At 38.4% G+C, this 72,089-nt stretch overlaps 1 protein-coding gene across 1 annotated transcript; it reads right to left on the bottom strand.

The window, feature by feature from the left end:
- Positions 1 to 48,090: 48,090 nt before the first annotated feature.
- tars1 (threonyl-tRNA synthetase 1) lies at positions 48,091 to 61,812 on the bottom strand. The gene is made up of 19 exons (XM_087788587.1): positions 61,665 to 61,812; positions 60,424 to 60,501; positions 59,682 to 59,872; positions 59,216 to 59,339; positions 55,654 to 55,778; positions 55,088 to 55,205; positions 54,941 to 55,005; positions 54,763 to 54,841; positions 54,216 to 54,362; positions 54,002 to 54,100; positions 53,756 to 53,922; positions 53,384 to 53,546; positions 52,603 to 52,740; positions 50,627 to 50,704; positions 50,152 to 50,252; positions 49,962 to 50,066; positions 49,807 to 49,879; positions 48,451 to 48,565; positions 48,091 to 48,365 (listed from the first exon to the last, which is right to left on the bottom strand). The coding sequence occupies exons 1-19, from the start codon at positions 61,722 to 61,724 to the stop codon at positions 48,217 to 48,219; spliced, it is 2,175 nt and encodes a 724-aa protein (XP_087644713.1). The 5' UTR covers positions 61,725 to 61,812; the 3' UTR covers positions 48,091 to 48,216.
- Between the last annotated feature and the right edge of the window lie 10,277 nt (positions 61,813 to 72,089).

Below are 72,089 nucleotides of genomic sequence, written 5' to 3'. Positions count from 1 at the left end.
GACACAGAAGTTGTGAAGATACGAATGACACTGTTTTGTGTGGATGGGATTCGGCAAAAGTCTGTGAAAAGAGTATTGGTCCAGTTACTTTCAGTCCTTCTGCAACACCTGGGTTCAGTTCCACAGACTCTTTGGTCCCAATCTGAGGCCAGAAGTCGTCAGACAATTTAAAAGTTGTCTTTTGGTTTTTGTCTCTAAAAAACCGCGATATCAAGATACAGTTGACAACGTTGATGCTTCAGGGATTTGGACGTGAATACATTTTGGTACAGCCTGATATGCGGACTCCACTACCTACTGATGAGTCCCAAACAAAATTCTCTTCACTGTTTTAAACAAAAGCAGATGAAACAATTTATAGGGAAGTCAGGATGAAGCCTCAGAATCATTGAAACCTTCAGGGGCCGCGGAGGTGAAGGTCTTAGGTCTCGGGTGCAGGGTACGAGCATTGATCCCAGGCAGTTCTGCATGGACTACAGGTGCTTCTTGGGCCAGTGCTATCCTCAGCCCTCTCAAACCCTAGAAGTTAATGACTCACAAACCCATCTTCTAACACTGGGCACCTTCGCGCGACATCCGCATTTTCAAGGAGAAGAGGGTCCGGGATAATGTGGGGGAGGTGCCAGGACCAGAGACAGAGAAAGACAAAGAGAGTGGAAAACACAAAACTTGCTGACACGGGGCATAACTTAATTTCCACGGTGGGGGGACAGCTGTGCGGTGTAATCTGCCATGGCAGCCCATTCAGACTTCAATGGCAGACTTGACCCGCCAAGGAAAGCTGGAACTGCAGCCAGCCCCCGCGCAGTGGAGGAGGTGGCGACCAGGCCACCATTTATGGGCCTGTCTTAAAGAAACATACCCCTCTGGCTTGTTATTGATAACACCCCGGCCCACAGACACACACTCACACATTCCTGCTCGCACCCTGGTAGCTGTTACATTCTTCTCCGCCATTTGGGTTTGGGTGTCACATCGCTGTCATTTTGATACAGTCTGAACGTGTTTGGCTAATTGTCATTGTTCCGACTATTTATACACGGAAGAAGAAGAAAAAGAAGACGTAAAAAAACGAATTACATCATTCAATATAATGACTGAACACTCATCTGCTCCTGCGACATAACAAAGATGGTGTTTAAAGACAGATACTACACTTTTTATTTGTGTGTTTTTAAATTTCATCTTTTATTTATTTGTGTATTTTTACATTTCGTATTTTATTTATTTATGTATATTAACATTTCTTTCTTTTTTTTATTTGTGTGTTTTTACATTTCATCTTTTATTTATTTGTGTATATTGACATTTTGTCTTTTATTTATTTGTGCATTTTTACATTTTTATATTTTATTTTTTGTGTATATTAACATTTCTTTATTTATTTATTCTTGCATTTTTACATTTCGTATTTTATTTATTTGTGTATATTGACATTTTGTCTTTTATTTATTTGTGCATTTTTACATTTCATATTTTATTGTTGTGTATATTGACGTTTCTTTCTTTTTTTTATTTGTGTGTTTTTACATTTCGTATTTTAATTATTTGTGTATATTGACATTTCGTCTTTTGTTTATTAGTGTATTTTTACCTTTATTTTCTACATTTCTTTGGGCGTATGCAAATTAAGTAGGCGGGCCGAACCTCAGACTGATGCCCTGATTGGTTACAGCAAAGTCATCGGATCAACTACTACTACCTTGACCAGCATCGTACGTTTATAAATAGACTAGTTGCTGTCGCAATTGTTTTGAAATCACAATCGATTCCTTTGTCTTTTTTTCGTTCGTCTAATTTATGTTAGGATAACAAAATACATAAATAATGAACTGTACAAATAAATAAAAGTCAAAATTTATAAATGAATTCATATATATCTACATAGAAATAGCATTGTTTCCTTCACAAATAGCTAAAATGAACATTTATTCACACATTTATTTATTTATGGATGAAACACTTAACCAGAACCAGATTTTGACTTGTTTTTATAAGATGAAGATTCACTTAAAGTAATGCAATTTATACGTTTAAAACGGCAAAAGGTTTTCTATTAAGAGTTTTTCATTTGCAGCATAAACCTTTTAAAACAAAACATTTTTTAAAGTTGTAGATCGATCCAAGAACGCTACGAATGCCTTTAAAACAAAAACATCGCCTGGAAACAAAAGAGTTTTTTCTCAGGCTTAACGTGTTCAACGTCTCTCAAAAGTTGTCGAGCACTTTTACCAAACAACACAACTCACTCACCGTCTTTAAAAGCCCGACGTGCTTTCAACCTGAAATGAATAATGAGGCCGCGGCTCGGGAGTTGTGGGGAGTTAATAGTTTGGCAGTGGAAGTCAATAGGGGCCGGGGTCTCACTCCATTAAGCTGACCCCCAGGGCCACGTATTCATCCCTCACACATTCATTTCCTCCTTTATGCTCCGTCTCCTTTCCCAGCGGAGGGTTGGCCGCGGCGCAGAGTCATGCAGAACAGACTGTAGGTCATAAATATATTGACGGGGTGTGCGAGGGGTTAGTGGGGTCTGACACTGGGACCCTTTAGAGCCGTTAATGAACAGGCGGTGGGGGGACAGAAGCGCTTGAACGCTGGACATCAACCCCCGGATGAGTCCAACTTTTTCTTTCCTCACTTATAGCCACAATTTACAAAGTTGGAACCATCGTTTTGTTGGTTTGTTTTAATGAACCAAGCCATTAGCCGGCGTTAGCCATTAGCAGCTAATCCAAAGTTCCGCACCACCGCCTTATAGACTTAAGCTAGGGACCTAAAGAAGGAGACAAGTTTCTAAAGGATTTATAATTTCTTTACTGTCGCATTTTTTTTTTCTCACGAATCTTATGATTATCAGCATCCATAACATCATCACTTGTTAGCGCACTAGCTTGCTTTTTGTAACAGTTGTTGTAAATTAAAATGTGTTAAAAACCAAAATTGAACGTGAAGTAGACAATACTTTTATCAACCTTAAGTTGAAGAAAAAGAGGAGTACTCACGCCTTTATATTAGCTGCTAGTGGCTAACATCTTTACGAACAATGCTAACATTTGATGTTGCTTCTCTAGCATATTAGCACATTAGCCCTTTATTGTACGATCCTCTTCAGAGTCTTAATATAAATGACGATGTTTGTGTTGCGACAGAAAGGGAAAGTTTTGCTAATGGTTAGCATTGAGAGCAAACAAAGCTTGGTTTGAATTAAAAAAATAAAATCATCTAAAATAAGTACAATTTGCAACAGTTTAGATTAAATATCTTATAAAATACTATGTGAAAGTATTGAATGAATAGGTTGATTATTTAATAAGTTAGTATGCTAAGTTTAGCTAATAACATAATATACTAAAGCTAAAATAAACAAACTTGATTGAAACTAACACTAAATTGTACTTACAGCGTATCTTATTAGCACATTAGCTTGATTCCATTATCGTAAGATGTTCTTCAGAGTTTTTATTTAAAAATGACGATGTTTGTGTTGCAACAGAAAGAGAATGTTTTGCTAATGGTTAGCATTGTCAGCAAGCTAAAGGCTCGATGCCATTATCGTAAGATCCTCTTCAAAGTTGAATTTGTAAATGACGATGTTTGTGTTGCGACAGGAGGAGAATGTTTTGCTGATGGTTAGCATTGAAAGCAAGTTTAAACAAAGTTCAATTTGCAACAATTTATAATAAATATCTTATAATACTGAATTAATAGTTTGATTATTTAATTAGGTAGTATGCTAACTTTCATAGCTAATAACATACTATTGCTAAAAGCTAAAAGAAACTTGTTGAACCTTACAGTACATGCTACTCAAGTAAAGTATCTTTATAGTATTGGCTAAAGTTCTCTACCTTCAACTGCTGTATTGTTTGTACACAGATTAAACCAAAAAAAACAACATTGCATCGACTCCATGGAGAGCAAATGACCCAGATAAGCCGGAGTCACGGGTTCAAAGCCCGTCCCTTCAGATGCTTTCTCCCTCTGTTGTGCTCCCTGCCGTGGCCTTTGTAAACATCTTCAAGTGAAATCCCGAGAGCAAACACGTCAGCGCACTTCACCTCTGCTGAGAGCTGCTCGGAACCAGCCGGCCCTTTTGAAGTCCCGGGAGCCGAGGGGGGAGATAAGTGCTGGTGTGAGCAGGAACAGGAAGCTGTTGGCTTTCAAGAGACATTGTCCAAAACAAACAAAAGTGTTTGTGTACTTTGACAACTCTTTCCTGAACCGCTACATTTGTTTTCGCATTACGCCGAGGAAACCAAAATATGAAGCGGTTTATTTAGAGGGAAACGGTTTTGTCAGGTTTGTAAATCCTCAGGCGGTTCCCTTACATGGGCTTCCAAGACATTCCTGCGCCAGGAACGATCTCTTCATCATGTTTTCTCGATCGATACGTCCACCTCTGATGACTTTCTACCGGGATTCGGTTTAGAACTTCTTCATCCTGGACTTCAAGTTCCTCATCCTCAGGTGGTGACTTACCCAAGATCCCTTTGAAGATCACAATCTGTGAAAAATATGTGAATTGAGATGAGGATCAGCATCTCCAGTGCATCGTCGTAAGACAGAGAAAGAGCTGAGCCAAAAGACAAATCTCTGCATTTATCTGTAAGATTGTGTTACAGATTATGTCTATAATTTTGTTATTCCATGTTAATGTTTCTTTGCATTATTTCCTTTGATCTATGTTGCACTTTGTTCTTTTTATTTGAACTTTGTTCTTGTTTTTATGAATCTATCGTCTGCAAACCCAATTTCCTGAAGGAGATCTCCAGAAGGATTCATAAAGTCCATCCATCCATCCATCCATCCATCCATCCATCCATCCATCCATCCATCCATCCATCCATCCATCCATCCATCCATCCATCCATCCATCCATCCATCCATCCATCCATCCTTCCATCAATCCATCAATCCATCATCCATCCATCCATCCATCCATCCATCCATCCATCCATCCATCCATCCATCCATCCATCCAGCCATCCATCCATCCATCCATCCATCCATCCATCCATCCATCCTTCCATCCATCCATCCATCCATCCATCCATCCGTCCATCCATCCATCCATCGTTTTAGTGATGTCATCTGATGTCTGTAACAAAAAACATATCTTTATAATATATATGTTAAAAAATTAATTTTCTATCAATTATTATTATTGTTGTATAAACAAAACGGGGTGTGATTACAGCAACGGTTCTTAACGTGTTTTAAGATGAATAATTAGGTGTGAAAAATACTTACAAAGCTTCACACGGGGGTCACAGGTATGATGTTTGGTGCCAAGATATTACGATTAAAAAAAGTGTGCAATTGTGTTTTGTTGTTTTGTTTATACCATTCATTTAATAATTGATGTTTTTGTGTGTATTTGTTCGCTAAATAATAATATATTGGCTACTGGATACATAATGTCAGAGATAGGCAAGGAAGACAGTACTACACCGGGTGGAGTTGTTTAAGAGTTTTGAAAGTTTTTCAGGTTGGGTTTAGTGTTTTTTTACACATATTCTGAATCCCCCCCAAAAAAACAACTTAACCAGGCCCTTTAGAAACCTAAAAATAGGACGTATGGTTTCCCTATCTGAGTCTATTATGAGCCTTTTAAAATTATTTTCTTTCTTGTTTACGTAATATGGAAACTGGTAAAATCTGGATTCTTAGATTCTTATCTCCTGATACTTCATGCACCAATTATCCAGATTATTTTGTCTTTCTCACCCGGACACTTATCCGTCTTTGTTTGTGAGACTCCGAGGCCTCGGAACACGATGAATCTATAATAAAGTGACTTGACATGAGCTAAACATATAATGAATAATCCTCCACCTCGACCCCCCCCCACTCCCCCCGAAAAAAAGGAGACACACAATGGCGCCGTCGACTAAAGCCACCGAGCGGAGGGTCGTCCATTTACAAAGACGGCTTTTGTGTGTCGGCTCACAATGGAGAGGGTTTTCACACGTCGCTGCTTTGTTTCCACTTGATAAATCAAACCCTGAGATGAAGTCGTTTATGAACTGATGCCGGACTTTTGAGGAGCCGGAGTGAAGGTGGAAGCGACGCCTTCGAGATAGTGATCGGGGTTTAGAGCACTGGAGGATCCTCGACACATGTCGTCGCACACGGAGAACAGGGTGTGTGTACAACAGGGAGTGTGTTTGTATGGTTTGAAGGGAGGTAAAGCGACAGGAACTTAAATTGTGCTCTTGAAGGTGGGAGTGTTTGTATCAGCAGAACAACACGAACTAATGAAGGACAAACTCAAGTCTTTAAATAACTTTAATTAACTTCTTCATTAACTCTTGTGTCGACACAGTTTGAGTTTGTCGTTCACTCTTAACCCACAACGTTATTGGTTGTTGTATAAAAGTGGACACCATCCATACTCTGAAGCTGAATGTGAATTGAGATGAGGACAGAGAAAGAGCTGAGCCAAAAGACAAATCTCTTAATTTATCTGTAAGATTGTGTTACAGATTATGTCTATAATTTTGTTATTCCATGTTAATCTTTGTATCCTTTTATTTGCATTATTTCCTTTGATCTATCTTCATTGTATTTGCACTTTGTCATGCCTTGCACTTTGTTCTTATTATTTGCCCGTTGTTCTTGTTTTAATTAATCTATCGTCAGCTGTGAACTGGAAACCCAATTTCCCGAAGGATCTCTAGAGTGATTCATAAAGTCCATCCGTCCGTCCGTCCGTCCATCCATTTTATTTTATTCAATTTCACTTTAAATACAGTATGAGTGTATAAACAAATACTTCAGATATACAATATCTAAATACAGATACTGACAAATGGTTTGCTTAGTTCTAACTTAATTGGTTTTAAGGTATAGGTTTTATTTTTATGATTGTGTTTTTGTACTTATCTGACGGGTGAGGTGATGAGGTGTAATGGAAATAACCCAAATTGTATTTATTTTAAAAATACTTAAAAGTCTTAAAACATTATACAAAAGTTATCTAAATATAATACATACTAAATGTTTCTCATTTAAGCACAAACAAATGAAATAGGTGGTTTTTTTTTTACTATATATTCTATTTTATCCTTTTATATGCATTATTTCCTTTGATCCTTGTTCTTTATATTTGCACTTTGTCATCTATTGCACTTTGTTCTTCTGTTTGAACTTTGTTCTTGTTTTTTCAGAAACTTACTGCACCGAACGGCGAACCCAATTTCCCGAAGGAAATCTCCAGAGGGATTAATAAAGTCAATCTATCTATGATTTAACACATAATGATTGACTTTATGAATCTATCCATCTTCTTCGTGAAATTGGGTTTGCAGTTTGGTACAGTAAATTTCCGAAAAAACAAGAACAAACTGAAGAACAAAGTGCAATAGATGACAAATTTCAAATATAAAGAACAAGGATCAAAGGAGGTTCTGGCTCTAGAGAAGGATGTCGAACAAACAGTCTCCTCTGAGGTAAAAACATGTTTATAAGTCTTATATAGAAAGTCGGACTCTGGTTGAAAACAGATTCTGAAACCGGATCTGTCTCCTCATCCATCTCTGCCCGGAGTGAGGGATTGTGGAGGTGGACGGCAGAACTGATTCACTCCTGTGCTCCTGGTTTGTTTTACAACCGCCCCTGACCCGAGTATCGGCTTCCAGCGGGTCCTTGGCCTTTTGTTTGGGGGGAAAAGAAACAACAGCTGTCGCTTTCACAGGACTTTATAACCCCGGGTCGCCGGGACAGAAAAGAGAAAAACCTGTGTTTTCGCGAAGTGAAGAAGTTTCCCGAGGACGTCTGCCGCTGCACCTTCGCTCACCTGCCTCATTACGAGCGGTGATGACGGACGCGGTCAGAACCACCTCCAATTATTCCGTCTCCAGCCGCCCTCGCTCCACCTGTCGACGGGGCAGGAATGTTAATCAAACCATCTGACATGTCGCAGGAGAGTCGGGGGCCTCTGGTGGACAGGTGGCTTTGTCTCCGAGGACCAGATCTAATATCACCGACCGCTGAGCCTTTGAGAGTCCCAGATCCCCACGGCTCATGGTCATGAGTCGGCATTTTGACGAGTCGACACATTTCATTGCAACGTCTTCCTTCCAGTAACAATAGTTCATAGAATGAGTTTCTGATACATTTTAGATTAATTTATTTCTGGACTATGAGCCTGTAATGACCCTTGGCCAGGACTTACGTAAAATGTGTCAAATTTTCTTTAATGTAATTTAAAAAAATATATATATATATATATATATATTATTACAATTACTATTGTTTGTGTTGTTGTGTTCATTGTTTTTAGTTACTTTATTAGAAAGGCGCTATATAAATAGAGATTATTATTATTATTATTATTATTATTATCCTGAACCAGTGTCAACAGCTAAAGATATATTTCTGGTGAATCTAAATATTTTCACCTGGACTATGATCCACAACTTTAACAATTATATACATATATTTACACTTTTATGAGCCAAGTTACTAGATAGATACACTTTACAATATCCCTATAGTTTCATAAAAACAAGAACAAAGTGCAAATAAAAAGAACAAAGTTCAAGGGATGACAAAAGACAAGTATGAAGAACATAGATCGAAGGAAACAACGCAAAGAAACTATACAAAGATTAACATATAATACCATCATATTTTCACTCATTATTCAAGAGGCAGGGGACACCCTGGACAGGAAGCCAGTCGGTCTCAGCGCACACAAAGACAGACAACCATTCATAAACACACTTTCATACCTATACGGACAATTTTTTCCCCAAGTTCTCAATCAACCTCTGTATGTTCTTGGACTGTGGGAGGAAACCGGAGTCCCCGGAGTAAACCCACGCAACACGGGGAGAACATAGAAACTATCTACATATATAACTCTAGTCTATTTTAGGTCACTTTTGTGACTTTCTTACCCACAAACCAAGCCCCCCAAGCCCGCCGCCTGCTCTCAATCAGGTCCGCCAGTCCCGGTTCTATTTTAGGTCACTTTTTTTTTACTTTTCTACCCACAAATCAAGCTGCATATACTTTGACATATTGTAGTACTCCTACACAAACATGAAAAAAACACGTAAATGCACCTTTTTTTTTAAATGAGAAAATGTTTTATATCTCTTATCTTTCAGCAGGTCAGTCCATTATTTACTTTAGTTATGCTTCACTCACTTACTAACTTACTTAATTTGACATTTTGTTTTGAACTTAATTCGATATTGTGCATTGTTGAAACACCTAAGTAAATATATTTCAAAAATAATAATAATAATAAAAATTATTTCATTTATTATTTAAACAATTAAAAGTTATTGTGATGCCCTGATTTTATTGAGGTAGACACACAATAGTAGCTAATAGCTATAAATAAATGTAACGCGACGAATAATTAGTATGTTTTTTTTAATTTCCGGCCAAAATTTTTAGTTTCAGAGCATTCTAGTATTTTTTTTTTTTTTTTTCTGAATATACCATTTTTGTTCATAGATAGATTTACTTTATGAATTTATCACGAAAATGGGTTTCCAGTTCACAGCAGACGACAGTTTAATTAAAACAAGAACAAAGTGCAAAGTGCAATTCAAAAGAACAAAGTGCAAGAGAGGACAAAGTGCAAATATGAAGAACATAGATCAAAGGAAAACACACAAAGATTAACATAAACATCATCCTTTAGGTGTTTTTAAGAGCTTGTCGGCCACAAAACACGTCCTTGACTCGTTTGTGGTTGAGAAAGATTCTGTGATGAGGTTTGTTGGATCTGATGATTATGAGTCGACTAATTGCAGATGGAAGCAAGTGCAGGTCCAACAACCCAGTGTGTGTGTGTGTGTGTGTGTGTGTGTGTGTGTGTGTGTGTGTGTGTGTGTGTGTGTGCGCTCGCTGGGTTGTGAGGGGAAACCACAATGTTTAATCTTGACATTAGCACTCTCTCAGCAGGCGTGTAGTGGAGCTATTTATGTTCGCGGTGGTTAACCAGCGAAGGAAAGATCCTCATTAAGTACCTGAGAGTCGCTGCAGTCGGTCGAGACCAAACACTGCAGCCTCGGGGGAAACATGTCGAACGAACCACATGCACAGAGTTTGAAGACATCCAGTCTTTTTCATTCTACGTCTTTAAGTGTCAAGGCTGCTTTCAAATGTGACTTTTTTTCTCTGATCAGCAGCTTCACTTTGTTTAAAAAGAGTTTCTTCACTTATTTTTCAAATATACAGTAAATGTTTTTTGTTGTTGTTTCTTTTCATCTAAAAAACATAGAAATATTACATTTAATCAATAATTTAATCGTTTTCATTAAAATGACTATATAATCAATAATTATTATTATAGTTATTTCATAATTAATAAAAGTATAATAATAATTAAATAATATATATTAATAATATTTAAATAATAATATTATTAATATTATAATAATGTACAATAACTATTGTTATTTATATTATTAACATTGTTTATATTATTTAATTACTATTATTATTATCATCATTATTATTAATAATATCATCCTCATCCTCATCATCTTCACCATCTTCATCTTCATCATCATCACCATCTTCATCATTATTTTCATCTTCATCTTCATCATCCTCATCATCTTCATCATCATCATCATCATCAAAATCATCATCATCATCATCATCATTATTTTCATCTTCATCATCCTCATCATCTTCACCATCTTCATCTTCATCATCATCACCATCTTCATCATTATTTTCATCTTCATCATCCTCATCCTCATCATCTTCACCATCTTCATCTTCATCATCATCTTCATCATTATTTTCATCTTCATCATCATCATCTTCATCATCCTCATCCTCATCACTTTCACCATCTTCATCTTCATCATCATCACCATCTTCATCATCATTTTCATCTTCATCATCATCATCATCATCATCATCATCATCATCCTCTTCATGATCAACATCATCATCATCATTATCTTCATTTCCATCTTTATCTTTATCTTTAGCTTCATCTTCATCATTATCTTCATCATTATCTTCATCATTATCTTCATCCTCATCCTCATCCTCATTCTCATCTACTTTATCATCATCATCATCATCATAATTTTCATCTATTTATTCACAATTATTCTATACTTTCACAACTTTATTTTACATTTTATAACTATTTTTTCAAATGGATATCATTGTTTTTTATCAACAATTTATTTTATGAAGTATATTTTCCTTTATTATTATATAATATGTTGTGTTTTTGTCACTTAAGCTCCAACAGTAACATACGAATCAACACATTCCACCTTCATGATCTCTTTAGATTTCAGGAGACATTCGACTGATGATGAAACGTCAGGATAAATGAGCCTCACTGTGTCCTGATCAGGACTCTTTGGCAGCAGATGAAGCTAAACCTGAGCTAATGGCTACACATCTCTCTCTCATCTTCTGTCTTATCACATTAAAACGTTTTTCTTCCAAAGATCCTAATGTGAATTTGTCCTGCAGGATCTTCAGACATGCAGCATTTACTGTGAGATGGAGTGTGCGGCACTGAGTCCTGCTGTGTGTGTGTGTGTGTGTGTGTGTGTATGTGTTGATAAATGTATGTGTGTGTGTGTGTGTGTGTGTGTATGTGTTGATAAATGTATGTGTGTGTGTGTGTGTGTGTATGTGTTGATAAATGTATATGTGTGTGTGTGTGTGTGTGTATGTGTTGATAAATGTATATGTGTGTGTGTGTGTGTGTGTGTGTGTATGTGTTGATACATGTATGTGTGTGTGTGTGTGTGTGTGTGTATGTGTTGATAAATGTATGTGTGTGTGTGTGTGTATGTGTTGATAAATGTATGTGTGTGTGTGTGTGTGTGTGTGTGTATGTGTTGATAAATGTATGTGTGTGTGTGTGTGTGTGTGTATGTGTTGATAAATGTATGTGTGTGTGTGTGTGTGTATGTGTTGATAAATGTATGTGTGTGTGTGTGTGTGTGTGTGTGTATGTGTTGATAAATGTATGTGTGTGTGTGTGTGTGTGTGTGTATGTGTTGATAAATGTATGTGTGTGTGTGTGTGTGTGTGTGTGTGTGTGTGTATGTGTTGATAAATGTATGTGTGTGTGTGTGTGTGTGTGTGTATGTGTTGATAAATGTATGTGTGTGTGTGTGTGTGTGTGTGTGTGTATGTGTTGATAAATGTATGTGTGTGTGTGTGTGTGTGTCGAGCCTGGTCTGTCATTTGTGTTTGGCTCCATTAATACCAAAACTACCATCGATCCCTCTGGTTCTGCCCAATCGCTTCCCTGTGTACGTGAACCCACAAGTGGTGTCACAAGTGGGATGTTCACAGAAAAAAAGGTATATATTGAGACGAGCAAAACCGTGTCTTTGTTGATGCCAACCTGTCAGCCGTCTTGTGGGTCGCCATGACAACGGCCAAAACAAACAAGCAGGAACAAAGAAGGAAAAAGTTACATCACAGGACAGTTAGCGAGCGCTAGCAGTGTCAACAGTAATTGGTAGCCGCATTGCAAGCTAGCTGTATCTTTGATACCGTAAGCATTATAATTGTCGTTTGCTACATAGCTGTGTTGCTAGCTAGTGTTAGCTGTGATCCTGGTAAGTATTTTGCCTTATTGCTAGCTACTAGTAGCTGTGATCCCAGTAAGCATTACATTTGTCCCTAGCTACCTTTAGCTTTGTTCCCTGGAAGCTCTAGCTCTATTGCTAGCCAACGTTAGCTGTGTTCCCAGCAAGGGTTAGCTGTGTTGCTAGCAAACAGAAGTTGTGATCTGGGTAAGTATTTGCCTTATTGCTAGCTAGTGTTAGCTGTGATACCAGTAAGCATAAAGGTTGTCACTAGCTACCTTTAGCTGTGTTTCCAGCAAGTGTTAGCCGTACTGCAAGCTAGCACTAGCTGAGTTTCCAAAAAGTATGAAAATTTGTTCCCAGCAAGTGCTGCTAGCTAGCGTTAGCTGTGTTCCGAGGAAGTGTTGCTAGCTAGCGTTAGCTGTTTTGCTAGATCAAATCCAAATAGAAACAGATAGACAAAATGATATTGACTTTTCCCTGAATTACGCTTCTTTATTTCCAAATAACAAATGCAATGATGAATCCAGACTAAACATGATTATATAAAATAAACAGTTATTTACCACAAATGCAACATTATAGCAGGTGGAGAAAAAAGGTGAGAAAGGTGACGCTGTATTAGTAGAAAGCACTTGAATGAGAAACAACCAATGATTAAGAGAATTTTTATCTTTTACCTGCTTGTATTTTGAGTCATCGCAGGATTAATGAGAAAAGTCTGACCTCTTCCTCAAACACCTTTATCTGTCTTCTTCATTCAGCCTCTCATTATTTTTAGCAGCTTTTACAGGCCGACGATAAAACATGTGGTCGGACCGAAGCTCCTCGTCTCTTCTGGACGGCACCTCGAACAAATCATCGAAATGTTCTTAAAAAAGGAAGATTCAAGATTCCAGAGTCAACATTTTCTCCGATCGAGCGCCAAACAAATCCCTGCAAAGCTCTTTGTTTGAAGAGCTTTTAGACGTGAAACTGTTGCGACGTCAGTCATCAAAGCCGCCTCTAGGAGGAAGACAAAGGTCGGACCTGGCGAGGAAGTCTTGCTCAGGAGCATCTCGGTCTCGGTACCATCCTCCAGAGAAGAACCGCGGACCGTGCTCGTGGTTTGGAAGCGTGTCACCTTCAAAGCTGTCCTACCTTCTCATGTCTCCTGATCGCTTGTTTGGTGGTTTTTTCTTCTGAAGCTTTGAAGTTTTAAATAACGGAGCTAATGAGTAATTAATGATGAGAGTCATGAGGGTCGAGAGGATTCTTGAGGCGCCTGCAGAAAAACATCGACACCAGTGATTACAAACATGTGTCTTGTTTTTTATTTAAGAAGGTAAATATAGATGTAACTCAAGTTCTTTCAAATCCTTTTATAATGTAAAAATAGTACTCAAAAAATACAAACTGTATTAAAATAGTTATTATAATAAAACAAAGCATCTACTCTTATACTAATGTTGAATAATTAAATTAATAATAAATTACTTCTTGTACTTTTCATCTGACGTATACAGTATATATTAATATTTTAAATTCTCAAAAAAAAAACAATAATATTTAATGGTAATTTAAATCACCACAAAAAAAAATTTACAAGCGTGTGCAGCTACAGTACTTTTAATTTAAACTAAATAAAATATTTACTCTAATGTAGAATACTCATGTCGTCTTGATTTATTCATGTATAATTGAAAAAAAAAAAATCAAATTTAGAGTTTAACTATATCTGTGGAGAATAGTTTGAATTAATAAATACTAATGTTTGTATGAGCAGTAAATAATTAAATTACATTTAAATTTAATAAATGTACTCTATGATGTCAGACATATTAATAATTTACATTTTTGAAAACATAAATACCATTAGCTAATACCATCTAAACGAAATAAAATACAAATATTTACTCAAATGTAGTACATTTAACTGGTGTATATTCATTAATATATATATACTTTTAAAAAGCTAGTTTAATAGTAAAAATAATTAAAATTTAGTATAGAGTAAAGTTAAAGTAAAGTATACATATACATTTCACCTGATACTTACTTAAGTGGTTTTTATTTATTAATATATCATTTTAAATTGAAAAGCTAGTTAAAGATTAAAAATGGAGATTAAATATTACTGTATACATTTTTTTAAATAAATACAAATATCAAATTAAAGATCCAATAAAAACGAACCCAGATAAATTATATATATATATATATATATTTCTGACACAAACATTATTGAATGAATAATTAAACTTTTAACATATAATAGGAAAATAAATAATATATTAAAATGTGACATCCTAAACTGAGTTTTTAATATATAAATATTTATTAAAAAAACTAAATACAATAAAATACACAACTTAAAATGGGAATATTAAAAAATCTATTAAAGTGTTAAAGACATTAATAAAAATAAATTTAAAGTAATTTTAAAAAGTAAAAAAATAGATGCAAAACAAACGAAATGTCAATATTAAAATAATGTAGTAAGCATCCGTAATGAAAAAACCCCTAAATAATATTTAATTATAAATGAATCAAAATCAATTAGTTTAGTAATTTTTGGTTCAACACGTCACAAATTGATAAATATTCAGGTCATTGAAGAACTAATATAAATCATTATTTTATGAGTAAGTTTCTCTGCAGTCAAAGTTGAATAAAAAACAAGTTGAGAATATAGTTTTTAAACCTCCAGCTGTCTTGGCCGGTCATGGGAACTTGTCCCTCATTAGCTCGTCCTCCCTCTTATCTCGCGGCCCGGTCAGAGAGCAAGTCCTGCTTCCAGTGTCCCCCCAATGAATGGACCCATAGATAAGATCTTCCTCGCGACCCTCCTCGCTGGAGCCCTCTCGCCTCCGACGCGACCAGAGAAACCGTCAGCGCATCACTCAGGCCTTCTGGCGGCTCGGCATTTTAATGAATACACAATTAGGGAGGACCCGGGTCAAGTGGAGCCCGAGGGTCCAGATGCTTGATGTGCACTTGTTAAACGGACAACAAGTCGGCCTCTCACTCCGGACTCTGACGGTTCCTTCCTTCCTCCATCATCTTCTTAAAGAAAATACTTCACTTTTTAAAATTGGGATTTGCGATTGAACAACGAACATACCTTTTTCACAGATGCCATTAAAGTAATAGTTCACCCAAAATTCACTCATTTTCTACTCAGCCTCGTGTCGACTAAGAGTTGGGATTATTTTCAGAATAATCGGAGTCATAGACAAAAGTGTGCGTCCATTTGAGAAAGCTAATGAAGTGTAATTTATTCTGGAAAAACTTCAATAATTCTATGTTTTACGCTTGTTAGTGGCAGAAGGATTACAAGCGATACAGAAAGGAAGTACTATGGGTAAATTTCACTAGCGCCTCCAGTGGAGAATGTCAGTACATGATCAGGGAAATCTGCGCATTCCTGGAACCTGTCATAATTTCGATCCTCCATGTTTTTACGGCAAAGAGATTGGGACAAAAACATAGCGTGGAACACACCTGGTAAACCAGCGATCCTCAACAGTTAAACCACATCTACCTCATGCACTACTAGTACTTTTGTTGCTCTGTTTTTAGATTTTATTCTTTCAAATGTATATATAGTTATTTATATATGTATGTATATATATAGATATACATATGTTTATTTTTTTACTGTGCACTTTTGTTGGGGGTACAAAGTAAGAATTTCATGGTACGTAGTACCTATGACAATAAACGCTTTGAATCTTGAATTCGCGCATGTGCGTTGCATTCAAAATACACAACTTTATTGATATAGCCGGTGACATAGCGCCTCTTTAAGTCTCAAAGCATCGATTCTATGAAAGATTATAGGAAAATAATTCATTGTTTCTATACATTCTACTGGTTAAAATCAAGATAAAGATTAAGATGTTCCAGGGAAAGTTTTTGTCGGCCACCATGTCGTTTTACGTTTAGAGGGAAACATGACGTGAGTGCCACAGTTGTGTGTTTGTGTAAAAACTTAAAAACTTTTGTCCTGCAAAACATTGGTTTATTTTGGAAGCTGTGAATAACTGGATAACTGTGTCACGTTTCAACTGATTGTTCATGTCAAAGAAAACGTCCTGATGCTTGGAGTAAATGTACACAGACTCCATTATTTTGTTTTCCTATTTATCTTCTATAAAGTCGATGTTTTGAGACTTGATGAGACGATACATTCTTAGCTATATATCTAAAATTATGTTTTTCAATGCAACACACATATAAATGGATTTCTTTGTGCACTGAGACTATTATACAGTACTACGTTTTTTGTCCAATGTTAATAACAGACCATGAGTTCCTGGATAGTGCAGATTTCCCAGATGATGTACTGACAGAGACTGTAGACTGTACTCGCTCTGGAAGTGCTCGCGATATTTACCCGGAGTACTTCCTGTCTTTACCGCTTGTTATTCTTCAAACTTCTGCCACAAAAAAGCTTATAATATAGACTTATATTTGAGTCCGATTTTAACCCTTTAGGTTGTTTCTGCTTGTTTCCCTATTTGTTGCATCTCGAGTGCTAAGTTGCCTCTGGCAAAATATCACATCCTGCTGCACGTCGGTACAAACTCACTTCTCCGTGTGGAAAAGTTTCTGTTGATGAGCCAAATGGAGAAAAAAAAGTCAGTTGGAGAAAATCTTTACGGCTTCTTTTATCACAGTTTTATCACCTCGCTCCTGAAAATACTGCAACAATCTTTCTGTCGATCTTACAATCTTCACTTTCCTGAAATACGATCTTACTTTGGACCTGGACAGACTTTGGTGTCCAACTAAAGCCATAAAGAAAGTGTTTCGTACCCCATACTTGACCAAACATCTTCCTGAAAAGTCCGAAAAACTGTTCGTCTAAGAGTAAAGGTTTGTTCAAGTCAGTACAGTACCATTAAAAAAAAGGTACTGAAGTATTTGGTGGTTATATAAGAGTAATATGAAGCTCCTATTTTCTAATGTACAAAAAAAAGAAAAGCGAAAAGAAAAACATCCATCCTTCGCAGACACTTAAAAATGAGTTGGACTCCTGGGTTTGTTTCGCTGACTCATCCCAACTCTTCCTGACGCAGCAGCTACATTCTTTCACCGTGAAAGATAGCAGCGGCGGCCAGAGATGAAACGATAAAGAAAGGTTGTCATGACATGCATGCTGTCTCTTCAAGTACAAAAACCGCAGGAGGACTCCTCGGAGTTCATCGTTCGCGACCCAAACAGAACCGGTGGGAGACCCGGGAGTGTTTGGCTCCGCAATAATGTGGTTAGCATAACAAAAACCAACATTGTGCTAACAGCAACTTTGGTAAATTGAGAGCTGTTGAAAAACAGGATCGAGAGTCGGAGAGTCAGGATGGAAAGAAAGGCAGCCAGGGTTCATTTCCAACATATTTGGCCCTCGGGGTTGGGGGGGTTGGGGGGGCAGTTGCCAGCTGCACTTCATAAGCTTTTTCCGAAAAACCACGTAGACACAGGTTAATAAAACGTCTGAGACCGAGATCTTTATGGCTTTTAAATCTCGGCCTCCGACTTCATTATTTTAATTTCCTCTGTCCCCACTTGTTAGATTCTCTCCACTTTCCCACAGAGAACATTTCTGCCGATGACACGGCCAAGTTTCTCGGGATATTTACGGGAGTGGACGCCCATGTTCCTCCCCGGAGTCCTGGTCAAAAATTCCTCAGAATAGATATAATACTTGAGAATTCAAGGGAGTATAAGTGTTGATGATGAGTCGAAACTGAAGCCAAACATTGCTTTGTGGAAATAATGATGTTTTAAACCCAAAGTATGATTAAAGATTCAGTTCTGAGTCGGCTAATGCAACATTAAGAACATGTCTGTGGCGTATAGTTCTACGTTGACAGTTAAAATAGACCAATGGTATCTTTTAAACTTGAGTTTGAAACTATTTAACGTTTAAATGTCACAAACAAGTAACTTCCTTAGACAACGTATGGAGCTGTCATTGTAGGAGTTTTGTCAGTATGTCTATAAAACTTTGCAAATCCATTTGCAAACGTGTGCGTCTGTTTGTAAGTCGGTTCCTAAATTCGTAACTCAATTTGCAAATGCCTCAGTAAATCTATACCTTAGTTTATTGATCTCAAAGTTTCCTGGGATCAAACTCCATTTGCAAATGTGTATGTATATCTCTAACGCAGTTCTACAATTTGCATTTGCAAATGTGTGCATTATTCTGTAGGTTGGATCAAAGATTCTTGTGTGTCAGTAAATCTATACCATTGCAAATGTGTCAGTATATCTGTAACTTATTCTCAAATTTGCTAGTTTATTTCTGAATGTGTACGCATATCTTTAACTTTGATGTAAAATTTGCAAAGTACGCTCCCAATTTTGTAACTCAATTTGTAAATGCATCTGTAAACTATGCCATCGCAAATGTGTTAGTAAATCTTTAACTAGATTCTCAAATTTGCAAATGTGTGCATATCTATAGTTCGGCTCCTAGGATTGTGACTCTATTTGCAAATGCTTCAGGAAATCTATACCATTACAAATGTGCCATTTTATCTTAAACTAGGTTCTCAAATTTGCAAATGATTGTGTTTTCATCTGTAGGTCAGTCCCAAAATTCGTAACACAATTTGCAAATGAGCAGTAAATCCATAATTTGGTTTCTTGAATTTTAAACTCCATTGCAAAGGTGTCAGTATATATCTGTTATTCCTTCTCAAACTGATTTTGCAAATGTTCGGTGCATATTGGTAACTCGGGTCTTAAATTCAGAACTCAATTTGAAAATGAAAATGTAACTCTGTCTAAAAATGTGTTCTTCGATTTGTAAATATAAACTTTGATTTGCAAATGTGTATCTAAAGCTGTTAGCAGTACAACTCAAGCAAAAAGTATGCGTATCTTTAAACTACACAGACTTTAAAATCGTGTTTACCAGGCAGTACTTTATACTCAAGCAGGACATTTACAAACAAATAGAGGAAAAAAGGTAGAAGTCAGGGACCAACCGAGATATTAAAGGATAACCGTAGGGAACGTCAAATTAAACTGTATCCCATGAAATATGTGTGGTTCAGGATCATGTGTTTCTAGTAGACAGTAGACGTGAGATGAAGTGGTTGTTACACAACAAGAAAAATCCAAGCTAATCGAGAGCACATTTAAAAAAACAATGGGATCAATCAATTTCATAAGACAAATATTAACATCTGGTGGTGGTTTTTTCTTTTGCAAACATCGATGTACGCATTTGCAAATCGAGTCCACCCTATTGTGATTAACTTGAACTGTTGAATTTAAACATTGAAAAATCTAGGAGAGAGAGAGCAGAGCCCTGAGGCACCCCAGATTGAAAGACAAATCATCCCACATAACCGCGGTCTGTCGTAGTATAATCCGGAACACACGAGTCAAAATGAATATTGTGTTTCAGCCAAAGTTTTCGATGTAAACCTACGATGGCTATTTTAAGATTTTCTCAACTCAGCAGGTTGTGACGCCAGAGTATTATTTACCGAAGTCGACCTCCTGGTGTCATGACTGACAACCTGACGATGTTCCTCGTGTGTCGGAGCTTAAAAAACCTTTTTTTTTTCAAAACTCCATTAATTCCAGCTCCGGCCCGGCGTGGGCGCGACGATCCAAATGGCTCGGAGGGGTTTGACGGGCGGCCAAGACAGTGTGAGAGCACGAGGGCGGGAAAACAAAGATTCCTTCAGCTGACTTTATTTTTATGTGAGGCGAACCACAGTAAACAAACAAGACGCACATAAATTGTTCGTGGACTCGAGCCTCTCAAACCGAAAAAACCCAAGAAGCAGTTATGTGGCAGGAGACGTGAGTCACAGTGAGCTTGGGTTTCGTTCTGTTCTCTTCAGCTCTGGAGTCTCCGGCGACACATGCTGGTGCTCGCAGATGAACCGGCGAACACGAGTTTTGACGCCGACTTTTTAGGGTCAGATTTGATCAGTGCTGTTGATTGACTTGTTTAACCAAGTGATAAGGATCTGTAGATTAACCCGTGAGTCATCAATTATGATGACTCCGATTCAAAATGAGGCAACTCTTTAGTTTAACCTTCATTTGTTACTAAAAACTTCATTTTTTTCCATGAAAATGACGAAATTTTGTCATCATTGAGGATCAAAAGTCGTGCTTACAAAAAGCTGAGCGTCTTCAAACCAACAATGTCTTCTCGTCTTTTTGAAACGACCCAATTTCTCAAAATATCTCTCTCGCGACACTAGTAGAACCGACCTGGTATTTCAGGTTCAGGTGCAATGATGATGAAACTTTTGACAACTATGTGAAAACACATCATAAAACTTACTCTTCCCACATGAGGTACATTTCTTTTTTTTTTTACTAAAATATACTAGTTCTCACTGATCCTTACAATTAGGTACGAACATATGTGACAATTTATCTATTAACCTACACCAAAAAAAACAAGTCACCAATGATATGGAACCCTTGTTCCCGTGAAAAGAAAAATCACATCTGTATGTTTTTCCCTCTTTGTGTTTTTCTCCTTTAATTTATGCTCTTTGCACATCATCTCTTTGTACTTGGTTCTTTTCATTTGCAGGTTTTTCTTCCCTCTTGTGTGTTTTTCTCCTTTGATCTATGCTCTTTGCACTTTGTTCTTTTTATCTGCATGTTATTCTTGAAAACATTACATCTGTATGTTTTTCCCTCTTTGTGTTTTTCTCCTTTAATTTATGCTCTTTGCACATCATCTCTTTGTACTTGGTTCTTTTCATTTGCAGGTTTTTCTTCCCTCTTGTGTGTTTTTCTCCTTTGATCTATGCTCTTTGCTCTTTGTTCTTTTTATCTGCATGTTATTCTTGAAAACATTACATCTGTATGTTTTTCCCTCTTGTGTGTTTTTCTCGTTTGATTTATGCTCTTTGTTATATCTTTGCACTTCGTTCTTTTATTTGCACTTTGTTCTTGCGTCTAAAGACTGCTTTACCTTGTATCGTCTGCTGTGAACTGGAAACCTAATTTCCCGAAGGAGATCTCCAGAAGTATTAATAAAGTCGATCTGATCTAACATAATCTAATCTAATCTAATCTAATCTAATCTAATCTAATCTAACTCAAGTTTGTCTGTAGCTGGAGTTCACCCCAGCTACTTGGGGTAAGAGGCGGGGAAACACTGGACAAGATTTCAGGTGTGGATTAACCAATCGTACCTGTTGATAGTCCTGGGATAAGATCTATATGTTCGTGGGCTGCGGGAGGAAACCAGAGTGTCTTCAGTTCATCCACACCAGCCCTCGTTCTCCTCCCTCGTCGTTCACCAACCAGAACCGTGTTCGTCTCAAGAACCTCCTCCATGTCGTCCTGCTGTCGTCGTCCCTTGAGAACCAACAGCTTGTAATTTAGCTCAAATGAAACACTTTAGCAAAGATAACATTATGTTTGTTTATAGATTTTTTGGGAAAAGTAAACTGACGTTTTCTGAAACCACGCGATGACCACGAAAACTCCAAAACAAGAGTCTCATCTTCAGATGTTTCCTCAACTCCATGTTTGTTGTCCCTGTGCTGGTGTGGGTCACCGCCGGGAACTCTGGGCGACTCCCACAAAAATATTACAAAGGTGGATTGATAGTCCAGGGTGTCCTTTGCCTCTCACCCCAAGTAGCTGGGAGACTCCCCTAGAACATGAACAATGTTTATTGACAGATGACCAACTCTCAATCGCAGCAGCAGCTAGAAGCCATACAAGTGACTTTCTCAATACAGGTCCTACACAAGACCAACAAAAATCGCTTCTAATTCAAGTGTATGGATTATATAGTAAACTTTATTAAACACATTTTTGTGACTTTAATTCTATTGAAATTTACAATTTTCTGAAAAAAATCTACAAACTCTGAAACAAAATTACAATTTTTCTGAAGCAAAATTACAATTTTTCTGAAGCAAAATTACAATTTTTCTGAAGCAAAATTACAATTTTTCTGAAGCAAAATTACAATTTTTCTGAAACAAAATTAAAATTTTCTGAAACAAAATTACAATTTTCTGAAACAAAATTACAATTTTTCTGAAACAAAATTACAATTTTCTGAAACAAAATTACAATTTTTCTGAAACAAAATTACAATTTTCTGAAGAGAAATACTCAAACTCTGAAACAAAATTATAATTTCCTGGAACAAAAATGCAAATTCCTGAAACAAGTTTACAATTTTCTGAAGTACCTAATATGTTTCCGAGTTTGAAAATTAGTTTTGCACTTTTAGTTCGAGTAAATACAGCATCTTAAAAACAAGGGAAATAAGAGCGCCTCCTACAGGACTCTAAAGTAAATGAAGATAATAATAATTTAATAATGTTTTTTTTCTCTGTGCCTGTAGCCTGAAACTGACTTTACAGGATTATAAAAAAAAAGTGCTTTTCACACAAGGAATGTTGAGTTTTATTACTTGTTATTCAAAGCACTAACACAACCATGTATTTGCCTCTCACCCCAAGTAGCTGGGAGACTCCCCTAGAACATGAACAATGTTTATTGACAGATGACCAACTCTCAATCGCAGCAGCAGTTAGAAGCCATACAAGTGACGAGGAATCCTTCAAAACCTTTCTCAATAAAGATCCTACACAATACCAACTAATATCGCTTCTAATTCAAGTGTATGGATTATATAGTAAACTTTATTAAAGACATTTTTGTGACTTTAATTAAATTGAAAATGACAATTTTCTGAAAAAAATCTGCAAACTCTGAAACAAAATTATAATTCTTCTGAAACAAAATTACAATTTTCCTGAATTTTTTTTTTTTTTTTTCTTAAAAGAAATTACAATATTTTGTTGAAATAAATTACAATTTTCTGAAAAAAATCTACAAACTCTGAAACAAAATTACAATTTAAAAAAAAAAGACAATTTTTCAGAACCTTTTTAAATAATTTTTCTTAAACAAAATTTAAATTTTTCTGAAACAAAATTTAAATTTTTCTGAAACAAAATTTAAATTTTTCTGAAACAAAATTTAAATTTTTCTGAAACAAAATTTAAATTTTTCTGAAACAAAATTAGAATTTTTCTGAAACAAAATTACTTTTTTAAAAAAACTAAATGACAAGTTCCAGAAACACAACTATATTTCCTGGAACAAAAATGCAAATTCCTGAAAAAAGTTTACAAAATCTGAAACAAAATCATAATTTCCTTAAACAAATTTACAATTTTCTAAAGTTGCTAATATGTTTCCGAGTTCAAAAATTTGTTTTGCACTTTTGGTTCAAGGTAAGTATAGGTAAATACAAACAGGGAAAATAAGAGCGCCTCCTACAGGACTCTAAAGTAAATGAAGATAATAATAATTTAATAATGTTTTTTTTCTCTGTCCCTGTAGCCTGAAACTGACTTTACAGGATTATTGAAAAAAAGTGCTTTTCACACAAGGAATGTTGAGTTTTATTACTTGTTATTCAAAGCACTAACACAACCATGACGCTACATATGTTCACAACTAGCAGTCGTGTCATGTAGCCGCCACGTCTCGGGCCCCGAAACCCTGCGCCCGTTTAAATCGTCTGCTCTTTGTTGTGGTCGTTTATCCTGTGCAGGGACATTAACTTGAGCTAACAACATCTGGAGACACTAACGCGCTATTAGCAGCCTGCTTTATAATTGGCTGTGACCCCTCATTGTGAGAGGTCAGCGGTCAGAGGAGGTTGGGTCGTTCAGGAACAGGAAAATTAACTTCCTGTTATTCAATGATAATGACCACATTAGGTGCAAAGTTGGCTCCGGGTCGCACGCCGCCTTGAAAAACAAAGGTCTTTATATGGAGTGTGATGTCGCGCTAGCATGACCGAGGTTCTCTATGACGACTTTAATCATCTCGCTAGACCCGATGATCCAAATCCACCTGCTTCGCCCCACGTTTGCGGCTGGAACACCTTCTCCAGGAATCCTTTCATCATCATACGACGAAGCCGTTTTTTTTTTTTAACTCGTGGCTCCCAAAACTGGAATCTTTTGAAGCTTCATGCTGCCCGCAGCGCTTGGCTAACGTCTCATTGAGACGCCACTCGCTGTTGGTTGTTGCGCCGAGACAGGGGTGAGCCCGCGGCTCGTCGGCCTAAGCAGCTCCATATGCTCCGGGTCTGGACGTCCAGCCGACTTCTAACACTGTAGCGCTGCGACATAAACGCAGTATCTCATCTGCTGCGGGCGAACCCCCTTCCACGGGCTAAAGAGAAGCATCTGTCGGCCGTTTCTTTTAATATTCACCTCGCTTATCGCCGAAAAGGCTCTGACAGACCTCTGATATTAGACCCTCTCTTCTGTGATCCGTCGGTTAATGAAGTATGACGTTTATCTTTTTTAACTTTAGATTCATTTTACAACACATTCCTCGGATTAACTACGATAGTTAATTAGTACTTGTCAAGTTAAACACCTCATGAGGAAGGCATTGAGAAGACGTCCTGGCATATGCCCGACGCCACCTGGCTTCTATTTTTATACACCTGAAGTACCCAGATGGAAAGCAATCTTCTGTTCTTTCAGCGACTGCCCAGAGCCCCCAGAAATAAACCTTAATGTTCTATGTCTCACATGCGAAACCAGCCTTAGAAACAAAATGTTCTTCTTCTTGACGACAGATCTTTTCTAAACTACGACACACTTTTTAATGGCACTTCTACAATTTAAAGTTACAGCCCTTATTGACGCTACTCTGTTGTCTTTCCACGGGGCTACTCACTGTGGGCCGGACCGTCACAACATAGCGCCGCGAAACAGCGCTCACTTAATTTTGACAAAAAAGACGAACGTCGGACGGTCACCCGGCACAAAGAGGTGTGGAACTCGTCCACGGAACAATTTTTCGTACCATCGTACCGTACTCATCACAGTGTTTGTTTTTGCGCTGCTGACCTTTAAGTAACATCACTCTCTAACCGATCAGTGGCCCCTAGTAGGTCAATGTAAACCTTTAAAGTGATGGCTCGGCTCGCTTGGATCCAGAGCAGAGAAGGTACTAAGAATAGCATCTGTTTTGAGGTACCGTGGTGGTGGAAAACGCAACTCAAACCAGTTAGAGTCAAGTCCAGTAGAGTAAGGCTAAGACGGCAAAAGGGCCTTTACAAGGTACTTAAGTCTTTAGCTCTATCTACCTTTACTCGTATGAAACTTTAGGATTCAGCTTCTATCCTTGAGCGACATGAGCGCATGTAGCTAATGTCAGAGGTCAACTTGGATTCAAGGCGAAACCTTCCCCAACATGATCAAGTCCCCGTCATTAAATACCGACCGACTCAGCAGAAAATAATGATTGATAACTTTCTTTCATGGGCAGTTTCCTAATCAAACCATCAATAAACAGGAGAGCAGACAAGTCCTGTCCAATGCTCGTACTGCCGGCCCCCAGGATCCAAACTGTTCATTGGGATGGTTGGTCTCCATGTTTACTTCACGAACACACCAGTAGATGTCACTGGATTCGACCGCCATCGGCCTCCGTCACGTATCTGTAACGTGGCATTCCCACACAAGAGGAGCAGAGAATGCGAGACATTCTTCAAAAACACAAAGGTTAACCAAACCACTGATGTCGACCCCCGGTCTTTGGCAGCTGGATCTTTATTTTTTTTGGTGAGTAGTTTTTATTGGGAGCTCTGCCTCGGAGCCCGAACGGTGAATGAGACCGCTGGCACCGAGTCGGGGCGAGTGAATGCAGCGGGGTAAGAAAGACTACAACAGGTAACAAGGACCAACTGCTGGGAGACAGATGGCTCCGGCGAACAACAAGAGGCCCCCGACTCTGACTGGAATCTGTGTGTGGCACTGCGTGCGGGACCGAGACCTCCCTTTTGTGGGCTGAGTATCAGTTTGTTCGCTGTGCAATCAAGTAAGGACTAATGAATGAAGGTTTCTCAGAGCGACTGACATTTGCGTGGGTGGGTCGGTTTAACGAGTACAGGCGGGCCGCACAGCCCGGATCCCTGTGGACTTATGTGTCAAAGAAAAGCCTTTTTTTTTTGTATCAGCCATTGAGTTCATAGGTTCAGGTTTTAGTCACCTATAGTGTAGAAACATTAATCTGGATTCAACTGAAGGCAACATGATTCACTTCAGTGACGTCAGGGGCGACCGGACCGAGAGTTCTGGAAGTGCTTTTTTCAAAAACAGCTGCAATAAACCAACCGCAGAGCTAAACGTTACGTCAGCGTTCTGTAAGAAGCATCTTAAGCAACAACCCCGACAATTAGACGAAGCCACTATCAAGCCACAAATAGCTTCAATCATTGCGATTATCACAAGAGAACACGACTCGCAACAAGGGCGGGGGATTCTTAAGGGATCACAGATTGTAGGTCTCCTGCACCGTAACTGATAGTCAACCTACCAACCCCCCATCTCAGCCAAACCCACATCCAGTCTGGATCTTTGCCAAGGACTTATTTATGATATCAAGGCCCATGTGGCTCACACACACACCATAGTGCCCTATCTGAGTTGGTGGACCCTCTGGCTGTGGTGGCCGTCCACACTACACACTCGAGGCTAACCAGTGTTTGCATTTTTGAAATCCCTCTCAGGGTTGACGTGCTGAGATTAGACAGACGAGTCGCACGGGCGTTTTTCCTGACTTCCTTCGCAATCACGTGTCGCGTATCGTGTGTTTAACGCAGTGCGCCTTCGGTGAAATGACAGGACGGACTCTCCGGGATCTTCTCGCTAACAGGCGGCGCAAAAAATAAACGACAAATATGTGCCGAGCTTTCAAATCTCACGACAGAAAGTGGTGTAACAAGATGACACTAATCATAGCGTGGTCGGAGGAGAGTTTTCCGGAATATTGAAAGGCTGTCACAGCCTCTTTAGTTACATCAATCTTGGTTGTCTTCATCTTCTTCCATCTCCAGTTTATTAAAGCCTGTGATGGTTGCAACAGAGGACCAGATGGTGATGGAGGAATTTTGGATCACTGCTGGAAGCTGGAATTTCCTCTTGTGATCTTTGTTTGTATGGACTTTTACATTGTAGGTTAGGTTTGTATTTTACGTCAGGTTTGTCCCTGAAATTACTCAATTTAAACTCCAAATTCAATCGGCTGTATTTGATTGACAGGTTTATTGTCATTTGAAACAAAAGCAGGGAATCAACTGGAATCACACTTTAATGTTCCTGATCTCTACTACAGAAATAGTTTTTTGGCCATTTGGACATATCGGCCCTTGATAGTAGTCAAAGAAGTTTTCAATACAAGATGAACGTTACAGACGAGCAGTATGAAGGTATTTGGATGTTTTTAAGTGTCTTTTTGGACGAAGATGAAGATGAAGACAACTGAGCTCCAGTTGCTATATTAAAATGAACAAACATTTTTGTCTATAACTCTAAAAAGGAACAGATTACTCTGAAAATAATCCCAAACCTTAGTCGACATGAATGAAATTTATGGGGTCATAGTGAAATCATTTGTTTCTAAAATGTAATTTTTATCTAAATAAAAGAACATTGAAAAACAGTAACCAAGAGGCGTTTTCGTTAACTAGCTACAAAGTTGTCTAGACTTGACAGACGTGTTTTATAGCATGAAACTTGTCAAACTCATGTAGACACAAAAGCGCACAAACTCTAAACACCAACAAGCAAGGGCGCTTTAAAAAGAAAAGCTCAAGCTGAGTTTGGGGCCCGGTTTTGGTTTTCATCTGGTTCCCATTCGCCCTGCCCTGTCCAATGAAATCTGACCTGCCTAAGAGAAGAACTGAATTATGGGTCCATCAATAAATAGCATATTTCTCCTCTTTGAAGTGGCATGTGTGATGGGAGGCGGCAAGATGTCACGTGTCCGGGGTATTATCCAATTCCTCTGCGCTAATCTACTGTGTGCTTGATGTTCCTGAGACCCCGCCTGGCTTTATCTATCCTGACAGTGACCCCCTCGTTCGTCCAGCGGACAAACGTCAGAAGCATTTTCAGTTCAAGCTGCAGCGACTCTGGATCGAAAACAAAAAAAAAATGGCAGCGTTTGCCAGAGGAAAATTGTTTTTGTATGTTTCGTGACAATGGGGAATAATTCTACCAGCTGCCGGGTCGTCTGTGCCTGAGTCACTTGAAGGTGCCTATAAAGCATGTGTGTAATCTTCCTGCCTCCCACTCTTTAATTGGCCCTCTCACGGAACAAGATGCTTTTGTTAAAGCAGAGGTAGCCTCAGGTCTTTCCTTGTCAGCTCACCAAAAAAAAAAAAGATGATAAAAAAAAGGGGGGTTGGAAATAAAGCCTTCGTTGCCACTCGAATGAGACTTATTACGTCGGTCTTGGATTCTTCTAGAGTGACATCTTAACAACGGTACGTTGTTCTAGGAAGTGGAACCTCAACCAGTCTTTGAACCACTGGGCGTCCGGAGGTGATCATCTGGGTATAACTAGCCAGGCTACCTTGTGCTACTATTTAAGGGTAGCTTTACTGATACCTGGGGAAGGAGCCATGCCAGGCTCTTCCCATAACATCTGCTGTATGGCAGAAGGATGTCTGACAAAGACTAAACATACAAAGGGACACTGTCTAAGCAAGGTCAGGTAGGTAGTCTTCATCTAAACCCTAACCACTGTGCACTAGACAGTTCCATCCCAACCCACCTGGACTCAACAACTGTTGCCCTGCTACCTACTAGTGGTGGGGAAGTCATAACATCCTAAGCCTTGGAGACAATGGTAAACTTACCAGACCGTCAAAAAAGGTCCACTGATCACAGAAAGACTTTTCGTACCAACATACTTTGTCTCTTCCTGCATTGTTTTTTTTTTTTTAAACCGGCGATTTTGTTAGTTTCTACTGAAAATAGAATCGGCTTCGACAAACCGTATAGAGTTGAATAGAGTATGGCAAAGACAAGTCGGTGGAAATCTCGACAAGTTTGTTCGGACTAAATGGTCCTTCCAACAACACCGTGAACTCGTATCAATAATAGACCTCTATGATCATCCGCAATGCTAGGCGGTTGCTACCAGTCTGTCACCCAATTGTTGCTGGAACGAAGAAGTAAAGGGTCATTTTCATAGACTTGAAACATTCGTTTATGTGTTGTCTTGTTGTCGCTATTTATGTGCCACACCTTGAAGGTCAGTCTGTAAAAATAATCCAGACATTGAGGATGTCAGTGGTGGCATTAAGGGTAAGGAACTGTCCTTAAGGCGTCACTCTTCAGACACTGTTTGTGGTGGTAAACTTTCCTGGCCTGTACTTGGACTCACATTTCTAATGTGTGCACAGATCTCAACCACTGATATGACTCCACAACCTTGAGACATTGTCCTTCACAATGGAACTAGATATTCTGATTTTTTATTATTGACAATGAGAATCAACAAGTCTAGAAGACATTTGAGGTTATTTCCCAACTTTAAACAAACTTACGACCATTTCAGGACAAAAATGCTGCCGTTTCGATCTAGTTCCCACACGAAGACAAGATTGTTAAAAACCCGAGACGTGTGGCGTAATGTGTCCCGCTCTGCCTGCAAATGCAAAGACCACCTCTGGCCTGAAGTCTATAAAAAGGAGGTCCTGACCTCCAACTGTTAACAGCCTCGAGATGACTTCTGTGGAGAATCTGAGCTGCATAAAAGAAGACTCCACGAGTGCGAACGCACTTGTTTAGAATAGAAGCACTTTTTAAAGATCCTTGACGGAATCTCTGTGACGGTTTTGACCTCTGTAATTGAATAAACACTTCTGGAGTCCATCACAATGTTTGGGAAAAAACTTTTAAAATGTATTTGGTCTGAAAATATTTGAGAGGCAACAACATTTCTGACTTTAAAAAATTCTGAAGAAACTATGAATGTGTCAGCTGAGAAATTGAATCATTCGAGTGTGATTTTTTTTTTTTAAATATTGGCTGGTTTGAAATTTAATTTTAAAACATTCATATATTTTATGATTATTCTTATACAATTTTAATTGTTTAATGTTTAAAAAATCTGGTAAAAGTTAGCTTGGGGGCCACATTACATTTACAGTAAACTATGTAACTGTAGAAAAGAAAAAAAAACATGTTTTTTCTGTTTCATTTTACTGTTTTATTTATAGAAATAACTTATTTAAGATACTTATTCATTCATTTCACTCATATCTTGAATTACTGGCGAGGTTGATGCCGGATTTTCTTCCAAAGGGAAACCAAAAAAAAAACAAGTACCCAAAGAAAAACCAATACCACAGGTGATCCAACCTCCAAATCTAAAAAATAATTCTGATTCTGAGCTGTTCTAATAAAATGTCAAAAAATATATCCTTGATTCCTTGTAAAACAAGCGTCGTCGCCTCTTCGTAAAACCAGATTCCCAGTGTTCCGACGCTCACCCCTGAATCCAGATCCAGTTTCAAGAGAGGAGTGTGACCTCGCCGTTACCTGCACATGCTCAGTGTTGATGAAGATCTCGAGTCGACAGGTCGGGGAGATACGAGGAAGAAGAGAAACACAGACACTCCCGACGGAAAGAAAATAAAGATTTAAGAAGTAAAGGAAAAATGTTCACTGTCAACTGGAAACATGATCGGTTCAGTTGTGAGGCTCGTTCACAGATCCAGGATCAGATGTGAAGATTCAACAGTGGTTCTGGAATTTTTCTCAGGATTCCTCCATTTGTGCCAAAAAAAAAGAGAGATTTTTAAAGATGAAGAAAACAAGGAGTGAAGTACAGATGGTGGAAAGTATTGATTCAATTTGAATTCTTCTGTCACAGCTAAAACTATTTTATTTTGAAACCAGAAAACTAATTTCACTTCATAAAAAACTTTAGATGGAAATACATCTCCATATATACATCCGACATTTATTTAAAAAACAGGAAATGGAGAAAAAAAATAATTAGAGAGTTTAATAAATGTGAAAAAAAAAGAAAAGCTTTCAGTTTTTAGGTTTAGGAGAGTTTTAATTTGGTGTTCACTGACAATGTTTTCAAAGCGTGGGTACAATCAAGAAACTTCTAACTTGTGGTCATGAATTAAAAGTGGGTTCAAATACATTTGAACCAATTCACAGACGCAATCACACACTGATGGGAGTAGGCTGCGACGCAGTGCTGCAACAAGCTGGGATTGAATACGTAATTTCTTCGGCCAAAAGCTAACAACTTCACCATCTGATAATGGTAGTTATGGTCAAGGATCTGTCGATACCGTATGTACCACGATACAGGGATAACGACACAATATATAGCATTTAAAGCATATTTTTCAATACTTTAGGAACCAATATAATACATTGTCCGGTAGTATTGTCGAGTACTTGACTAGAATTTACAGACCACATGACTCTTGACGAAGTCGTAACTGCTTTCATTTGTTCTCAAACCAAAATATGTCCAAACATCAACTTTAAAAGCCGCTGGAGTCACTGTATCCTCTCGTCCTCAGTCACCGCTACTATTTCAATGTTCCTTCAGCTACAGAGGATGTAGTGACTGCTGCCATCTAGCGGCCGGAAGTTTAAATGCAAAACAAAAATGAACACGCCGTGAATAATTCCAGGTTAAATTTAGATTTAAACTTTGGCCTTCTTGCTGAAGCTGCTGCCCCTGCGACCTGACTATGGATGAGCAGAAGAAAACATCTGGAAGTTACTAGTGTAGACATCGTACCTGTTCGACTCTTCTTCCAATGGAGGATGAAAGAATTCGGTGAAAATTCCAGTTGACGATTTTCAGTTCTGTGCAGGAATAAATAAATAAATAAAAATAATCATAAAAAGAAACTTACAAGATTAGAATTTTAAATATTTGATGTTGCAAATATGGATTCAACATCTTAGGTCCAATGGTTCAGTCCATAGATCCTCAGAAGTACCGGGTGGACGTCACCGGTTGACGGCTCTGGAGGAGTCTAGACTGTATTCGAGCGTCTGTGTATATAAAGACTGGAACACGTCGTGAGCTGCTTTCACGCCGCCGAGCATCTGTTGACACAGTCTTTGTGCGGCTGCACTGGAGCGTATGAGGAGCTGTGAAGATGTTGTCACTGATATTCATTACAAGTCGGCACATCAGGCTGTCAAAGCTCCTCTTTTGTGGAGGGATCAGACCAGAGGCAGGGCCCGGATTTCTACCCGAACGCTCGCGGCCTCCAGCTCCAGTTCCCTCCTCGGATCATGAGACCGGTTCATACGAATGTTTTCTCCTGAGTTAGAAAACTTCTATTCCTGAAAGTATCATGAGAAGTGGCTCTACTTCGAGTCTCTCCTTGACGACCAAGTCTTACAAAGAAAAGTGTTGTATCCTTGAACCCTCTGTTTTGTAAGTAAGTCATTTGTATGTGCTTTTCCAGACCAGGGTCACAAACCGCTTAAACAAACAAAACAAAATTCAATAAAGTATATACTTTAAAGGTCAAGACAACACAGGAGTTCCAGAAAATCAAGGACAAATAATTGTCTTTTAGCTCAGCTCCTTTCCCACCATAACAGACTGTTTTAACCGTTGTAACTAAAAGATTTTGGTTTTATATTTTCCTTCTATTAACCAGAACAACTACCTTTTCAAAATAAAAGCTTTGATCTAGTTGAACGGGAAAGGTTTTCCTTCTTCTCGCAGTGGTCAGGAGCCTGCAGGCTATTTCCTGGCGGAGCAGCTGCCAGAGAAAAGATGTGTCTGTTATTAGAAACTGCTGAGTGGTCCGTAGAATCTGGCCTTAAACCTTTGACAGGCTCGGATCAATCTGAGATGAGGGGGGGTGGGGTGGGGGGGTCGCCATCCTTTCACCTTGGCCAGCAGAGGTCGCCGACTCAACTGTGGTGTCATTTAGACACGTTTGTGACATTGAGAGTTTGACTGTGTCGGGAGTGACGGCCATGAATGTTACTTCACTTCGAGTTGCTAACCGATAAATCCGGTTCAACTCTGAAGGATCTAGTCGTCCTCGACTCCTCGACTCCCCCCCAACCCCCTCTGCTCTCTCCAGCTCCGACATGGCTGCTTTTCAACCCCCAGAGGCCTGGAGTCCCAGGAAAACAGGCCTAAACTGGTGCTGGGATCTGAAACTCTGGCTGAACCGCTGAAGAAGTTGCTCACGTGGGTCGACAAATAAATCACTATGTCATCTGCAAACGTAATCATCTTGGAGCCTCCTCCCTAACCTGGTATCCAATTCTGATTTATGTCTTTTATTTTGAAGAATATAATATAGTTTATATATATATAGTATCTATATATATATGTATATATGTATATAAACAATTTTTGCTCTTCAACTGAAAATGTTTTGATCAATATACACGCAATTTTTGTTATTTTTGCTCATGAACAAAAAGCGAGAGTTGAACGTCCACATTCGTCCATGTCCGCCCCGAACACTTTCTTCCTGTACTTTGCAGAGAAAGCTGTGGACGGATGTGTCTTCACAAGAAGATGGATGACACCCGCCCCCTGAACCCTCCAGAGAGTGAGAGAACCTGCGCTCGAAGAATGTTTACGACCGCTTCACACTCGGAGGCTCACGAGGTGCTCAACGCTGGTTGTTGTTTGGCCGCGATTTTTGTGAGTTTTGGGCTTAAGTCCTTGTGTTGTCTCAGGGTCAAGGTGACCCGAAGGAACTCCCCGTCTTCCTTAAATACATGTGCAGTGGTGGAGGTCGTTCACCATAACCCAGAGACAACACAAGGGATACCACAAACACATTTGTTTTCGGGCCTTCGGGTCACTTTCACCCAAAGATAACGCAAAGGATAAGATAATTAAAAAAAAAAATTTCGGCGTTCGGGTCACTTTGACCCTGAGATAACAAGGGTTAAAGAAAAAAATTAAATTGAAGGAAAGACAAAAGAGGAAAAAATTAGGTAGGAAAAATAAAGGAAAACTTTAGAATGTACGATAAAGACAAATGACCTTGGAGGACCCATTAAAAGTCATACTGTGACATTTTCATGTTTAATGTAGAAAATAATCAACTCAAAATAGCAAAATCTAAGACAAATAATGTCAACCTTATATCAAAAGTTTTTTATCGTGACCATTTAAAAAAAAGAGGAAATTAATTCATATTTTTTTACCCTGTAACAGAAAAGATGCATAGATTTATTCAAAAACATTAAACCTTTTTCTCAATCTTTGAAATAAGAAATTACAATTACATGATTTAATGACTTAACATTGTAATATTCAAAATATACAAAGAGTTACAGGACGATACATTTTTGAACCTCTAGCACGTTGATGATAGCAAGCTAAGCTAGCTAGCTAAGCTAAGCTAGTAAGTTTACCATTCAAATCTTGATCTTAAATGATAACATCATAAAACCAAAAAGTGCCAATAAAATGTGTGTTTGAGACCCTGGCTCCCGCAATGTTTGATGTGAAGAAAACGTTTATTTTTTGGGGAAACAAAGGGTTGACAAGAAACATGTTTTTTTGTTTTTTTTATCAAATAAATCGCACTTTTATGATTATAGTTGCAAAATAATTAAATAATAAATAAATACAGTTCTGTAGAATCACTTGTTTGTGATTAGATAAAAAAAAAACATACCTGAAAAATACCCTCCTTGAAATCAAATATATTTTTAAGGAGACAAAGATGGACAAAAAGATGAACCTGAACAAATATTTAAACTGGGAAATTGGAAATTGGGAAACTTATTAAACAAACTTAACACAAATAACTCAAACAATCTAAAGTTCACACGTGGTCTGGTCCAGAGTCGACCCACAGCAGCGGCGCTGGAGCTCGCGGCACTAAATACCACAACAAGACTTGACAAGTGCGAGTGCAGGACGAGGAGGCGGTTCAGCCCCGGGATGTTGGAAACACACATTCCAGCCGGCAGTAAATTATGTTTCATCTTCTTGTTAATTGAAACTTTACAAGCTTTACAAGGACGTTTCTGTGTTCCGCCTGCTGGCTGCGGTTCACCTGCTCCGGTCGCAGGGAAAACTTCCCGAAAATCGAGCGAAGAATCCCGGCTCGTTCGCCAGGGTTCTAATCAAAATTCCCATCTCACCAGGGGGGCACGAGGGTCCGCGGCGTAAGACAGCTCAGTGCCATTCACATTTATTTAAGGCTTACAAGGAATCCTTTCACTCCCCGACCGAGTCCCAGGATTCCTAGCACAAGTTTCTCCTCCCTCCGATTATTCGCGCTCCTCAATCCCAGCGACACTTTGACCCTCGGGAATCAAATCATAAAAACAACAAAATGCAACAAAAATGTTCTCACTCAGTTCTCCTGCGTCATTCTTGTTGCTGAGGCGAGGACTTCGACTTCAGGCGCGAGTCCCAACAAGAGACTTTATTAACGCTCTGATGGTAGAAAGAACTGTTATTAAGAGCTGATATTTAGTTTGTATATCAAGGAGGATCCTGGTTCTCAGCTGGGAAAAGGGTAGAATACCCAGTCCAGGGAGATGGACCACAATGCCCATGTATTTTGGGGGTGCATTCACTGTCTGGAAACCCTCATATTCCCGCCGTCTCTCAAGTTTTATCTAGAAAAGAGGTTAAATCTCATTGGGGGTCTAAAGTTAGTGGAAAGTCAAAATGGAGGATCATAAAGGCAGGCTACTTTTCTAATGTGGAAGTACGAGGAAACGTTTCATGGCCTCTGTTGAATTGGTGGGTTATTGCGCTACGTACAGTGCAGTAGAATTTGGGCTCTGATTGGTTAACCAAACTTGAAAGTTCGACAACACAAATGTTGACCGAAATGTGTCTCTACAAATGCATTGAAGCCGTTACCCAGTCACCCCCCAAAAGGTGTCGCAACCTCCGCTACTATATTGTAGCGCAGAAGTGGGCGATCCGGGTCCTTAAGGGCTCCAATGGGTGCAGGTTTTGGTTCCAACCGAACAAGGTTGCACAGTTTAACCAATGAGTTTTTGGCCAAAAAGAGCAACACTAGACTGACAATCAACCGATTACAGTCCTAGGACTCCTGATTGGTCAAAATGCTTTCTCTTCATAGGTTTGCCCACCACTGTTGTGGCGCAACAGTTAGCATAAAGGTATGCTAGGTGCTATTCTTTTTAGGAGTTCTAGGATTCTGAGGCAAAGAGGGGGTTAAAAATGTGTTTGTCTTCCTTTGGTCTCGGGGTCAACGGGGTGGAGTCCAAGCCAACCTTGACTCTGAACGAAGTGGTCGTACCCGTCATGTGCGCGTAATATCCAAGAGTGTATCTACGAAGTCCTTAAGATGATTATACAACCTCTCCGCGATACATTTGCCCTCGTGACCGCTGCTTGAATCAAATGCCTAATTTAACATGGACCTTTTGTGCACCGCCTCATTGTTCAGGGGCCCTCTCCAAGTCTTGCTGCAGGGGGGGGGCCACGGTGCTGCTGATGTCAGGGTCCAGAGGTGATGGAAGGTAGGGGGGCTCCGTCCACTACCATTATGCCTCGGTCCCACCGAGGCACCGGAGCTGTCAGGGTCCCTCCGTCACACTTTTTTCTACAGGCAGAGCACGGCCAGCCCACCGCACAGTGAGGGGTCCCGAACACCCCCCGGGACGCGCTCATCTCCGAAACATGCCGGCTCCCGGTTGTCTGGCAACCGACTCTTGGTTTGGCTCGCTGGTGTTTGGCTGATGGGGCGCGAGGTCCAGGGGGGAGTTTTTGGGGGTAACAGCCAAAATAACCAAACAACACGATGCAGCTTTTGTCGCTTCAGTAAAGAGGCGGAGTCTTTGGGAGACTCGATTACAGATCCTTTCATGGGAAAATCAAGCAAACACACCCCGACATATCCACGATACCCCCCCAACACAATACGACTTCTACACACAGAGTTCGAACCCTTAAAGGTCTCATTTTTATATTCTTTGTTGGGCGTGTGACTCATGATCCAGGAATCCATCAGCGTGCTCATTTTCGACCCCTGTCCACTGCCGGAGTACATTAGAACCAGACCAGGGTCTTCGTGTGTTACGAAAATCTGGTACGACATGTAGGTCATGTTTACATTGACCCCTCGCAACACGTGGATTCATACCTGACCATATAAGATCACGATACGATGGACAGTCAGAAGAGTTTCCTAACAAAAGTAGGGTTTGGTTTGATCGCAAAATATTGTGTTTTAAAAACAAAAAAAAGATTTTGTTCCAAGTTTGTTCCAAGTTTAAGTACATGGTGTTCATTATATTTGTTTTCTTCCCTTCAGTAAGTCCAAAAAAAAATATTCAATCTTGTTATTTTTAATGGTGAATTCAACACTATACTTCCTCCTTGAATTGTCCAGTGGAAATTGGGCTTAATTAAGCGTGACGTTACCGTTACGAGTCACCACGAATACATATATATAATATCATTTTAATGCTGCTCTAAAATATACTGTTTTCGTAAACCAACCGCTTTCCCTTCTCCTTTTTTTTTTTTTTACTGAGATGGCAGTTGCATTTATTTCCATTGCCTTTAGTGACTTACTTTCCCAGCGTCCAGGAAGGTAAAAACAACTACCAGAGTCTCTCATTTAACAAACAAATACACATGATGACTTTGGTGACACGACTGGAGACACTTCAGTTTTCAGGACAATGCATTGACACTGTTATTCCACCAGAGGGTGCAAAGAAACAGAAGGTGTTCATCTAGTTTTACCAATGAAGGGAGTCGAGTGAGGATTTGACGCTACAATTTTATTTCAGAATAGGGTGAATCTTAGAGCTTTTAATTTTTTTGTGTTTGTTTTTAGTTCCTAGCCTAGCATTTCAACTCCAGCTTTGGGAATAAGAAGAAAGACTCACGTGTCCACTGGAGAGACAAGGACTTGGGATTTGGGGAAAAAACGATTGGTCATATCTGGGAGACTCAACGTAGAACTTCTTCACCTTAACTTCAAGAGGTGGTTCATCTTGTCCGAATGTATCCTGGACGACTCCCTCGTTAGATAATCCCGATAATCCCGGTTGGAGGTTCACTTAGGTGACGGAGTAGGATCGGAACCCTCACTTCAGACGCTGCCCCCTGCGACCTGATCTCGAAAAAAATAGTAAGAAAATGGAGAGGATCGGCAAAATCTGAAAACGTCACTCAATAAACGTCTTTTTATGTCTCCATCATCAGCAAGCGAGCGGCTGAAGGATCCCAACTATCAACCAAACATCCTCTTTCTTGTGGCACTAATCTGTGCACCGAGACCATTTGACAGTAATGATGATGTGTATTTGAAGAAGGCCGGGCGCGCAAACATCGCCAGCTTCCTCTTTCCTTTCATCCGCGGTCTTAATCTGCTGTTTGCTCAGCTCTCCCGGGCCTGTCAGCGATGTTTGTTTTGGGTTGTCGGGCTCGGTGTTCTGCCTCCGATGGTCGCTGACGGACGCGCCGAGGTTCCACCAGCGCCGTCTGTAAAATAATTAAAAGCCGCAGAGAAAAAACTTCCTCCTTCAAGCACATGTTGAGGCCGATGTTGACACAGTCTCTCGCCTCCTCAGAGGTTAAACAAACAGGCAGTGATTTTAACCTCCTAATATCATCCATTACTGATATTTACAGTCTGTGTTTGTTCTGCAAATAATCTCCTGATCCGAGTCCATTAAGTCCAGAGACGAGCTTTAGACCCCGAGTCTCTTATTAGACGGTGAGGAGATTAATGTGGCTAATGCTACACAGTGTTCTGAAGACTTTTCCTCTGCAAATGTTGTTCAAATGTTGTTTTGTTTGTTGTGTTTTATCTTTTTTCATGTGTTCATCATTAATATTTAACATGTGCAATATATTAATACTTTAATACTCAATAATAGTTTTAAATTGTATATACTTATCTCGTTTTTGGTGCATATGCGTGTTTTCTTTTACTTTTTTCACCAATATTGTGGATTAGTACTGTTGTATAAAGAAAACATTATTTTCACACATTTATTAACTGGAAAAAAACGATTTATTGTCATAATTTACATTTCTCTAAATACTTTATCACCCTTTGTGGAACTCCTGTGTTGTTCTCAGTATTATCTTGATCTTTAAAGTATGTACTTTTTTGAGTATTGTTTTGATTGTTTAAGCGCTTTGTGACCCTGGTCTAGAAAAGCGCTATATAAATAAATATTACTTACTTACTTACTTTGTCAACTTTTCTTTCATAAGTAAGTCATTTATATTTGTAAATTACTTAAACGTCAGACCAACACAGAGTTAAAATACATAATTATAATCTTATTTATTCAATTATTTTGGGACACAATATCTCTCCTTTGACCCCTTATATCTATTGACATCAATTAATTGGTATTTATTTATATTGACAACGATATAACAGTAGATTATATATTTTAAATTATAAAATATTTTTTATTTATTTGATCTTTTTATATAATATATACTGTATACGTTAGGGGTTTGTACTGGCAAGAATCTAGCGACAGGATACGATAAATTGGGATTCAGTAGTATTGAGAATATATGTGTAGTATTGTCGAGTACTTGACTCTGGTGTTGCAGAATTTACAGACCACATGACTTTTAAAGAAGTCGTAACCGCTTTCATTTTTTTTAAACCAAAATATGTCCAAACATCAGCTTTGAAAGCTACTGTATCCTCTCGTCCTCAGTCATGGCCGGGATCTCAGGGCACAGGATTCAATTGTTCATTTAGCTGTGGGACATAACGACTGCAGCCATCTAGTGGCCGTTTTGTTTAATTGCAACACAAAAAAAGGAACACTGCGTGAATATTTGCAGGTTAATTGTTATATAATTTTTTCTTAACACTATTGATATATGAAACATTAAATAATAATAATAATAATAATAATCTCTATTTATATAGCGCTTTTCTAGACCAGGCTCACAAATAACTATGATTAAAAATGAATTGAAAGGCAGAAAAAAATATCTAAATCCATTTTTTCACAGTAGGACCTACAGTGAAAAAATGGATTTCGATTTTTTCTCGAATTAGATGTGTAATATTGAAAATTTACTTTAAAAAATATATTTATTTAAGTCTTTAAGCCAATGACTAAAGTATAACAAATGCTCCTCCACCACAAGAGAAGTCAGTTGAAGCATCACAGCCAAAGGAAAGCTGCTGTTTTTCTGGGCCTCTTCGCTTCAATGCTGCCCCCACGACCTCGTAAGAAAACTGGAGTATTTGAAAGTAAAGCTTCTGTAAGTTTGTAGTAACAGTCGGTCGTGTCACTCCGGAGCCTCATCACTGACATCATTAGCCGCTGAGATCAGCACTAATGTGCAGACGAGCCTCAAGAAAGAAGGTGTTGTTTTGCTCCTCGAACCCGTGACTCACGCTGGAACCTGTCGGCTCCAGACGAGGCTTTGACACTTTAATACTCCGGGGCCCGTCAGAGAGTCCAGGACCAGCTCCGGTCATTAGCGCCGGACAGATGTGGACCGCGGGGACAAAGACCGCCCGTTGTTCCGCTCGCACCTTCTGCCATGAGAGCCCCGCGATGAGGTCACGTGTTGATGATGTCATCGGGGATCAGGAGGTGAAACACTTCTGGAGACCAAAACAAACCGTTCGACTTGTCGCCCGGGCGACCAGGGTCGTGCCAACAGAGCGAGAGCGAGCAGGCGTGTCAGTGACTGACGGGTCATGTGATCATCTTTTTAAATCCAGTTCTTCACCTTAAGGAACCTCCTGAGGATCATCCTCGTCCTCCTGACGGCTTCCCAACACTTGTGGTCGCTGGTCAGCCGACGGCTCGGCTTCTCTGACCGCGACTCTCACTCCGTTCTCACTCCTGACACGTCTCGCACCACAAACTGCTGCCTGTGTGTTGGCGCTTGTTCAGCACCGAGAAGAACTCAACGTAAACACCGACTCAACTTTTATTGAAAGTAGAACCTCGTCTCCCGTTAGATTTCTCTCACCATTCGGAGGCAGTTAAACACCCGTAACACAAAGTTTGACGATTATTTCTGTGTTGTCTCAGGGTAAATGTGACCCGGTGGCCTGAAAACAAATGTGTTTGTGGTATCCCTTGCGTTGTCTCTGGGTCAGGGGGGAACGACCTCCACCACTGCATATGTATTTATGGAAGCCAGGGAGGTCATTCACCTTGATCCAGAGACAACACAAGGGATACCACAAACACATTTGTTTTCAGGCCCCCGGGCACCTTGACCCAGAGACAACACAAGGGGTACCTCAAACACATTTGTTTTCAGGCCACTGTTTCACCTTGACCCAGAGACGACACAAGGGATACCTCAAACACATTGGTTTTCAGGACCATGGTTCACCCTGACCCAGAGACAACACAGGGGATACCACAAACACATTTGTTTTCAGGCCACCGGGTCACCTTGACCCAGAGACAACACAACTGATACTACAAACACATTTATTTTCAGGCCCTCGGGTCACCTTGACCAAGAGACAACACAAGGGATACCACAAACACATTTGTTTTCAGGCCCCCGGGCACCTTGACCCAGAGACAACACAAGGGGTACCTCAAACACATTTGTTTTCAGGCCACTGTTTCACCTTGACCCAGAGACGACACAAGGGATACCTCAAACACATTGGTTTTCAGGACCATGGTTCACCCTGACCCAGAGACAACACAAGGGATACCACAAACACATTTGTTTTCAGGCCACCGGGTCACCTTGACCCAGAGAAAACACAACTGATACTACAAACACATTTATTTTCAGGCCCTCGGGTCACCTTGACCAAGAGACAACACAAGGGATACCACAAACACATTTGTTTTCAGGCCCCCGGGCACCTTGACCCAGAGACAACACAAGGGGTACCTCAAACACATTTGTTTTCAGGCCACTGTTTCACCTTGACCCAGTGACAACACAAGGGATACCTCAAACACATTAGTATTCCGGCCTCTGTGTCACCTTGACCCAGAGACAACACAAGGGATACCTCAAACACATGTGTAGTATTGTCCAGTACTTGACTCTGGTGTTGTAGTATTTACAGACCACATGACTCTTGATGAAGTCGTAACTGCTTTCATTTGTTTTCAAACCAAAATATGTCCAAACATCAGCTTTAAAAGCTGCTGGAGTCACTGTATCCTCTCGTCCTCAGTCATCGCCATCGTCATGTTCCATTACCCGAGGAGGCCGTTATGACTGCAAGTTTAATTGCAACACAAAAATGAACAAATGCAGTGAAAATTTGCATTTCTGTTGTCAATTAGAAATAAAAAAAATAAGTAAAAAATAAGAATATTTAACAGACATTTTATTGAAAAATAAAGCGTAAAAGAACTTTAATAAAAAATATAAAACGATTTTTAAAAATCTGATACATCAGTGTTTGGATATTGTCTCACAGCCGTGACCGTTTTTCAAACATTCACACGCAGCCAGAAACTAATCTGTTCATCTTCAGCTCGACGTGTCCAGATGTGAACATAAGAGGAAGGGACCCCGGGTGGCACGGAGGGGCCCTCGCCGTGGGCTCCGTCGTCGGAGACCCCCGGGGCCTCGGTCGCCCCCGCGGGGGTTATTGAGCAACAAGCTCCGAGAAGGAGCAGGATCCGCCTCCTCGTAGTCCGCCTGTGTTTTATCGGCCCTCGGACAAAAGACGGAGGCCCCGGAGAACAAGCACCGTCTTCCATTCACGCGTGGACACGAGATGAATGCTCCGTGAAAGACTCTCTCCTGGAGAATGTTTATAGGTTCGTACCCCGAGTCCCCGGGTTGTTTTGACAATCGCCCCCTAGAAGTGCTGCAGGAGCTCTGAAGCTCAGTCCAAGTGTCAAATATGAATCAGCGCTCGCTGGATGCTTGACAGGCCTTTCCTGTGTTGCTCGGAGAGAGAGCCTCACGGACTGGAACAAGCCGAGCCGGGGGTTCGGGGGGTAAGAGTTCGGGATAGTTATGACTCGACGTCCCCCTCTTGGGTGGTCCCTGGCTTGATTTTTTTTATACACCGCCACCTATTAGCGCCTCGAGCCGCTGATTTATGCAGCTGTCGACCTCGACTTCATCAGCGCAGCGAGCGCTGAATTGTGGCCGAGGTTCTTCTTCTTCTTCTACTTCTTCTTCTTCTTCTTCGGCGCCTCAGAGGGAATTAGAACGCAGATAAATAACACGCTCCTCGGTGGAGAGGGTCCAACATCTGCTGGACGAGGTGAGACTTCACGGTGGAAAGAACCGGTCTAACAGTCGAGATGGTTTCTGAGGACAGAACGGGCTGATGGGAAAAGTGACGCCGTGAAGGAATCAAACGGTGATTAACAGGGATGTAGGAAATTATTGATACACTTGAATGTCGCCATTTTATTTTTGACTAAACTGGATTAAATCCATTTTTTTTTAACCTATTATTATCATCAGCATATTTTAGTTTTACCATAGTTTTTTTAAAAGTTAATTTTGGATTTGCAGTTAAACATACGGCCACTAGATGGCAGCAGTCATAGGAACCTCCGCAGCTAAAGGAAGTAAGTAATTTAAATTGATGGAGCGCTTTTCTAGACCAGGGTCACAAAGCACTTAAACAATCAAAACAATACTCAATAACATATATACTTAAAAGGTCAACAATGAAATCCCGCTATTCCCGGCGATGACTGAGGACGAGAGGATACAGTTGACTCCAGGAGCTTTTAAAGCTGATGTTTGGACATATTTTAGTGTCAAAACAAATGAAAGCAGTTACGACTTCATCAAGAGTCATGTGGTCTGTAAATACTACAACACCAGAGTCAAGTACTCGACAATACTACACATATATCTTTGACACTACAGTTTCATACCATATCTTATCGTTGACCCTGTATCATATCCATATTGTTGCCAATAAACACGCTTATTTTTTAGATTCTCCACAGCTATTCACTAAAAAGTCTTGAAACCACAAATGTTTAGTAGGGGGCGCTAGAGTATTATTTACGTTCGTCAGAATAAATTAAAAGGCCAGACTAGCCATGGCTAACAAGAGCTAGATGCTAAGCTAAATATTTTTAATAAGATATTAGTGTCACATTCACTGAAAATGGTTTGTAATGAAAGCCTGTACTCGAACTACACAGATTTTAAGTGATTTCATTGCTTTTAAAAATTTTCGTACAAGGCTTTTTTGAATTTCTTTCAGCATTCCTAGCGAGAATCGAGCAGCTACAGTGAAATAATGTATTTGAGCAATACTACTCCACAGATAAAGGCAAATGGCTGCAAAACTGCATTAATAAAAAACACAAACACGAACCTCTCGTACATAAGAACGTTCTTTCTCTTTATTTCTCTTTGTTCTTGTTCTTATTTTACTTATTTTTTATGAATAATTGCTGTATTGCTGTAGCTAATTGGAAAAAAACATCCCTCCTGTGGGATCAATAAAGTTCTACCTAACCTGTAAAAATAAATGTATTTATTTTTTAATTGTTGCAAAACATCAATTCCATAATGTTAGGGAACAATATAACAACAAAACATGTTGAATCTATACATTTAACTTATTACTTTTGACTGTACCATTTTTTCCTTTTATTTTAATTCAACTGAAACACATTTTTCGTGCATGACTTAATGGGCACTTAGTAGGTTGAGGCTCGGTGGTGAAAACCTTGTACTTGTTTTAAAGTTTTACATTTGGACCGACTTCAAGTGTCTCTTTTTCAAGCTTTTATGGAACGGATGCTTAAGCGGCCGATAAAACTGTCAGAGCTAATGTCTTGATTTTGGCACCGTCGACTCCAGTTGATGACATCATCGCGGAGAGACGGCTCTCCACAGGTGGTCATAATGTAGTGGCTCCTCACAGAGTGTCGACCTCAGCGATATTTCCCCGGGGTGTCGCGAGGCAGAACCTCCGGGCCGAGGATGTGTTCTGAGGTGGACCGGAGCGATCAAACGATGCTGCCGCTACATGTAATTTAGGGACATTATGATATTAAAGATGGCAGCTCGGTTTTCTCAAGCACTACTGGCTTCACCAGACCATAATTTGGGGCTCGTAATAAGGGGTGACCGAGTGTGTGTCGGGCAGGTTGAAACGCTTGGAGTCAATAATTGTTAGTCTTGGCGCTCGCGAGCTGGAACACAAGAAAAACTCTCGTCACCGCTCGGAATATTCAAACTGCAGCTCGTCGTCATGGCGACCAGGCGAGAACATGAACAAACAAATAACAGAAGAAAACTATTACGTTTGCTACTATAAATATCTCATCGGTTAACCATTACTACCAACAATACTTTGCTCAAACTATGTTCACTCATAATACCTAACGTACTACTACTCGGAGTACTACTACAAGTGATGTTTACTTATGCTTTGATAACTGATAAACTTAAATTATGACTCCTACTTCCTGTGAGTACTCTCGTCTAGTATAAATACTAGTACTTGTTAAACTGACACATGATTCTGCTAGAACGTCTACTACCATCATGCCACTACTACTTAATTTACTTCTGCTACAACAAACCAATTTTTAAACACTGCTACCACCTCTAGTTTAACTAGAACTTTTGTCCAACGAGTACTATTTTTCCTTTACCAGTTATGTTTACACTTTATTTCTACTGATAATGTTCACCAGGAGTGTCAAACTCAATCGCAAATGGATCAGTAAACGAAAAGGAATTTTTGCCAAACTGTTCATAATAGGGAGTATGAATCTGATACGATACTTCATCATAAACTCCCACGGAATTCCATTACTTCAACATTACTTTTACTTTTTTGGCGCCTCTGTATAATTGATGACATCCATAATCTCTGCTCCTTATCTCGCCTTAAACTCGGGAATCTTTACAAGTCAACAGATGAAAATGAACATTAATCTCCTTTTACTTCTGAAAACAACCCTCCTGTGGGCCACGTTTACACAACATTTGGCGGTGCTGGTCTTGGCTCTAGTTTAAAACTAAATCTTTAAAGGGCAACTAATGTGAAAACTCAACTCTCCGGACTCACTCACATGTTTCAAACGTTGAAGTCTTCCTCTCCAAGATGCTGTAAGTCTCTCATCATGACCATGTTTTCAACTTATTACTTTATAAAGTTGCTCTGAAATCTGAGCGAACGAGAGGTTACGAGAGTCTATGATGACGTAATAATGGCTTCACTCCTCCTCCAGGCAACTGTAATCACGCCCCGCTTTGTTTATACAACGAGTCCCTTGGAGGTGGAGACTTTTAGGATTGATGATGCGAGGCATTTGTTTGATAGTTTGTTTGGATGGATGTGTTATTGCTGCTGTACAAAATATTTTCTCCTCCGGGGATCAACAAAGTATCCATCCATCCATCTAGAGGTGAAGATTAATTTAATACACACTTAAATTCAATACGGTTAGTGCTTCTTTTACTACAAATTACTACAATGTATTTCCAATATTATAAAGTTACTTTCAATAAATATTACGACTACAAAACAACTTTTGGCTGCAGAGGAACCAGACGAATAATACATTCTTTAACAAAAGTACAATTAAACCAATATCCTTGAATCCCAATCTACTATTACTAGTACTCCTATGTCAATACTCCCTTGGACTACTTTTATTTCTCTTATTTCTTTTAAGTCAATATTAGCTACTGCTACCAGTACTACCAGGTACTCTGACTAAATACTTCAGAAACACTTTCACAGCCAATATAACTTCAACTGTTAAAATAATAGTACTGCAATTAAGTAAGTAAGTATTTTGTATTTATATAGCGCTTTTCCAGACTAGGGTCACAAAGCGCTTAAACAATCAAAACAATATTCAATAAAGTATATACTTTAAAGGGGAAGATAAAACTGAGAAGTGTAGTAATACAAGAATTATACAGGTACTCGTCCTCCAGCTATTAGTACTACTCTTACCGAGTATATTAACATTGTGGCATCTACTTGTAAGTTAATGCAAGTAGTACTACTGCTACTTTTACTCAAACGTTATTTTCTAATACCATTAGTTTAATTACTACATCCCTCTACCATCAGTTGGATCACAACACTGTACTTCATGAGTATAATCCCCACAAGAGGAGTACAACAAACAAACAGATACTTGTGTTGTTGGAGTCACTGACTCACGGCGACACCTGTGATGATCCGTGGAGAAGGAAGAGCTCCAGTCACCAGGAAAGTCAAGGTTTCTTCCCCCGGAGACTCCCCTTGTTGACTCGGTCCTACTCCACTGACTTTTTCCATTAACCCCTTATCATAATGTTTGTCTCTCCCACACTCCGCCGACACTCACCCCCCTAAATAAAAAATGTAATGCTCGCGTGTGCAACTGCGCCCTCTGCTGGTGACTGGCAACGTTAATTATTTATTTTTTAAGTCGAACTTCTTTTCCCAGGTTGATCTTTGTTTTAAATAATTTATCAAAATAGATTATTAAATATTCTCATGTATTAAAGTGCAGGATAATGTTTGAAGGACACGTGGATAAAGGTACATATGTAGCGCCACCCAGTGGACAGGGCTGGAGGTCATCAGTGCATTTAGACACAGAAGGAATAGATTTCAACTGTAGTTTTACTTAAACTTACATTTTTAGGATGAACTTTGTAGACCTTTGTATAGACTGGACTTTTCATCAGTTTGCTTTGTAACCTGAAGTTTGTTGGTTCTGTTGCTGGACCGCATCTGTGGACGAAACAGAACCATCATCAGCATCTTTGAAGAAGCTTTTGATGAAAGAAAAAAAACAACTTCTTGAGCCAATGATGAAGAATATAATCTTTATTTCCAAACTGAGGTTAAAGCTGGTGATACAGAGGACGACACTACATGATCATCGACACACACAGACTAAAACACCAGAAAATCATCCACTCGCTCCTCGGACGGATCTTAAAATTCCTCTTCAGCGTTGCGGCTCCGGATCGCCTTCAGCTCCTTCAGGCGGCGGACGCAGTCGTCCACGGTGCGCTCGCCGTGCACCTTGTTGTCACGAGTGCGCACGTTGACCGTGTTGCTGGTCATCTCCTTCTCCCCCACCACTGTGGACACACACACACACACACACACACACACAATCAGAGAACGACGACGAGACAAATGCAGCGTCAGGTTGAAGATACCGACCCAGGATGAAGTTGTACTGAGCGATCTGAGCGTTTCTGATCTTCTTGTTGAAGGTGCAGCCGGGGTCCAGGTCCACCTCGGACATGAAGCCGTTGAGGTGGAACTCTTGCTGGACCTGAACACGGAGGGAGGAAATGAACAAATTATTCACTTTGTGCTCAGAAACATTATTCCATAAATTATATCAAAACTAATAATAATTCGAAAAGTCAACGATAACAGTCGTTACTTCTGAAATTAAGAGCTAAATTGGGAAAAACACGATAAATATTATTTTTATTTAGTTTTAATATTTTAATTATAAATATCCAAACGCTCGGACGGAGCTTAATATTTTATATATATATATATATATATATATATATATATAAAAATTAATAATACACTTGAACTAAAAATGTTTTGTTTTTTTTAGCTTTTAAAATGAAATATATATATATATTTTAAAAACTAAAAAAAAAAACTGTCAAAAATGTTTTTATATATATATATATATATATATATATATATATTTCATTTTTAAAAGCTCAAAAAAACAAAACATTGACAGTTTTTTTTTTGAGTTTTTAAAATGAAATATATATATATATATATACATTTCATTTTAAAAGCTAAAAAAACAAAACATTTTTAGTTCAAGTGTATTATTACTTTTTCTTTTACAAATATGAATAATGTTATAATAATAATAACAATAACAAGAGTGTATATAAAATGTGGTTTAATGTGAAGAAAATTATAATTGTCATTATAAATAATTATCCTAAAAATCTGAAACAATAAGGATAAGAAAACAAATGTATTTTGTTAATAAAAGAACAAGGAGTTTAATTAATGACATCTCTTTATTTGAAGGTAATTATTATTTTTAAGATAAATAAATAATATACAAAAAATAACCCAATAGTTTGTTAAATAAATTTGAACTTTTAAAGGTTGCAAAAGAAAATGTTAATAATAATTTTCATTTTTACGCTGCTCCTCATAAGATTGAGTTCAATTAAATTAATCTTGGTATATAAAAATATTGTATATATATACAGTATATATAATATATATATATATATGGCAATTTCTTGTCACATTTTTGTTTCCTACAATTATCCGGCTCCAATTTTGTTTTCAACATCCCGTCTTACTTAACATGTAGTCACTTTCACATGAATTATACTTTAAATTGCGTCAAGGAGGGCTGGAGCGCATCCCAGCTAGCTAGGGCGGGAGGCGGGGGCGACATATTAACAGAGAATCACACACATGGATAATTTAGTGTTGTAGAAACTCCACACAGAAATATAACCCAAATCTCAGCGCTGCCTCAGGCCGGGAATCAAAGCCACAACCCTCTCGTCGTACCTTCTGAGCGAACGCCTCACAGGTGGGTCCCACAGGTACGACCATGACTTGGAGGGGGGAGAGCCACAGAGGCCTGGGGAAAAAAAAAAAAAAAAAAACAGTTCAGAGAGACAGTTGGAGATCAGAAGTCGACACGTGGAGTCAGATCTTCTCACCATTTCCCTCCGTAGTTCTCCGTCAGGATGGCGATCATCCTCTCCACGGATCCCAGGATGGCTCTGTGGATGATGACCGGCCTCTTCTTGTCGTCGCCGTCGTGGCTGAGCAGCAGGGAACGTCAAATTAAACGTGGAAACTCAACCATGTCATGAGTCTTACAATAGATGTAAAATTTAAAAAAATCACCTGACGAAAGTGAGGTTGAAGCGGATGGGCAGTTGGAAGTCCAGCTGGATGGTGGCGCACTGGTGATAGCGTCCGATGGCGTCTTTGATCTCGATGTCGATCTGTTCACAAATTTAAGTAAGTAAGTAATATTTATTTATATAGCGCTTTTCCAGACCAGGGTCACAAAGCGCTTTAACAATCAAAACAATACTCAAAAAAGTATATACTTTAAAGATCAAGATAATACTGAGAACAACACAGGAGTTCCAGAAAATCAAGGAAAAGCCTGAACAAATAGAAACGTCTTAAGATGTTTCTTGAAGGAGTCAGTAGATCCATCAAGTGCAAAGAGAGAGAAGATCGTTCCAAAGCTTAGGAGCAACAGTCTGGAAGGATTTCTCTCCTCTGGTCCTGAACCGTTTTAACACATCATTCTTCTGAGATACAACATGATAAAACTCAGGTCACGAGGCGGTTCAAATCCTGGCCTCACCTTTGGTCCGTAAAAAGCTCCGTCGCCTGGATTCAGAACCCACTTCTCCCCGAACTCGATCAGGCTGTTCTCCAGTTGCTGCGGCAGAAAAGAACAAGAAACCATGTTTTCCTTTTCGCAACGTAAACAACCATCAGGTGCGGGGCAGCAACATTCATCTGGAATCAATCTGCTGAGAGACAAACACTCAATAATGTTTGATGGAAACTTAATGAGGTGAGAAGCTGCTGCTGCTGTTCCACTGGCCGGATGTGTGTGCGTTGCCGTGTGTGTGTGTGTGTGTGTGTGTGTCCCTTCGCCGCCTTTGTGCGACGACACAATGAGAAATTGTTCCGTCAGACAACACCGGTTTATTGAGAGGAGAATTGTTTTGGCTTCCTGCAGCAAAGTGTGACTTGGTGTTTTGTCGCAGTAAATCATTAACACTGACTTAACTGTTTAACGACAAGTGTGTGAAGATTTTTTTATTTGGATATTTTACATTTTTTGCCACCAAAGTCTTCCGTCTTGTGTTACATCATCAGCTCGGATTTAGTCTGTATGGTTGACAATGTTGCACTTAGTTTTTTTTATACTATGAACTATTTGCATTTTAATGCAGGGTTTTAAACCATTTTATTTTTAAATTCACGAATATATAAACAGTCGCTTGGCCATACTACTATTTTCCTTCACCAGCAGGTGTCAGTAGTGAACAATTTTGGTGAAGCCAGGGTTGAGTGATCAAATCACTAACACACACATATCGTATTGAAAGACCGTTGAGTCAATTTCGAACCCAAACTTCAGAATTGGACTCTTGATTAAGAAACCAAAAAATAATAAAAACGTTTTTTTAAATCATCATCTTCATAACAAAAATGGACAAAAAAAACTGTAAAAATATTGGTTTGTAATGCAGTACAAACACAAAAGACATCACAAAGCATTATAAGTTGCTATAATCATCTATTTATTATATTATTAAAAGGTTTTTTTTAAGTACAAGTGGGAAAATTGTCTTGTAATTGCAATTAACAATTGCAGTGTATTCTGTTGAATAAAAATGTTCTACACTTATAAGTCTGTCTTCTACTTGAGGTTCTTATCTGTTAAATAAAAGGTTTTCCTTCACTAGAGACAATCATCGTGAACTGCTGGGACCCGTTTTTCTCTTCCCTTACATAGTGTTATTTAAACTGTAAAGTGACTTGAGATTAAATCATATTTGACACTTTTAATGAAGTTCAATTGAAGTTGCCAAACATGACTTTAAACCATCATAACTTCTTCAATAAAGCCTTATAAATGTTTTATTATCTCTTAATGTGAATTTCGTAAAAACCCTGCATCTTTTGAACCTCATCGACCAAACAAACTTGATGTCATATGTCAACATGTTTTCCAAAAACTAAACTGATGCAAAATCCTCAGCTAACCCCGACAACTCCCACTCTATGAACCAAAAAAAAAAAAAAGGTAATTTGGAGAATAAATGAAGGACTTGATGTTGTAGATGGACCTCCAAGAGCTCCCTTATCGCTGATAGAGAAGAAAGCTCTACTTTTGGCGTTTATATCAAACAAGTGACGTTTAATTTGGAGCTAAGAGGAGCATCAGTCTCTGGAGAAATCACTTTGTCGAAGGCCTGGGCTGGAATCAGAGCGCAATAAAAACTAATTATCGCTCCACTTGGTCCTGTGCTTGTTGCTTTGTTCACACCAGTTTGAAACATTTTTTGGGCTGACGAGGACCGAACCACTACAGTGAATTAATTTGAAGTGACAGAGCGGGCAGGACGTGATAACGCCAGCGCTCGTTCTCTGGAGGAGGAACAGAGTGGGACGTGCAATTCCGCTGAATAAAAGCTGCTCATTAACCGCACAAATTCTATTTACTGTGAGAGAATTGTCTCCAGAATTGAATCCAGATGGTATCGCACATCTTCATTTCGGTAGCTGAGCGGGAGGAGTTTTTTGGGGGGGGGGGGGGGTTACCTTTTCAGCTTGGTCCCAAACTTCGGGGTCCCCCAAGAACTTCTCGGGCCGGGTGGAGAGATTGAGCTTGAATGTGAAGCCGAACACTTCGTACACGGTGCGCAGGAAGTCCAGGCAGCCTTTGATCTCCGCCTCGATCTGCAGTCGGCGTCCCAGAAAAATACAAGTCATGATTATGGGATGTAAGAAAACATTGATATACTTAAATAACTTTTTTTTAGAAGAAACTGAATCAACATAACAACTTTTTGTGTTTTTCAAATTTCTTATATTGTCTATATTTAAATAATTTTTGTGGAAAAATATACGATTTTTATTCAAATTCAGAGCATTTGCCCGTTTTTCTGTTGCAATTAAACATATGGCCGCTAGATGGCAGCAAGAATTGCATTGTGTGTAGCTAAAGGAACAATAAAAGGCAGAAATCCTCGTAAACTGAGGACAAGAGGATACAGTCGACTTCAGCAGCTTTTAAAGCTGATGTTTAGACATGTTTTAGTTTCAAAACAAATACAAGCAGTTACAATTTCGTCAAGAGTCATTTGGTCTTCAAATTCTGCAACACCAGAGTCAAGTACTCGACAATACTACATATATATCCTCGTTACTACGGTAACGCAATTTATCCGATATATCGTACTGTTGCCCCTGTATCGTTATACGTATCATGTTGCTAGCACCTAGTTATTATGAACATTTGTGTAAAGATTCTCCATCTTTTTTCCTTTCAGTCAAACCTAAACACATTGTTCGTCGAGCACGATTTGTTCCTGTGCGTCACCTGGTCCATGGTGCAGAATATGTGAGCGTCGTCCTGCTGGAAGCGGCGGACGCGAGTGAGACCGGTCAGCGCCCCCGACAGCTCGTTCCTGTGCAGGACGCCAAAGTCGGCCATGCGGAGCGGCAACTCTCTCCAGGAGCGCGGGCGATGGTCGAACATCACGCTGGGAACACAGACAAAAAGGTCAACTCGTGAGGTCGAGATTTAAATTGAAACAAAAAAAACAAAACATATTCAGACTGAACTCTGACGCTTTGTGGTGTCATTTTTATGTATTTATTTGAAGTCTCAAAGTGTCCTCACTGAACTGTCAGAGAAGAGAGTCAGATCATATGAATACAAATAGGGGAACTAATAGTGTCCAGGTCTCACCAGTGTCCAGGGCAGTTCATGGGCTTCAGGGCGAAGGTTTCCTTCTCCACCTCGAACGAGAACATGTTCTCGCTGTAGTGCTGCCAGTGACCGGACGTCTGCCACAGTTTACTGTTGTAGATGTTGGGGGTCACCACTTCCATGAAGCCCCTCTTCCTGTACTCGCTCTGAAGGAGAGAACAATCCAATGACATGTGGACTAATTAAGCAAAAACTAAAACTAAAACGGGTATAAAACCAACTTACCCTGATGAACTCGATCAAGGTGTTGTAGATGAAAGCACCTTTGGGCAAGAAGAAGCAGCTTCCTGGACTCAGATCGTGGAAGAAGAACAAGTCCTGCTCCTGAACAACGAACACGATAAATAGTTTTAGTTAAAACTCACCTCATTAAACCAATGTCACCAGCAAAACGCTCCATAAAATGAAAAAAAAAAAGAGCTGAGGTTTTATCTCATACCCGGCCCAGCTTGCGATGATCTCGGTTCTTGGCCTCTTCCTGAAACTTCTCCCACTCCTTCAGCATTTTGGGGTCGGGGAAGGAGATTCCGTAGATCCTCTGGAGAGTCTCCATGTCGGCTTTTCCCTCCCAGTAAGTGGAGGAGTTCTTAGAAATTCGCAGAGCAAGTGGGACATTTTAAGATTCAGAGCAGCACACACATCCCTAGAGATCGTTCAATACCTCTGGTCCACAAACTTTCAAAAGTGCTTATTCTACAACACAAGAGCCTTGAATGTTCCCTTCTCTTTTTTTTAAATAACGGCTTTTCACTTAAGAGTTGTAGAGCTGAAATGCTTTTCTCCCCTCCTTCAGCCTGCATTTGTGCGTCCTCCAATTGGACAGAAGTCTTTTTATAACTTGCAGGGTAAAAAAAAGGATTATGAAAGTCTGAATGGATGCTAATTATGAGATAAATTAAAAATGCCTACTAAAGCAAGCATTAACCGTGAGATGACTCGTCTTTCCAACACTTAATTGAAACAGTTATTTAAAGATATAAACTCACCTTGTGGATCTTGAGGGCCTTGATCTTTCCAGTGTGTCTCACGTGAGGCCCGCGACACAAGTCGATCAGTGGACCACACCTGAAATAATTCAATACAAAAAAGATTAATTCTCATTTGTTTGCATCAGCAAAGACAAGAATATGTTGCATTTAAACTCATGTTTATGCTCAGGCTCACCTGTAGACAGTGGTGGTCGGGGTGGTGACTTTCTCGTTCAGGATGCGGCACTTGAACTTGTTGTACTGTTGGAGAAGATAATAAGATATTGCTCCTCCGGTAAACATCTTTAAAATCTCCATAAAGAGTGGGGGAAAAAAAAAACACCTTGAACATTTCCAGGAGCGTCTCCTTCTTTATCTCCAGCCTCTCAAACGGCTGCTTCTCCTTGATGATTTTCTTGCACAGATTCTCCAGGCCGGGAAAGTCGTTGCTCGACACTCCTCTGCCGAAGACATTTAGGGATAAATTAAGCAAAACTTTACCGGCTGGAACTTCTTTCCCTTCACTCTAAATACTGTCTGGGCAAATAAATAGACCCTGGCTTCAGGGGCTCGAGCAAAGTCAAGATGTCCTTGCTCAAAATATCCGTCTTGAAAGATCAATTTGCTTCAAACGACTTCATTAGACGGATCGTAGAATTAATTAAATGTCTCTCATCTTGTTCTCTTCGGCCGCCTGAAGCAGAGGAAGGGGATCGTAGGAAAAAAGGCCAAATGACAAATGTTTGAGAATCAATTAACTAAATTCTTGAAATAATCATCAACTTGCATCTTCAAAAAGTGCTTCAAACACCCTCAAGGCTCAATCCTGACCACGCAACATTTCTGAGGTTTTTACAGAACGTTAAGGGCAGCGGTCAAATCATTTATTTATTATTTCCTCCAACTCACTCGTTGTTCTCCAGAAACATGTCGTAGTAGAAGCCGCTCTCGATGGGCGGACCGTAACAGAGGCATCCGCCGTACACTCTCTCCATGGCTTCACCCAGGATGTGGGCACTGGAGTGCCAATACACCTGGTGGACGGAAAGAAATCAGACATTTTTATGAACAAATATGGATTAGTAAGTAAGTAATTTTTATTTGTATAGCGCTTTTCCAGACCAGGGTCACAAAGCGCTTAGACAATCAAAACAATATTCAATAAAGTATATATTTTAAAGATCAAGATAATACTGATAACACAACAGGAGTTCCAGAAAATCAAGGAAAAGCCTGAACAAAAAGAAACGTCTTAAGATGTTTCTTGAAGGAGTCAGTAGATCATCAAACACAGAGAGAGAAGAAGATGGTTCCAAAGCTTAGGAGCAACAGCCTGGAAGGATTTCTCTCCTCTGGTCCTGAACTGTGTTCAGGAACCATCAGTAGATTCTGATCCACAGACCTCAGAGTCTGGGGCCTCATGTACAAGGAAGTTCGTGGATCTTCTACTATATATGGTCGAAAACTCAAATCACCGAAAATGGGGTACAAAAGTATTCCTATACAAGTATGAATCTGCACGTGCACCACTTTTCCTTCTTACATCCCTATCAACGTAGAATTAATCGCAGACTTGTTTGTCCCTTTTCATGCCTTAATTTACATATTTCAATCATATTTAAATAAACCATAGTCTGTGATTTTTCTCTCCGTGATCAGAATAAACAGATAAAAACATGAATAAAACTTTATATGCGTTCATTTAAAACATTTCTGACATGGATCACATACTTAAATTTAAATAAGTGCAGACGAGCTCTGGTGTAAATGTTCATATTTTACATACAGGATTATTAACATAAATACTTTATTAAATGAGACGATCAGGGGCTTATTTGAAACGTCTTAAAAAGGAGTTAAATAAAACTGGAAATCGGTAAGTTAAAGCGCCGAGTAGTGACGATGATGCGAAGATGGCCTTTGCTGCTTTCATTCTACAGCTTAATTTTTTTAAAACCTGATGTTGTTCCACAAGAACGTCCTTGACTCTCGTAGAAGACTTTAAGCTCTTCAGACGCTGATCACTTTGTTTGTTATATTATAAAACAAGTTCATAATTCCTTTTCTTTTATTTTTGAATAGTGCATTAAAATATTCAGTATAAAACGATCAATGTTGTCTTAATAAATACAGATAACCAGTTTGGTAAATGAGAATATATTTATAAGTTTGTGAATAATTGAATATCCACTCGTGCAACTACAAAAACTTGTGTGTGTTTGTTAATTTTCTATCAATATTGATTGTAAATGTAACTCTGATATGAACATCTCAACGAGACTAGTGAGGCTGACATGCATCTGCCACTTTCAAATCAGGAAGTCCAACCTTTTTGACACTCTTTTCCTTATCGATACATATGGATTTTGACGTGAAAAAGTATGTTTGCGCATTTTGAGCGTACGACCCCTTAGTACATGAGGCCCCTGGTTCAGTGTTTATACCTTTACTTAGCGCTTCCCTTCATAGATCTCAACAATCGTTACAATTTACTTCAAACTGGGTAGACGAGTTCAAGCCCTGCTAGGCCTGTATGACGAGAATAGACTGCAGTTGGTTAAAATACTCTGATTCAGACCAGAGATCAATCGCGGGAAAAGTCAAGAGTGGATATGAAAGTGTGAATCATGAATCGAGGGGCTTTTTTTGGCTTCTGTCCTCAGGCGTTGCACACGTTCTGCATTTTTAATGGCTTTGAAAACACCTCGACGTGCTCTTCCGTGAATAAATGTCGGCTTTTGTCTGACAGATTCGGCTTCACTCACCATTAATCTGTAATTTTTAGCCGGATAAACATTTTTGTTTTTTTATTCTGTGCTAGATGATGATGGAGGCGTTTTTTCTCTCTCTTTCAGGCAACCTTGACACTACGAAGAAGGCCAGGGATGTTCATCAGCATGAAAGCCAAGAATGTCCTTTCAGACCGTTTTACTGTTAAATAAGTGTCAAAGGGTGATGTATTTAGCGTTTACTAAATTAAAGACAAACTCACTGGCAGCCAATTTAAATCTCAGTATGCGAGTGCTTTTAACAAGTTTTGTTTTTTGTAGCTACTCTTTGTTTAGTCGGAATGTTAATAGGTTTGGATTCATCAGAAACAACCTGGAATGTTTTGAAATGACTATCAGATGCATCATATTAAATGTTTTTATATTTTCAAAAACAGGCGATAAACAGCGACCGTTAGCTGTGGAGACACTTGTGTCCAAAGAAGAGATCCTTGGACAACTTACTGTCCATCATGGATAAAGCCTGCCATCCCCTGATTGAGAAAATTAGAACGCTTAAAATGCCATTTGTTTGGATTTGGAGCGAACTGCACTTATATTCTTATATATACTTTTCATTCTTTTTTATTAATTTAATCAATTTCTTATGTTATAACCCTATTGATTTGATTGACCTGCTTGTCATTTCTATTAAAAGATCTATGTTATTTTTTAATATATATCTATATCTATCCATCTACACCGCTTCCAGAAGTGACAGTAAAACATATAAAAACGACAGTCGAAAAACAACTATTGCCATTTCACAACTAGCTCTCCTTTGAGGTTGGAAAAAATGTATTCTAAATTAAAAAGCAATTAAAATTCCTTTGCTATACCAGCCATATTGATGATAGTCATGTAAATAAATGCATTTAAACTAAACTTAGCCAGCTTTTTATTGTGTAAAGGTCTCTGAAAGAGCTTTTTTTTTTTATACATGATTTACTAGTCAGTCGGCCTCCAACACATGATCCTCTTTTCTATTCACACCAATCTTCTTTATCTCTAAAGTTCTTGGTTCAGCTCAGTCTCTCCTCTCAAACCATCTTTCCTCCCCAACCTTTGTCTTTGACTTAACAGTTCATCTTATATTTCAGAACTTGTCATCTTATCAACTCCCAATGACAACCTCAACTTCTCCCTATCGTTGCTGTTCCCTAAATTTAGGGAAATGATGTCACAGAATGATCTGGAGCTTATAATCTATGTGTTTGTGTCGTTTGAAATAGTTTATTTTCATGTCTTAACAAGAAGGATCTGTCTCGCCTGCAGTTAATACAAAACTCTTCAGAGAGAATTCTGACCCGCTCTAGTAGAAGAACTCACATTTCTCCGATCCTTAAAACTCTTCACTGGCTGCGAGTTTCTTTCAGGATCAATTCCAAAATTCTGGTTCTTACTTTCAGATCTATAACATGGTCAGACCTTCCATCAGTGATCTGATCCAGACTTACACCCCAGCTCGAACAAGATAAACAAGATACACAAAAGTTATTCTAAATCAAACAACTGACAAAGAACAATTATTTCAGACAAATCAGATACATTTGTTTCTGCTATAATATGTCTTTGTATTAGTAATTGAAAGTGAAACAGGTTCAAAACAGCCAGTAGCTGTTACCAGTTATCAAAGTGAAACCTGTGGGAGGAGTCCTTCCTCTAAATACACTTGTTGCATCAGATAAGGGTCACAGACTTACCGCTTGAGCTTCTTCGTCATCAAACTTGAGCAACTGCAGACTGCAGTCACTTTCCAAAGGTCGGTCCAGATCCCAAACGTCTTTGTTGACCTTGGCAATGACTGTATTGTCAGCCAGACCTTGACTGAAGAAAGAAGAAATAAAAAGAATAACAATTATTGACTATTGATCAGAGAGGCGGGGGAGTTACGACGCAAAAACTTCATACCCTTGCAAAGTACAAACTTGAAAAATCAAATGACCTTAAGAAAATACAGTGGTGAAACTGCAGAAAATGAAAAAAAAAATCTATTCCATGATATGTAATTCATTTTCAAATAGAATCAACAACTGAGAAGCTGAGATTCCAACCAAACTGACTACTAAAATTCTTAAAAGCTACATCATAACTCAACCCAGTATTAAAAAAATAACTTCTAAATAAAAATGATTAATTTCCACAGAAACACAGCATGACCTCACTGACCTGATTCCACAGGCCACCTGGTACGGAGTGGACTTCCATGACTCGGCGTCCACCACCTTCCCATCAGGCAGGGTCACTTTGATGGGTTTGCTTTCCTTCGCAGCTCTTTCCGCCGAGAGAGCTTCGTGCTCCGCCTTCAGTTTCGTGTACAAACTGAGGCGTTGGTCGATGTACTCCGGTGATGGTGACAGCTGTTGACAAACAAATCATAGTCTTTGAGGAAAGTATATAAAAAGATTTCTCAGATCTCTAGGATTCTAATTGAGGAGAAAGAAACAATAACCATTTTAATTGAATGCGTGACTCAGAAACTGACCACACGCCGTTCATTTACCGAGGAATAATGACCGTTAAGAATTTCACCGTTAATATTTGATGGTCATTACTCAGAATGAGATCAGTGACCTTCCAAAAAAAAGGGGGGTCATCTAATCTCATTTGCAGCACCTACTCAGAACCTGGCACTCGCTAATGGAGCATTGGGAACAGGCCGTGACCTTCCCGGCACCGTCAAATAGAAAGTGAAAACAAGCGCCATGTGTTGCGGTTTAATTTTGAGTCAACTCAATTAAAAAGTTTAAACAGATAGTCATTTGTTTGACATGTTTATAGTTTGATCACAGAGTGTTTTTAACGCCACATCATCAAAGAAATTCTACAGAGATTATCTAAAGAAAACTGTTGCAATTGCAGCTATTGATGTTCTCTAGTCAAATCTCATCTTTTATTATCAGTAACTTACCTCATTTCTGCCTCCAGAGTCTCCGACGGCGTTCTTCATCTTTTTCTTCCCTCCGTCTTTGCCACCCTCCGAGGCTCCCTGCCCCAAATAAAAATCACAGATACTGGAATGAATGCCAGCTTGTAGATAAGACGACACACATCTCTGAACACGTCTTGCAAAACCATGACGCAATAATTGCGCCATTAGGGATTATCAAAAAAATGTGTATTGAAGCGTTTACAACGGGTGTCGTTGTAAGAACGTCCTTCTTCATTCCTCTATACTCTCCAGTCACTCTTCTCTCTGTCCATCCATCTACCCCCCTCACCCACATCCTTTCTTCCAGCCGGAAACGGCAAGAGGCCATCAACAATGAGTCTGGTTCTGCTCGAGGTTTCTGCCTTCTAAAAGGAGGGGTTTTTTTCCTCGCCAACGCCACACTGTGATTGACTCATTATTGAGTTGCTGGATCCGTTTTTCCTTTCTCCACTATTATAGTCTTACTTAAACTGAAAAGTATCTTGAGATAACTTTGTTATGATAAGTAAGTAAGTAAGTAAGTAAGTCATTTTTATTTATAGAGCGCTTTTCCAGACCAGGGTCACAAAGCGCTTAATCCATCAAAACAATATTCAATAAAGTATATATTTTAAAGATCAAGATAAAACTGATAACACAACAATAAGACAATGTAATTTAATTCATTCAAACAAGCAAGGAAATATTAATTATTAATATTATATACAAATATTAAACTATACTATACTTAAAGTAACGTTTAAACATCATTTTGGAGGGATCAATAAAGTTTATACATCCATCCAATTCAGTAGTTTCATGACGAAAATTACTTTATTGCTGAAAAACAAAAGATTGAACTTTAAACCGAAATACGCGTTCAAAAGAATCACAAATAACGATGACGTTTATTTTAAAGTTTAAGTAAAGATTCGACAGGAAAGCTATTGTTTTTATTAAATAGTTCAATTTCTAAATGTAGTTTTGTGCTCTGGCTGTCAACACACGCCTGTCACAACAAAGCAATGCAACGTGGCACACTGTTCTACACTATATAAACATAAAAAAACATATATATATATAGATATATTTCTAAAACATGAAATATGATATTATTTTAGCAGCTTAGCAGACGCCAGTTAAAAGTATTTCCGTGAGCATGTCAATGCTAGCACCCGCGTGAGTGTAGCATCGCCGCCACCTTGTCAACGTGAGTTTTAAAAGACGATATTTTGAATCACCTTCTTCCCTTCGTTCATCTTCAGTTCGCTCATCTTCCCAACCACGGTCTCTTCGGCCATGACCAGCGACTGGTTCGCCCACAGATAAGGTTGTTCCGAGAGTGAAAAACGCCAGGAAGTGGACTCGACCAGAATGTCCGTGCCGGTGATGACGTAACCCGGATGTGAGCATCCTGATGCAACCTTGCCGAAGCTTACAAACATTTAAATTAAAATACGAAATTATTATTTAAGTTATTTAGTAAATTCCTAATGCAATAAAAGTAAAAACTAATTTTTAATTTTAAAAAGTAACTATTTCGTTTCGTTTCCTTTTTTCCCCCCCACTCAATGCGAATCTATGCAAAAAGTCAAAATAATGAGACAATAAGTAAAACAATTACGTTATTACGATGAAATTATTTTTTATAATTAACATCATTACCACATTACCATAATAAAGCATTTAAATATGTATTTTTAATATTTGTACCTTAAAAATGTATTAAGAAAAAGTCGCAATCTTGCATCACTCTGAAGTCATTTAACTTGAGGTGAATAACTTGTGGTTTGATTCTTGTGAGTCTTGGTTTTCACCCTCATGATGGTTAATGTACTGTTTTCAGTAGCTTTGGGTATAACCTTTGGCTAATTTAAGGTAAGGTAAGGTAAGGTAAGGTAGAAGTTTATTGATCCCTCAGGAGGTAATGTGATGTCATTTTTAACAGAAACAAGTTGAATTCTATTGTCAACTCACACTTTTGACTAGTTTATTGTTCAAAGATTGGGGGAGATGAAAAAGAGAGTGACGGCATGGAAGTACAGGAGCATGTAATTGTAACACCAGAGGTATATCAGAACATACATAGATACATAGATACATGGATACATAGATACATATATACATATATACATAGATACATAGATACATAGATACATGGATAGATAGATACATAGATACATATATACATAGATACATGGATACATGGATACATAGATACATAGATACATGGATTCATAGATAAATACATAGATACATGGATACATGGATAGATAGATACATAGATACATATATACATAGATACATAGATACATAGATACATAGATACATTGATACATGGATAGATAGATACATAAATACATATATACATGGATACATAGATACATAGATACATAGATACATAGATACATAGATACATAGATACATGGATACATTGATACATAAATACATAGATACATGGATACATGGATACATGGATACATGGATACATAGATACATATATACATGGATTCATAGATAAATACATAGATACATGGATACATAGATACATGGATACATGGATAAATGGATACATGGATACATGGATACATAGATACATAGATACATAGATACATGGATACATTGATACATAAATACATAGATACATGGATACATGGATACATAGATACATGGATACATGGATACATAGATACATGGATTCATAGATAAATACATAGATACATGGATACATAGATACATGGATACATGGATACATAGATACATGGATACATGGATACATAGATACATAGATACATAGATACATGGATTCATAGATTCATAGATACATAAATACATAGATACATGGATACATAGATACATGGATTCATAGATTCATAGATACATAAATACATAGATACATAGATACATGGATACATGGATACAGTGGATACATGGATACATTGATACATTGATACATAGATACATGGATACATGGATACAGTGGATACATGGATACATTGATACATTGATACATAGATACATGGATACATGGATAAATGGATACATGGATACATGGATACATAGATAGATAGATACATGGATTCATAGATTCATAGATACATACATACATAGATACATGGATACATGGATACATAGATACATAGATACATGGATACATGGATACAGTGGATACATGGATACATGGATACATGGATACATAGATACATGGATACATGGATACATGGATTCATAGATAAATACATAGATATATGGATTCATAGATAAATACATAGATACATGGATACATAGATACATGGATACATGGATACATAGATACATAGATACATAGATACATGGATTCATAGATTCATAGATACATAAATACATAGATACATAGATACATGGATACATAGATACATAGATACATGGATACATGGATACAGTGGATACATGGATACATGGATACATTGATACATTGAGACATAGATACATAGATACATGGATACATAGATACATGGATACATGGATACATAGATACATAGATACATGGATACATGGATATATATATACATAGATATATAGATATATAGATATATAGATATATAGATATATAGATACATAGATACATAGATACATAGATACATAGATACATGGATACATGGATATATATATACATATATATATAGATATATAGATATATAGATATATAGATACATAGATACATATATACATAGATACAAAGATACATAGATACATAGATACATGGATAGATAGATACATAGATACATATATACAAACTGTAGATACATAGATACATAGATACAAAGATACATGGATACATAGATACATAGATACATGGATAGATAGATACATAGATACATATATACATAGATATATAGATATATAGATACATAGATACATAGATACATAGATACATAGATACATATATACATACTGTAGATACATAGATACATAGATACAAAGATACATGGATAGATAGATACATAGATACATATATACATAGATATAAAGATATATAGATACATACATAGATACATGGATACATAGATACATAGATACATGGATAGATAGATACATAGATACATATATACATAGATATAAAGATATATAGATACATACATAGATACATAGATACATAGATACATATATACATAGATACATAGATACATATATACATAGACACATATATACATACTGTATATACATAAATACATAGCTACACAGATACATTGAATCTTGGGTAAAACCTGATTAACTTCACCAGCAATGAACCCAAAAACCTCTTCTAAGTTAAGAAAGTCTAACAACACTGACGCCTCAGGTCGACCAGATGCTTCACCGACCTTTGGTATCGAGATCCAATTAATCTCCGACAAAAACACGCACATTCTTACGCCTGCTCCCGAAGAACGGCGCTCGTCGGCGAAAGTACAGTCGGAGACGCTCTCCATTTTCTGCTGATGAGATTATCACCCAGAAGGAAAATAAGACAGACGTCAGATACTCTCAGATCAGACGGCGAAAAGAAAGTCCGCGGTACATTCTCATCAGTTCCACATCAGGTGGTTCCTCTCACGCTGCCGCTCCGAGGCCCTCGGGGCCCACAGCTGCTCCGGCGTCAGCACCTCCAAAAACTTCTCTGCAAAAGTTTTTGGATTCTGTCAGACAACGTTTGTGGAGATCAAACACCAAGAAAAACACTGGAAAGTATAACGTTGAACTTGAGGGTCTGGATTCTCCCGCTGCTCTGTTGCCACTAGCAACTACCGCTTCTCTGCACTATTTATCCTTTTTTTTTTTACCGTTACTCACAACTTTCTTCTTCCAATGGCAAGAAATGCATTGTTTAGTATTCCTTAGATGTTCCGGGTCACTCTGCACCTCAAAGTGGTCTTGTACTTCTTATTCTCCGTAGCCATGAATAAAAGATGTTTCATTTGCATTCGGGTTGTTTGAGTTTCTACACACTAAGTGCAATGATCGGCTTGTAGAGTAAACAGACGTCAGGTGAACACAAAAGATAGATGTGGAGAAGAAACCAAAAAAGGATTTCTGTCTAGTTTTCGGTTCTTTTTCACAACGGTGGTCCCTATAATAGGACCAGGGACCGGTATCTGTGAGGCCTGATCATACTGGGCCGCACAGTTGTGTTGATTGTTACTGGGACACACAGTTGTGTTGATTGTTGAACCCGAATTTTAAAGTTTATCCTGAAAGAAACTGGAAGCCAGTGAAGAGTTTTAAGGATCGGGGAAATGTGAGTTCTTCTACTAGAGCAGGTCATTGTTGTTTAGACACCAAAATAAACTGTTACAACAGTCTAAATAAGAAGACAAAAACGCACAAAGTTGTGTTGATTGTTACTGGGACGCACAGTTGTGTTAAATCTTACTTGGCCAAACAGTTGTGTTGATTGTTACTGAGACGCACAGTTGTGTTAAATCTTACTTGGCCAAACAGTTGTGTTGATTGTTACTGAGACGCACAGTTGTGTTGATTGTTACTGAGACGCACAGTTGTGTTAAATATTACTTGGCCAAACAGTTGTGTTGATTGTTACTGAGACGCACAGTTGTGTTGATTGTTACTGAGACGCACAGTTGTGTTAAATATTACTTGGCCAAACAGTTGTGTTGATTGTTACTGAGACACACAGTTGTGTTAAATATTACTTGGCCAAACAGTTGTGTTGATTGTTACTGAGACGCACAGTTGTGTTGATTGTTACTGAGACGCACAGTTGTGTTAAATGTTACTTGGCCAAACAGTTGTGTTGATTGTTACTGAGACGCACAGTTGTGTTAAATGTTACTTGGCCAAACAGTTGTGTTGATTGTTAATGAGACGCACAGTTGTGTTGATTGTTACTGAGATGCACAGTTGTGTTAAATGTTACTTGGCCAAACAGTTGTGTTGATTGTTACTGAGACGCACAGTTGTGTTAAATGTTACTTGGCCAAACAGTTGTGTTGATTGTTACTGAGACGCACAGTTGTGTTGATTGTTACTGAGACGCACAGTTGTGTTAAATGTTACTGGGCCAAACAGTTGTGTTGATTGTTGTGGAATGTGTTGTGCAAAGGATCACACTATCCTCATAGTAAATACACATTTTTGTAGTAAATGCTCATTTGTTAGACATAAGGGTTTCAAACATGACATGTAGAGGGCAGTGTTGCACACGTCAGACAGAAGAAGAAGATGTTTGTGGGTCATTGACACAAGTTGTGTTTTCATTGTTTGAATCAAAACAATGACCTTAAGATTCTTTATATCACACAAACTTAAGGTGAGTTTAACTCTTAGTTTCACTCCCTTGATGATGATGGTGCAGGTCGACCATGAGAGACTCAGAGAAGAGCAACATAATAGTTTTAAGAAGACAAGGTTGGAAAATAAGCTCCTTCAAACCAGCAGGTGGTTTGTTGTACAGTGATGTTGAGAGTAAATCAATGATACCAGTAGGCCCGAAAACAAATGTGTTTGTGGTATCCCTTGTGTTGTCTCTGTGTCAAGGTGGACCGAACGCCCGAAAAACAAACGTGTTTGTAGTATCCCTTGTGTTATCTCACAGTCAAGGTGACCCGAAAGCCTGAAAACAAATGTGTTTGTGCTATCCATTGTGTTGTCTCAGAGCCAAAGTGACTCGAAGGCCTGAAATCAAATGTTTTTGTGATATCCCTTGTGTTGTCTCAGAGCCAAGGTGACCCGAAGGCTTGAAAACAAATGTGTTTGTAGTATCCCTTGTGTTATCTCAGAGCCAAGGTGACCCGAAGGCTTGAAAACAAATGTGTTTGTAGTATCCCTTGTGTTATCTCAGAGTCAAGGTGATCCGAAGACCCGAAAACAAATGTGTTTGTGGTATCCCTTGTGTTGTCTCAGAGCCAAGATGACCTAAAGGCTTGAAAACAAATGTGTTTGTGGTATCCCTTGTGTTGTCTCAGAGCCAAAATGACCTAAAGGCTTGAAAACAAATGTGTTTGTGTTATGGCTTGTGTTGACTCAGAGTTAAGGTGACCCGAAGGCACGAAAAACAAACGTGTTTGTGGTATCCCTTGTGTTGTCTCAGGATCAAGGTGACGCGAAGGCCCTGAAAACAAATGTGTTTGTGGTATCCCTTGTGTTGTCTCAGAGCCAAGATGACCTAAAGGCTTGAAAACAAATGTGTTTGTGTTATGGCTTGTGTTGACTCAGAGTTAAGGTGACCCGAAGGCACGAAAAACAAACGTGTTTGTGGTATCCCTTGTGTTGTCTCAGAGCCAAGATGACCTAAAGGCTTGAAAACAAATGTGTTTGTGTTATGGCTTGTGTTGACTCAGAGTTAAGGTGACCCGAAGGCACGAAAAACAAACGTGTTTGTGGTATCCCTTGTGTTGTCTCAGGATCAAGGTGACGCAAAGGCCCTGAAAACAAATGTGTTTGTGATATCCCTTGTGTTGTCTCTGGGTCAAAGCTTCCATAAATACATGCGGTGGTGGAGGTCGACACAAGGGATACCACAAACACATTCGTTTTGAGGGCTTCGGGTCACCTTGACCCTTAGACGACCCGATGTTTAAAAAAAAGACTTGTACAAACATGGCGTCACGTGACTACGAAGCGACTGATGCAAGTATGCAGATGATCATCACAACAAAGAGCAGATCACCATCACGGCTCTGATTGCTCTTCACAGCCGGAGAACCGGAGGTGACGCTCGTCCTACATTCGCTGGGAAAACAGCCGACGAGGTGTACATTTCAATTATTGTTGAAAGGCGTTTGTTAAACTTCAGACACTCTCGGAGGGAATTCACTCACGCAGAGCGAGTTCCTGCTGCTCCGGCTGTATAAGAAGAGCTTTTTAAATAATTAACCCGGCACCACAAAAGCTACACACCGTGTTCTACTTCTCCGGCTCGACACTGCCGGGTCTGAACAACGGCGAGCAGGTGAAGAGGAAATGAAAGAGGAAGAAAAAGAATCGCGCTTGAGAGACTGTTTTTGTTTGGAGGATCGATGTGTTCGCTTTCAATCAATAATAAAACAACAACAAAAAAGGTTCTCAGTATGAAAAGTGCAACAGGATTTACTACTTTTTGAATCCACAGGAGAAATAATGAGTTATTCAAGATTATTAACTGAGTTTACGACTGTGGGCGTGAATGCAAATACCAGCCTTAAGGGATGACTTTTTAATAATAATAATACCAGTAAAAAATAGTTTTATTTAACATTTTTAATGTTGAAACTTGGATTTTTATTAAGGAAAAGTTATTATTTTTCAAGCGTTATATTATTATTTTTTAATTATTCATTATAAATCATCAATTAATTATTATTTTCGATTCATTTTTATTAAATAATAATAATTATTTATATATTCTAAGGTTATTTTTATTTATTTAATATTTGTATTTAATAATTTGTATATTGAAAGGTTTTATTTGTTTTGCTTAAAAAATAAATTAGAAAATACTACTATTATTATTATTATTATTATTATTATTATTATTATTATTATTATTATTTTATTAGTTTAGTTTTCTTATTCCAGTAATTACAAATAACATTTATTTATTACATTATTTTTTTCAATTCCTTGTCTTTTTAAATTCAATATTGGCTTCAACCTTTTTATATTAAATGAATATTAAACAATATTTGTTTGGGAGGTTTTTATTTTTTAAATGATTTTAAATTAGAATATCAAACTGTTTACATAATAATAAATTAAGTAGTTTATTTATATATATATATATATATGTATATATATATATATATATATATATATATGTATATATATATATATACTGTATATATACTTACTACTTAATCTTTTCTTTTAATTGTATTTAATTAATGATAAAAAAAAATTAAAAAAAATCAACCTTTTAATTTACAGGTTATTGAATTTAATTATTAAAAAAAAAATGTAATTGTAAAAGAATAAAAGAAAATTTCAATACAAAAAAGCTCAACATTTTAAATTATAAATTCAATTTTCTGCGTAGAGATCATGGTTGATTATGATTTAAAGCTGTTCAAAATGTAAAAAAAATAAATAAATCACAGAGAGGAAGAAGAAAAATTAGGGTATTTCTTGATTTTTGTAAGATTCCGAGCCAGACTCTGAGGTCCTTCATCCTGAGAAACCGAGACAGTATGAAGTGCGTTGGTCTCCGTGATGGACTGTGGTGGACGGACCATCAGTCAGAGACTCATCAGGACTTGTGTTGCTCTTTTGTGTCTAATGTTGATCAGTGTGTGACCTTCACAGAACAACCTGGTGTCACCGTTCATCATCTGTGGGACCGTAAAGCTTCTCATGATGAACCAACATCTCTGCAGCTGTTCAACTGTTGTGAACGAGTGAATCTCCAGCATCAGATCCATAAAGTCTCATCTCAGGGGTTGTTAAAGAATTGTAGGAAGTGTCATTTTATTACATTCACATTATGTCGGGTATAAAACTATGTTAATATTATGATTTTTGTGACCCTGCAGTATTTTTTTTACCGCTCTGAAACAGACTAAATGAATCCAAAAACAGTTTTTACCATAATATAAATCTAAAGAATTTAAAGTTGTAATGTTTATATGGAAACTTTAAGAATTTGGTCACTTTTCAAAAGTGTTACAGAGAAGTTTAGTTCACCTGAACTGTTAGCGACTAGCTAAGCTAGCAAGTATACCATCCTGTTTAACATGTACCTTATTTTAAATATATTTAAAATAATCATTATTATTGAAGAAAACAAAAAACAACTTGATTCAAATGATATATCTAGGACATGTTACGGGGTGCTACGGTTAGCATGCTAATGCTAATTTATTATTAGAAATGTTGTTTCTGCCTTGAGACCTTGAGAAATTCAATTCAATTATTTGAAAATAATGATCAAATTCTTAAAACAAATCTATTTGAATGTTTTTTACTTTTTTTGAAACCCAACAACTAAATTCAAATGATTTCTATGCAACGTGTTACGGGGTCGTATGATTCAGATAGCTACTAAAAGGAGGTAATTGATTATTAGAAATTCTGTGTCTGCCTTGAGACCTTGGCTCCTAGTGACGACATCTGCTGTTTGTGGTGTCACTTAAAAAAAAAACAATGTCTTCGCAAAAGCTGGAATGTTAATGTTATGGGGTGGTTTGTAGCTTCATGACGGTCATAAATCTTGACTTTTTCACATTTATAAATTCCCTTTTTAGCATTTTAAAAGTATTAAATGTATAATTTCTATAATAAAAAAGCCAACTGTTCCATGATGGAGGGCGTGATGGATTGTGGCCAATTTCAGGTCTTTGAGTGAGAAAAAAAAACAAAAAAGTTTTAATTTAACATTTCAAACGTTGAAACATTCAATTTTTTTTTGTTTTTTTTAGGAATCGATTATTATTTTTAAATCATTTGATTCAATAATTTGTTTATTGGGAGTTTGAATGAGTTTTTGCTTGATATATATATATATTTTTTCTTTTAATCAATCAATTAGAATATTCTAATACTTTTTACTTTTTATACTATTCCATTAATCCACAAATACATTTTTTTTTTTTATTTATTTATTTGTAGCCATACAGAAATGTTGTGGGTTTAATAGAACACTTTTATACTGAATATAAAAGGCTACAAATGAACAAATATTAAATGTCTTTTTACATTATTGGAATATGAATATCAAACTGCATGTGTAAAAAAGGTCATTCATTTTTATTTCTTTTTTAATTATACATTTTTTGTTAATGTTCCAAACACAGATGATTGATTTCACTCATTAAATAAAACAATTTTAACCCTTCAATGCGGAAATTATTGAATTAAAAGTTTAGCAAAACCTTAAATTATTGATAAATACGACAGGAGCTCATTTTATTGCAGTATTTAGACATTGAGAAATTGTCCAGGAGACCTTGAGTCTCTTGAAAGGCGCTTTTAAATAAATAATTATAATTATAAATACATTATTATTATTGATTGTTGTTTGTAAAAAATGACGAAAAAAATGTATTACAATGACATTGATTCTACAACACTTTAGATACACTTCATCCTTTTTAAATGAAATTTCAATCCGTTTTTAATTTTTGTGGATTGTGTTTGTAAAGTTTGAGGCACTTGTCGATCAATTTTAAGGTCGAATTGGTGATTTAAAAAAAAATCAAATAAATGTTCGTAATCGACTGATTTAGTGTGAGAAGTAAAATATGGAGGCTCTTTATTGATGTCAGGGGAGCAGGGATGGTGTGGAGAGCGAGGTCGAGGCCTCTGGAGTGGATTAATCGTCGCCAGAGAGAGATTTATGTTCACGTCAAACTCCTCCTGCAATTACTAGGACGCACTTTAAATAATTCATGGCGGTGGCCGCTAGGTGTCAGTAGAGAATCCTCGCTGAGAGTCCTGCGGTCTCTCCTCCCACGAGTGTTTTTTTGTTGTTGCCTCTGACTCTTGTCACCTCCATCAGAGACCCTCAGAGAGAGAGAGACCCTCACAGAGAGAGAGACCCTCACAGAGAGAGAGAGAGACCATCACAGAGAGAGAGACCCTCACAGAGAGAGTGAGAGACCCTCACAGAGAGAGAGACCCTCACAGAGAGAGTGAGAGACCCTCACAGAGAGAGAGACCCTCACAGAGAGAGTGAGAGACCCTCACAGAGAGAGAGAGAGACCCTCACAGAGAGA

Source organism: Callionymus lyra, chromosome 1 (assembly GCF_982586985.1).
Source record: "Callionymus lyra chromosome 1, fCalLyr1.hap1.1, whole genome shotgun sequence".
NCBI classification, from domain to species: domain Eukaryota; kingdom Metazoa; phylum Chordata; class Actinopteri; order Syngnathiformes; family Callionymidae; genus Callionymus; species Callionymus lyra.
Note: the sequence above shows the minus strand (reverse complement) of the source record. Positions and strands in the feature narration are given on the sequence as shown.

Bases quoted from the DNA above. Each gene is read 5' to 3' on its own strand.
- tars1 (XM_087788587.1), bottom strand. From the start codon at position 61,724: ATGGCCGAAGAGACCGTGGTTGGGAAGATGAGCGAACTGAAGATGAAC. The intron at 60,502-61,664 runs GTGATTCAAAAT...TATTTGGGGCAG, and splicing joins AGATGAACGAAGGGAAGAAG to GGAGCCTCGGAGGGTGGCAA. The intron at 50,067-50,151 runs GTGATTTTTTTA...CCTGCTGCTCAG, and splicing joins TTCAACCTCACTTTCGTCAG to CCACGACGGCGACGACAAGA.